The 72,089-nt window shown below is 41.7% G+C and overlaps 1 protein-coding gene across 1 annotated transcript; it reads right to left on the minus strand.

Annotated features, from left to right (window-relative positions):
• Positions 1–12,104: 12,104 nt before the first annotated feature.
• Positions 12,105–46,039, minus strand: P2RY8 (P2Y receptor family member 8). The gene is made up of 4 exons (XM_075094575.1): positions 45,966–46,039; positions 44,150–44,211; positions 42,366–42,452; positions 12,105–13,746 (listed from the first exon to the last, which is right to left on the minus strand). Exon 4 carries the CDS (start codon positions 13,676–13,678, stop codon positions 12,605–12,607), a length of 1,074 nt encoding a protein of 357 aa, XP_074950676.1. The 5' UTR covers positions 13,679–13,746; positions 42,366–42,452; positions 44,150–44,211; positions 45,966–46,039; the 3' UTR covers positions 12,105–12,604.
• Between the last annotated feature and the right edge of the window lie 26,050 nt (positions 46,040–72,089).

Below are 72,089 nucleotides of genomic sequence, written 5' to 3' on the forward strand. Positions count from 1 at the left end.
GGGAGCAATGCATTTCCACTGAGAAGAAGTTAGAGTATTCTAGGGACGTTGCAATGAAGGGAATGAATGTTTTGCCTTTCACAAGGCAGCTTGGCATTTCTAGGATAACCTCATTAATTCCAAGAGCTCAGAGTTAGGTTTTTCAAGGAGCCTCTTTCTGCCATTGAAATCCTTGCCATAGTCCAATGGGTCTCCACAGTTCATGAAGTAATTAACATCTCTTTTTTCTCTTACTATAGGGAAAAAAATTAGTGATTTAAAGATGGGTTCTATTTCATCAGATAATCATCAGGGACTCTGCTCTGTTTAAAAACATTGTTGTACCATTCAACATTACCTATATAAACATGCTATGTTTTATTTTTATATTTATATTATATTTATATAATATATATATTTATATATTTATATTTTTATTTTTATTTTTACAGCTAGCAGTCTTCTGAGCAAAGAGTTGCCCAGTTCGTAAGATAGAATGTTGTCTATCTCCTTGATCTGTTAAAATTGCTTTACCCGTTCAACAAGGTTTTTGGGTTTTTGGGTTTTGAAGGGGTATTCTAGATTTTTTTAATAAATTCAGATCCTTGTAAGTTGTATGAAACAGAAGTACATATTGGCTCTCAGATTATTTTGTCATTGTTTCTTAAAAACTAGTGCTGAAGTTTTACTGGAAATTTGTAAGACTTTCAAGTGCCATTTTTCCAGACTCAGGAAGTGCTTTCGGAATGGGTACCCTAGGTTTCTTTCACCAATCTTATTGTTTAGGTCTGTGTTCTCACCCTCCATTTTTAAGAATCCCTATCAATTCCATTTTCTTCAGCTCAGGTCTAAATGCTCTTTCCTCCTCTTCTATCCAGCTTGGAAGACCTGCAATAGCTCAGTGTGTCTACATGATCACTTCCCATAATTTCCTTTCTGTTGAAGTAGAGGGGTGTTACAAGCATATAGAGGTATTCTGGGGAAACCACAGGAAGTCAGATTAAATAAGATTTTAAGTTAAATGCGTGGGCTGTACAGTATGCAATGTCCCTGTAAATGTTTTTACATCTACTTCATTTGAAGATGCTTGTCCCACATAGCAATCAACTGACGTTATACTTTGCCTTGTGAGGAAACTCCATAACTGCTGAGGGAGTGTGGTATATCTAGTACCAGAGGAATACCAGCCTGTCTCTCAGGCAGCATCATGTCCATCTCATGGGACAAGGAGAAGTAGCTACATCAAACATGGGTGTAGCAATGGCCGGGGGAGAATGTAGCCATTCACAAAGCATCTTTTAGCCACACAGAAATCGTTATCCAAGCCCTGGTGAAGCATCCTTGGCCAGCATAATTAAATAGTGTAAAGAGTTTCCTTCCAAGAACCATTAAAGAAGGGATGTCAGGGAGTCAGACTAACTGCTTTGCTTTTGGCCTCTGCCACAGAGGAGGTATTGTGAGGTGGAGAAGCCTAGAACCTTGAAGAAAATCTCGCTGTGAACACAACTAAATCCCAGTCAGAGTAGCACAGCATGACAAGTTTTGTCCCTGTGTTATCCAGTAGGGCGAGCTGCCAGGTCCACAGCAGCAACACAGGGCAGAAGAAAGAAAAGAACACTTCCTTCCCACTAGTTTCTCTCTGATATCAAATGTGTGCTATAGCCCCTTCTGGGATGAAATGGTGTGCTGCAAGCACATCCCAGTTTATGTGATATAGAAGCAGCATCACAGTTACATATGCTTCCAGCGCTGTCTTTCTCAGCTGTTGCCACATAGCGCGTCTGCTGCTGAAAGCAGCTTCAGAGCTGCAGCTTGCTTTCCCTGTGCTGTTGCTTGAGGCCAACAATCAGCCTAGGAGGAGAAGATGGGACAGTGCCTAACAACCCTGTAGTCACTGGGGCAGGAAGGTAAGTGTTTGCTGACAGCATCCCTAGTTATCTGTGTGTTTGAGGGGTAGCGGATTATATCAAATCCCTAAGCCCCTCTCAAAGTCACATGGCTGGCATGTACTGCAGGGGTAGCTCCACCTCTACTCTCAGCATTGCCCCAGTCTCATGCCTGCAAACACTTACATTATATGTAGTGGAAAATAAATAGTACATCAGACTATAAAGACCACTGTTTCTGAATTGTTTAGATTTGAAAAACACATAAACAAGTTCATAAAATATTTTCAGAAAATGTGTGTGTGCATAATGGATATATTATATACACAACATGCAGATGCTATATATGTGTGTATTTATATAAAACAGATGTACACATATATAATGTAAGGTACAAATACCTATTTGCCTAAGTATGAAAAGTCTTCCTTCTACTTGTACGGTATAATGCTCACTGCAAAGGCAACGGTATAAAGTTAGGGAAAATGAAGATAAGATGCAAAGAAGAGAACGTTTATTGGCTCAGCTGGAACCCAGCTCTTCCAGAAAATTACTTCCGAGCCTCCAAGGTTAAGAACGTTTGTGGAGCTCTTAAGATTATGTTCGTTATTGTAATCTCCACAAGAGGGCAGTGCATCCCATAGTTTTTCTACGTATTTCCTCGCTTTAAGTTTCAAGTAGCTATAGAGAGCTGCAGCTTCTAAGAACCAAAGACCACGCACCACAAACACTCGCAGCCTTGGTTTTCAGGATAAGGATTGCTTTATATAACTGGGTATGCATGCATGTGTGTACACAGAGGGACAGTCAGAGCTAGTGTCAATAGGTCTAGCAGTATCTCGAAAGAGATGCATTGAGATTGGACATATAAAGGGACATCATAAACACATTAATGGGTACTAAGATATGTTTGTAACAGAGCTTAAGGCCCCTCTAGCAAATTTACTTGGTTGTAAGAACAGGAATAATTCCATGCTGTGAACCAAATAACTTTACTGAATATGAAACGAAAACATTGAAGTAAATATTGTCAAGATTAAAGGCTTTATTTTTGTCTTCTATCTCCTCAATCTGATCAGGTTTATCAATTGAAGAGAAGTTATTTGCTGTACTTTATCTTATTTTTGTACTCCTTTAAGGGTTTAGTCTTAGCAGCAATATGTGGAAACACTTGCCTTGTTAAAAAAGCTCAAATATATTGACATTTTAGGTAAAAGTGTACACAGTGGTTTGCATTATTCATCAGAATGGGGCAAGGTACTGATGTGTTCTGCATATACTATGGAAATCAAGGTGAAACAGGGAAAGGAAAAATGTCAGCCCGTGGACAATAATGAGGAACTGTAGAAACAGAACCATCAGTGTTGCAGTGCTGAAACTTTTTGAAGGAGAAAAAGTCATTGCACCTCCTTAGAGAGTTTCTAACTGAGAAGGTGGTACAGTCTCTTTGTAGAGGCAAATGATGGGAAGAGGCTTCCAGTCATTTAACTTACATATTTGCCCTTATTTTCTGAAGCCATGTGGGTTTGGGGAGGTGAGAAAGACCCACAGCTTATTTAAGTGTTTACTGAGGTCCCCAGGAATATTATTTCCCAGGTCGTGAGTTGACATGGCCTTCCATCAGATGAACAAGCTGCTGTTACAAGCATGAAGATGGCACAATCCAAAGACAGCTGTCAAGAAGAAGGTGGTAAGAGTCCTGGGATACCAACATTGCTTTTGTTTTGTGGGTCTGTGGTAACACAGAAGTCTACCAGTGCCTGGATGTCTGAATGCAACAACAGCCAACGCAGCTATCGTACGTTTTGGAAATGGAGGAGGCAGTCAACATGAATGAACAATAAGCAATAAGGTGTTTAGCACAACATTTAACATCTGCTTTTGATCAGATAAGTTGCACCTTTTGTGCCTGGAAAGCCCACATTTCCAGAGATCTGAGCCACTCTGAGATGTTTGCTCAGTATCTAGGTAGTGGTTTATTTGTCTGCTAATCACATTCCTTTCCTTACAGCAGAGATCTGGAGATTTTGCTGCTGCTTCCAGCTTTCACAATGAAAGGGCTCCATGTTTCTAAAACGAAACTGACTGTTTATAAAGAAAACTATTTACAGACATTCTCTAAATGAACTTGGCCTCTTGCAGAGACTAACTTTCTGGATCTTTTTCCAAACTCGCACTGACTGTATTTCTCCCCACTGCTGCCACAGAGATTACTTCTTCAGCCTCTCTCCCATCTCTGTTTTGAATCTGTTTCTACCTCCCTTAGTCTGTTGTCCTTTTGCCTTTGACAAGGCTGCTCATTTATACAGCAGAGGAGCCAAACCTTTGAGTTTCCTCAGATTTAAGGCACTCAACAAAACACTTCCCCATTTTCCTGGTACCTCACTGTATCCAACAACAGCAGTTAAGGGTGTGGAAGACATTGGGGAAAGCTTCAAAGAACAATTGGCATCTCCCAGCAGGACAACATGTGCACTTTACTTTCTGCATCTGACTAATACCAGTGTCGTTGTTTAGCCCCAGTTAGCAACTAAACACCACGCAGCTGCTCGCTCACTTCCCCCACCCCTGTGGGATGGGGGAGAGAATCGGAAGAGCAAAAGCAAAAAAAAACTTGTGGGTTGAGATAAGAACACTTTAATAATTAAAATAAAATAATAATTATAATAATGATTATTATTATAGTAATAACAATAATGATAATATAATAAAAAGGAAAAGGGAAAAAGGGTAAAAACCAGAAAACACAAACAATACAACCACTCACCACCCGCCGACCGACGCTGCTGGCCCCTGAGTCACGATTGCTGCCTTCCTCCCCTGGCCAGCTCGTCCCAGGTAACATACTGGGCATGACATTACATGATATGGAATATCCTTTTGGCCAGTTTGAATCCGCGCTCTTAGCTGTGCCCCCTCCCCTCCCGGCTTCTTGTGCACCCAGCAGAGCATGGGAAGCTGGAAAAGTCCTTGACTGGTACAAGCACTACTTAGCAACAACCAAAACATTGGTGTGATACCAACATTGTTTTCATACTAAGTCCAAAGCACAGCACTATGGCAGCTGCAGTGAAGAAAATTAACTCTATCCCAGCTAATACCATAACACCAGCAAGCCAGAGCCAGGTGATGTAGGCAGCGGTGCAGAAACTGGGGAAAGAGGACCATCAGTGTCCCTGTGCTAAAAATTTCTGCAGAAGGAAAAGACTGACTGCAGGCCATCATCATGAGCCAAGGTCAAGCAGTCAGCTGAGGTATTTATTTATGCTAAAAGCTAGAAATGTATTCTGTCTGTCAGCTCTGAACTTCTTATTTTATAATTAGAGAGGCATGAGAGTCTCCTCATTTGATAACATATGCCAGCTGTTTAGATTTTTAGGAAAAATACTAGAAGTCATTAGACTTGCAACCAAGTAATGAAAGACCAGGAGTTCAGTAGACCAGGAATTCAGTAGGAGTCCAGTCTTCAGACAGTCAGAGGCTTTTTTGTCAAATAAAAAAGCAAGCTTTACAAAAGATATTTCAAATAAATATTATGCTCTACTCTATTACACGATCCATAATTACACTTCATAGGTTTGACAAAAGAACACTCACTTGCAAAAAAAAAAATTCCAGAATTAATGTAATGCAAATATATCAAGATGAAAAGTATGATTGAAATTTTGCTCTCAGTAATTCCTTTTAAGACTATGAACTGCAGCATAAATAAGGAATGACAATATAAGATCTATTCCACTAAAGAGTTCCTCTTTTTTCAGGATGGAATTACTAAGTACAATAACCAAGGCTTATATCCTAATTATTCTTGTGAGAGTCATTTTATATTAGAATTTTCACTTTGAGCACTTAAAAGGACTGTGGTTTTAGCTAAATCTGAAAAAATTGCCAATAAAACTGATTCTCCTAATGGACTTTGCCAGGACAAGATACTGTCAGAATATCTTAAATCAGCTTCTCTGGAGGAACTTGTCAGGTCTTTGAAAGAGACTAGTGTTACATGCTTCTTCAGCAAAAGGACACTAGAGGTCTTGCATTGCCAGTGTATCTGTGACAGTTCACGCCAGGGAATCATACTCTCTGACTAATGCAGCTGTGACAGCTTTTAAGAGTAGACTAGGCTGCTACCTGAGAAGTTGAAAGAGAGCCAGCAACTGCAAATGGCCCTGTCCCAAGAAGACAATGAAGTCTGCTGCTAGTCAGCTCCAACAGCAGCAACCTTCAAGAGTCAGATGATGGAAAAATGAGAACGGAGGTGAGAAACGATGTTAGAAATGCAATTAATAATGAAATGCTTTGAAGAAAAAATGAGTTAATCATTACGAGCAGCCAGAGGGGTTTATTGAAGGATGATACATGAGTTTATCTTTACCTGAATGTGAGGGACTGCTTGATCAGAAAGGTTGGACAAAGTGACCTCCAGAGGTCTCTTCCAACCTCAACCATCCTGTGATTCTGTGACTTGTCAACAGGGCTAAGTTAAAGAGGGCCAAGCTTGTGCCCCAGGCTCCCCTGGAGCACTCTCTGCTCCCTTCCTGACTCTGGGATATCCTCTTCCAATACAGCAGGAGGCAAAGCTCCCTGCTGAATCCCCAGTAGGCAGGGTGGAAGAGGCCAGGCTCCAAGGCAGTTCTGGCAGGGCTTACATGGGACTATGAGACTGACTAGAGTGGGTCCAAAGGTCTGTCTAGCTTACAGTGTCATGCCTCAAGCACTGGCATTTCAAGAAAAGGAAGAACAGGGCAATCACATAATGTCACTTCCCCTTAATACTCCTCCAACCTCTGACCATTTTAACCTTAGGGGTTTTCCTGATTCTGTTGTTTGTCTGTTTAGTAATCTACAGTGGATTTCTTTTTCAGGTGCTTTTCCAGTCTGTCTGTGGACGCATGTACTATGCTCGTCCACAACATCCTTGGCAAGGTGTTCCCCAATTATACTATGTGTTTTCAGAAGTGATACTAACTTTTCCTGGTTTTGAGCCTAGATCTGATAAGTTTATGTATTGGGTTTGCATGGCAAAGATTTTGTAGTGGAGGGACTAGAGAGGTGGCTTCTGTGAGAATCTGCTAGAAGCTTCCCCCATGTCCAACAGAGCCCCCATGTCCAACAGAGCCGGCTCCAAGACAAACCTGCCACTGTCCAAGGCCGAGCCCATCAGCGATGGCGGTAGCGCCTCTCGGATAAGGTATTTAAGAAGGAGGAAAAAAAAAACCACAAAAAATTGTGCAATAGAAACTGCAGCCAGAGAGAGGAGTTAGAATATGTTAGAGAAACAACTCTGCAGACACCAAGATCAGTGAAGAAGGAGGGGCAGGAGGCACCAGAGCAGAGATTCCCCTGCAGCCTGTGGTGAAGACCATGGCGAGCCAGGCTGTTCCCCTGCAGCCCATGGAGGTTAGTGATGAAGCAGATATCCACCTGCAGCCCGTGGAGGTTAATGATGAAGCAGATATCCACCTGCAGCCCGTGGAGGACCCCACGCCAGAGCATGGGGTGTGAAGGAGAGGCTGTGACCCCCTGGGAAGCCCATGTTGGAGCAGGCTCTTGGCAGGACCTGTGGACCCATGGAGAGAGGAGCCCACGCTGGAGCAGGTTTGCTGGCAGGACCTGTGACCCCGTGGGGGATCCACGCTGGAGCAGTCTGTTCCTGAAGCGCTGCACCCTGGGGAAGGGATGAACACTGGAGCAGTTCGTGAAGAACTGCAGCCCATGGGAAGGACCCAAGTTGGAGGAGTTTGTGGAGGACTCTTTCCCATGGGAGGGACCCACATTGGAGCTGGAGAAGAGTATGAGGAGTCCTCCTGAGGAGCAAGGAGTGGCCAAGAGAACCTGTGATGAGCGGACAGCAACTCCCATTCCCCATCCCCCCTGCCACTGTGAGGGAGGAGGTAGAGTATTCAGGTAAGCCCAGGAAGAGGGGAGGGTTGGGGGGGAAGGTGTTTTAAGATTTAGTTTATATTTCTGATTATCCTACTCTGACTTGATTAGTAATAAATTAAACGGATTTTCCCCAAGTCGACTGTTTTGCCTGTGACAGTAACTGCTGAGTGATCTCTCCCTGTCCTTATCTCGACCCACAAGTCTTTCACTATGCTTTTTCTCTCCCCTGTCCAGCTGAGGAGGGGAGTGATAGAGCAGCTTTGGTGGGCACCTGGTGTCCAGCCAGCGTCAACCCACCACAGCTTAATATGTGATTCCCCAGTTCTTGCTTGGGCAAAGGCAGTGAAACTCATGACTATCAGCTTCTGCATTCCACTGAGGATTTTGTAGACTTCTTTCCTACCTACCTTACCTTGTCTCTTTTCTGAGCTGAAGAGTCCTAAGCTATTTAACTTACTGGGTTTTAAATTCATACCTTAGCTCATCTCACACGTCCTTCTCTTGACCTTTTCCAGTTCCTGTAGATCCTATCTGTGATGAAGAGACAAGAAATGCACGAAGTAAGCAAGGTCTGGATGAACCATGGATTTCTACAATGCTGAGTTGATGCAGGGAATTCTGTATTACGATGCGTAGTGGTCACTGCCAAGCAACATCATTTTGTACACAAAGCTATGACTGGATTTCCCCCATGTGTGTTCACACTTATCAACGCTGAATTTCACCCTCAAACATTCATGCTATCATGCACACCCTTGGGATGTAGCATATACCCTAAGCATCTCCTTAGAGAAACACCGCTCTGGTGGGTATCAGTGTAGATCTCATGTTATTTTAAACACTTTGAACTGGAAAAGATGACCAAAAAATTATGAGTGACTTTAGGATGATCTCTGGCCCTCTCAGGAATCAGCGTATATGTAGCCAAACAGACAATGAATCAAAAATGGAGCATACTCTGTCTAGGGCCCCCCCCAGGGCCACCAGCCCCTGCCTGCCCCAGCGACGCTGAGGCAGGGCCGGCCTCCAGCTCCCCACAGCCCCGCCGAGCCGGGCCCACCCGTGGGCCCGCAGCCTGGCCCGGCCCCGGCCCCAGGGAGGTGCCTGGTGGCGGGGCAAGGGCTGCCCCCGGTGCCCCCCGGCTGCCCCGCGCCTGGCTGGGCTGGGACAGGCCCAGGCTGCCAGTCCCCTTCAGAAATCCATTGAAATTTTAAAAAATATGCAATTGGTGCACCTGTTGGGCAAGAAGAAGTATTCCAAATTAGCCAACATCTCATTCAAATATTGCTGCTTTTAAAATTTGTGTGAAGGGGATATGCCAATGCGAGCTTCTAAGATACATACGAAAAAAGAGGAAAAGGAACAAGTATGCAAAGAAAAAAAGATCGATCTTCAAAACACTTGGGAAAAATAAGAGACAAAACAATACAGAAGTCTAAAAAAAGCACAATAGCAATGGGAAATGGATTAATTATATTTCATGACTTGGTTTCCCTACCCTCTTCTAAGCTTGCAAGTTTCTCACACATGGCAGGTGCAAACAAATGAAAGAATCTTAAATCATGTCATTTTTATGGGTTTTTTATTATTATTTATACAAAAAATATAAGCACATTCCTAGATTAAAATGCTAAACAATAATTAAAAAAATAAACCACAAAAAGCCAAAAGTCAAAACCAAACAGAAGCCTATACATTCCTGTCGTCTCAGTAAATTTACATTAACCACAGAGGCAATCAAGTAAGCATGTTGCCCAGGACCCGTATTCCCCAAAACAAAGGCAATATAGGCATGAACTTCTTAATAACCTCTCAAAATGCAATCTGTATTTATGTGTATATATTTATATATATATATATGTTTTTGCGCATCAACTCACGCCCACTGACGAAGGAGGGTAGAAGTCTCGCTGCTTGTCCTTCTGGGGCACCAGAAGAACATGTTTCCAGTGTCAAAGAACAGTATGTTGGTCCATTTCAATGATTTCTTCTCCACCTCTCTAAATGCCCTCCCCCTGTCAAAACTTCACAGTATACACTATCAAACTCAAAAGATTGCAGTTGTTGGGAACAATCCTGCTGATCCAAATAGGAATTTTGCCTAATCTGACCTAATTAGGGACTAGTTAGTAAAATGGCATGAAGAGCTATCTGAAGGAGGCATCCTTCTTGTTCCTTTTTAGACAATATTAGAAGAGGGATGAAAGGCTATAAAGAGCTGCATGAGGCTGGAGAGGAGAACATTTTCAGTCATTTGTGAGCACCTTTTCTCTCTTGCAAAAGGAGCAATTTGGTATTTCTGAAAATATAGAAGTTGATGTCCAAAGTGCAAAGTTTCTGCCCTTTGGGCTCTCTTTGGTGTCAGTCACAGTTCAGGCACATTGCAGCACATTTTAGCAGGCACCAAGATCTTGAGGATCAGGTTCAAGATAAAACAGAGTGAAAACCTGCATTAGAACTACGAAAAGTAATGGTTTTCATTGTAAAAATACTTGCAAGTTTAAAAAAAAAAGGAAAGAGCTTTCAGTATAACGTCCAAAAAAGTTTCTGCCACAGTAAAATGCTGAAAACAGTTTTGGTAGTGAGAAATCTGGAATTCTGTGAAGGTAGGTGGTGAAGGGACTTGAACTGCAAGGTGAAGCCATGTACTGCTAAATTAATATGCAGGTTTGCAAAACATAAGTAAACTAAATGAGTTTCTACCTGATGCACGTGGGACAGCTTAGGAAGAACCATCATTCTTTCTTTGGAGGTCCTGGCACAAACAGGTATTTTGAAGCATGTGCTAGAGCTGACACAGGAGCTCAGAGCCCCGGACTCACACAGGAAAATATTCAGTGGGCTCCTCTCTTTCGGCACACACAAGGTGATTTAAAGCAGCAAGCCCATCTCACAACACATATGCATGCAGCATGCAGGCTGGTAATACAGGGTAGCTTCCAGGCAAATTGATGGGGAGGCTTGGATGGGTTATGTATCACTAAGCTTGGCCTTGGGGGCAGAAAATGTGCAGATTAATGAAAACTAACACTGTGAAATGCCACAAAACACTTCAGATGGCTTTTGAAAAGTAGAACTAGGTCCACTCACATTTATCCTGCTCCAATAACTGACGATACTTCAGCAGAAGATAGGACATACAAATATCTCACAGCCAATTTCATGGTTATCCAGCCTCAATTGTGAAGAAATTTGTGGTGATTAGTGGTGGAAAATTGTGTTTTAATCATGTCATACACAAAGAAAAAAAGCACATTTTTAAGGGCCTTGGGTGTTGTCTTTTACTTAGGCTCAGGAGCTCAGAAATCAGTATAGCATGAGGTATCTGAACCAACCATCCATAATTTCAAAGAAAGCATCCTACTCTGTTTTGGATGGACTCGCACTGCAGCAAAAGGATACCATATAGCTTTGCTTGCTTGTAGAGGAAACTTGCCTGGCTCTGCCAGGTGGTTTTTGGCTCTTCATTGTCAATGAGGGTAAAAGGTAGGTAAAAAGCTGTAAATACTAACAGTAAAACCTTGCCTATGTCTGACCCCAGTACATATTCTGTAGCAGTTGTCTTTCCAAGCACAAAGGCAATTGTTGAGATGTGAGAATAATTAAAACATGACACAGTATATGCAAACAAGCTAGAGAAGGATATTTCAGAGAGGAGCCCCAAACATGGGACTTCACAATCAACTTGACATAACCTGTTTCCAGCTTATTTGGTACATCTCCCATTCTCAAGCCTTGCTTTTATTATTTTTGTTTTCTTTCTCTTTGCCTGCTTGAAAGAAGTACATTTCTGACATCTGGCCATAGGGACAGATTTTCAGCTGGTTTCTGCTGGCAAAGAATCACTCCAACCTGTGGTTGAATTCTCATATATCCAGCTGAAAATGTGGTAAATAATCCACACGATCACCACAAGGAAGATAAGATCACTGTCTGTGCACTGTATAAAGCTAAATTCTCTGCTGAGGGGGATGGTGCTTCAGCATATAGCCTACAGTGAATTGAAAAGGACTTGTTGATACCAATCACATATGAGCAGCAGCATTATTACTGTAGTAGGTCAATGTGAGAAAATCTGTTTTCTTAAATCATCTGCTCCCCACTGTCCTGAGACATTAATAACTTCAAGAAATGAAAATATGATCCACTCAGCAGCTGAAGTAGTCTCAAACATTGTTAGTTTCAGCTCTCCTTTCTTCGTATGAGATATTTTGCCATATAATATTGAAATAAATAATATAAGTCAACCTAACCTTTTCAAAGGTTAGTGTGGTTTGATTCTGATAAACAGTTGGATGAGTGTTATGGTGACTTCACAGTGGTTATGCATTATGTATTAATGGTAAAATGACAAGCTATTTTTACTCATTCTTTAATAGAAATACAACAAGAAAAAAAGCAATACATTCAAAACAAAACAAAACCAAACCAAAAACTTGGCACATTGCTTAGAGGAATAACTCCCCTACCTCAAATCTAACTTCAGTTTATGCTCTGATTGATATGCAATAATATTTCACATTCACTAAGAATCACAAGGGTTTGGTTAAACACTGAGTTCATAAAACCTGAAAGTAATTTTTGTTCTAAACTTATCCCTTAGTTTCATGCAGCAGGACTAGTTCCATTTCAACCCCTAATTATCAATATCGGGTTTGCTTCAGTGCCTTCTTGAATAAACTCAGTTCCTTTAATGCTTTCTTACCAGAAAACACTGAAGTAGGATGTGCAGTATAAGTATGGCCTGAGCTCTGTCACTGGAGCAAGGTATTTTGAGGGTAGCCATTCAAAAAGAAACGTCTTCTGTGTCTACTCAAGGATCTCACAGGCGCCTTTTTTTCTGGGGGTGTCTAAGGCTAAAAAACACTTTCCTGTCTTTGCAAAGAGACCTTTACTCCCTCTAACCCATCCATAGGTCCGCTTGACATCGACCTGGCTGACATGGTCCTGCCAGAGAATAAGCTTTCCCTTCTGTTTTCCAAACTATCGCTGATCGGTACCTTAAGGCGAAACACTTGCATGGATTTCTGGTAAAATTCTTTGCATGCAAAATAATAAATGAAGGGATCTATGCAGTTGTTGAGGCAACTGAGGCACAAGGTGAGCTTGTAGGCAGGGTACAAACTCCTGTCATAAAATAGGCGGATGATCACATGCACCAGTAGGATAAAGTTATTTGGGGCGAAGCAAGTGATGAATACCAAAAGGACTATTATCGCCAGGTATATGGATCTAGTCTTCTGCTTGTTACCGTATCTGTTCGACGTCTGAATAAGCTTCCGAATGATGCCAATATAGCATCCAACTGTTATAACAAAAGGGATCAGGAAGAGCACGACAAATAGTGTGAGGAGAAAGGCTACCCAGGCTGCGAAGCTGGGCAGCATATTCCATTTGAGGACGTCAAAACAGGTTATAATCCCCAATTCTTTCACTTCATAGGTCAGATCTGTGCTTTCAAGTGGGTATAAGGCTATTAATAAGAAAATCCACATACCTAGGCAGGCAGCCAGGGCATATCTTTTTCTTCTCCATTTGATCAACTTCATGGGATGTACCACACCCATGTACCGCTCGATGCTGATACAGGTCATTGTCAGTATGGAAGAATACATATTGGAGTAGAACATCACAGTCACGAGGCTGCAGAGAGTCTTGCTAAAATTCCAGTGATTGCTATGGACGTGATAATAAATCTGGAAGGGAAAGCAGCTGGCCAGCATGAGATCTGTGACGCTTAGGTTGATCATGAAGATAACAGAAGGTGTTTTGGGTTTGATGTGCCAGCAGAGCACCCAAAGGGAGAACAAGTTGCCAGGGATACTGATCATCGCCACCAATGAATACACAACTGGGAGGGTGATGGAGATAGCTTTATTCTGGAGCATTGCCAGCGTTTCAACATCCAGGTGGGATCTGTTTTCAATCATTATTCACAAGGGGGTTGTAGATCCCTATAAGCCAGCTGGATCATATCATGAACACTTGGTTTAAAAACCTAGAGAAGAAATGTCAAGAGAGAAAAGTGATATGTCAAAACAGAAATTAAGAACATACTTCTTCTATTAATCAAACTAAAAAAAAAGCCCTATACAGTTTGACAGATTATCTCTGAATGAACTGAATCCATTAAAATTATCTCCGGCAAATTCTCTCTGCCCTTAGAATCATGGTAATATTTTACCAGTCTCACTTTTTCCTAGGTTTGAGTAGCTACTTTTTCCCTTCTGAATGGCTTTCTGATACTTTTTGCAGTCTACATGTTATCACACCTCTTATGTTATTGTAACATAAAGAAAATCACATCACAAATTGAAATTAAATTGATGTCTGCTTGAGAACACGATGCCATAGGATGTCCATAAGCTAAATCCACCCTATCTACTCTGGATGTCATGACCTTGCTTCTTGTATTACACAGTATTTTCTGCCTTTTTTCGTCCAACTAAACAATGATCTGTTCCAAGTAAGTGCTGGATTTTTTGTTTGTTTATTTTTTGTTTTCATTTGAGGAAAGGAGAACATGCAATCAATTATTCTTGGTATATTCATGATATAAACAGAATATAAGGAAAACACCATGTAAAATCAAGAACCAGGGAGAGATTGCAGTTTTTTGGACTGGTATACAGGCTGAAAGGACTAGGCTAAAGAAATAAGGACTCCTCTTCTAACAAAAAAAAAAGCTATTGAGTTTCAATTTCTGCAAGATATCAGCTATTAAAAATGTTCTTGTTTGCAGCTGTCTTATTCGCATCACCTGTAATTCTGCAAAATTGGTTTCGGTTTTGCAGTCTGCAAAGCAAATCCATGCTTTCACTGTCTGGCATATATAGATCTGTCTTGGCAGACACAACAGTTTATAGTTTAGCTTATTTACTTTATCCAGCATAGCTGTATTGAGAAGCTGCAAACACGAATTCATGCCTCAATGTGCTACATGCATGCATGCTTACTTTCATTATGCTGCAAGTACAGGGACACAGTTTCACAAAAGTACAGGGTTGAAAAAGTGAAGAAATGGCAATGAATGACCAGAAAGGCAGAGGTTAGAGCAACAGTAAGTTCTGTGAAAAGTGGCAGTAGGGGCCAGAAAAGGATGCTAGCCCAAGCCAACCGATAACTCTGGGCCTATCTATGCTGCTTAATAAAAGAGGGTCAGAGAGTGGGTTCAGGCAGACGCACCTACTTGTGAACTCTGATCGCCTGCACTGTTTAATTGAAGCATCCCTTTGCAAGGCACACCTCCTGTAGGAGGTTAGATTTAAAAAAACCTCGGTGCCAGTCCGTTGGTGTCACTTAACCTCAGATCTAGTTAAATAAGACCTTTAATTTAACTGTGTGGCCATAGCCCCTGAGCACTGTAACAGGTCAGTCCCTCAGAGAGGTCAGCCCTCGGTGCTGGGTAGCTCTAGCTGGAAATAACTATTCTGACAAAAACTGTGATTTCTGACAGAGGCTCTTACTGAATAACTTTCTAGACTTTTCACAAAATAACTGTTGGTGGTTCCTGAGACCTGGCAAAAGTGAAGTCTCTACTGAAAGCTGTAGTGCAGTAGAGAGATACTCAACTCTAAAAATAAAATGAGTGTAGATCTAGAAAAAAGACAGCTACAGCAACAAGAAGCTCAGTGGGGCTTATTTCTGTTTTTCTGTTGTTTCTTGATTTGATCAATTTGACATAGTGCTTCAAATGTCAGCTAAAAGTATTCAGAAATAATGAGAATCAGTATCAAACAAGTGATGTTAACTCATGTTGCCAGTCATTCAGGAGCTTCTAGCTGAGCTGTTGGAAGCCCAGAAACAGGCACAAGAAACTAGGAATTGCAAAGAAGTCAGAGATGTGTTCCTAATATATCATGCACATGACACAGAGCAAACATGTTCCAAGTAACGACCACATCACATGATCACAACTGCAAAAAACCCTTTGAGCCAAATCCATTGCAGATGAAATTCTGTTCTTGTTGGTGAAGCTATATCAAGAATGAAACTACCTCTTCAGTTTTCAGGGGAACTTGAAAAAGTACTCACTGACACAAAGCTCTTGAAAAAAAAGCTTAATGCTATCTATTTCAGCTCTTCTATCTGTGCTGGCCACAGTAAATACCTATTCATGAACTGTATTGCCTCAAAAATCCTTCTCGAGTGGCACCCCTTTGTGCCTAACAACCCTAAACTTCCCAAAACAAACAGAAAATTTTTATCGATACCAATGTATCTACAGAGCTCTAATAATAAGCCTTTGCAAGTGAAAGATATTTGCTCTCACAGTCTAAGGGATCTCACCCTTAAATACGATTCCTATAGAAATTGTATGTACTTGGGAGGTAGGAGCATAGGTGAAAATTTCTGTTAAATCTGTCATACTGGTAATAAAGCTATTGAATACCTCTTACACTCGGTTTTGTGTTAGGGCTAATCACAAACGTATTTTCTTCTAAACTTGCTTTTTCTGACAGCACATGCTGATAAGAAGGATATAAAAAATGCATGCATAGATGCTGCGGTACGCAAAACAGTGTCAGGATTCGTGGCCTGGCTAACGGCAAATTTTATGCACTTGTGGAACACTACTGTCAGTAAAATATAAGTGCCTCCCAAATCTAGGCATCTCTTGAATAGGGGTTGAAAGGCACCAGACTTTGTGGTTAGGTGCCTACAAGAGCTCTCCAAAAATGGTAGGTCCCCTTGGCATGGTTTTTAGTAAGGAAGATGTCCATCACAACAAGCAAAAGAAGAACAACGCCATGGTTCCCTAGTGTATACTGCAGGGAAAGGGGGGGGATCCAAAGCACACAAGGCTGTTGTTGCAAGTCATTCTCGAGGGCAAATAGCCTCTTGGGGAAATGTGGAGTACATAAAATCCTCCTTCCAGCTTTGCCTTTCCTTTTGCCAAATTCTTCTGGGGTTCTAATCCTGACTTCCTTGTTCAGGAAAGCCTGGGCTAGCAGAAATTTCTGCTCTGAGTCACCCTTACATGTGATGCTTTGCTTTTTAAATGCCCAAGTTAAGTTGCTGGACCACAATGTAGCATTGCAATATACTTTACTTCTCAATTATTGCATCTATTTGGGTTTAGTTAACACTCTATTTGTATTTTCATCCTGTTCAGGTTAGGTTTATGTCCTTCCCCCACTGCAACCACAGTGTTTGTCTCTTGTGGTTTAACTTGAAAATGTCATATATCAATTGAGAAAGTTATCTTTATGAGGATTAGAATTAGATTCCCCTTACATTTTATGACTTGCTTCCTTTCAATTTCAGGTTCCCAACACAATTCAAATCAGCAGAGCTTGCATGGATTCTCTGCAAAAGAAATTTTGCTGCAGGGTAATTTTAAAGCATCAACCCTCAGCTAAGGTTTCATATGTATAATCTGTAAAAATACAGATCTGTTACATAAATATCCCCGTTAGAAAGAGATGGTTTTGCTTTTATTTTGGGGACAGCTATAGTTAAACTACGACAGACAAATGGACACACAGGTAGACTGAAACAAAAACTTGGTAAGGATTCTTCAAGTGAGAAGGTCCAGTCATTTCCATTTACATCAGTCTTCAAGCTTCTGACAAAGAAAGAGAAATGTTAGGCTTTTCTGCTTGCCTCATTTCTGAAACATTTAGTGGATGGATGTATTTCAGTTTTCTGTTAGGTACTAATTGCACCTACAGCCTTTGGAGTAACCCTCACTAAATCCAGGCAGGGTTGTTTTTTTTTTTTTGCTTCTTTTCATATTCACTGGCTTACGGCGCTCTGGACAGAAAGCTCACTTGGAAATTCAGTAAGACCAAGTTTTCATCTGAGCTGTAACCATAACCAAAGGTGACAGCTGCTTAGTGCCTTTTTGTCAGGAAGGGTGATTCTTTTCCCTTCAGTTGGCAACAGATAACAAATAAAACATTAAAGAGTATAATGAAAATCAAAGAGTAAACTGTGTTATTTCTTTGCCATGGAAGAGTAACGGTAGAGATGTGTCTCCTTTCTTTTTAGGGGGCTACTAAATAAAACGGATGTGTTCCCTCTCTTTCATTTATTCTCTTCCTGTTGTTGATGTCAAGTGCACCTGTGAAAAAGACTGAAAAGCCTGTGAACCAAAGAAAACCAGAATTGCAGTTTATAAAATGTTTTGTGATTTTTTTTGTGATTTGAAATGGAAAAATAAATCTCAGAACATATCATGCAGCAGAAAGCCTTCCAAAACCTATTCTGTTTCATAAGTTTTGGTTTAGTACCTGTCAAAGCACTATTGTGTAGAATAAAAACTTCTTCTTTCATAAATTCTTTGAGACTGATACACTTTTGGAAAGACACCCTTCCAGATGAAGAATGTAGGATGACATGTTTCAGAATACAGCAAAAACAAACTGAAATGCAATTTCAACTCAATTGCAAACATTCAGAATGAAGCAAAATGAAAGCACAGATTTTATTGTAAGCACTTAGAGAAATCAAATTAATAGTTTTTAATCAATGCAAATGTGGCTGAAGAATATATTTTGTTTTCTCTCAGAAGACTTCGTTTTTTGAAAAAGAAATTTTTTTCTTTTTTACTTGCTCATTTTAATACTATTACAAAGCCATTACAAGAGTTAAAGGTTTAGGATAGTTTATGTCTTCCTAAATGTAGCTAAAACTGGTGAAAACAGGGGTTCTCAGTGTGCAGTGTTCCTGCTGGACTGTCTGAATTGCTAGTGAGATGAAAGAATATTAGACAAGAAAACAGATACTTAATTTCTATTGTAGACTGAGTATGGGGAGAAGAAGGAGCCAGAAAGGCAAGGAGTCAGGAGCCAGTCATCTTGAATTGTGGGAAAAGTGACGGACACTTTGATATTTAGAGAGAGTAAGGGGTTTTAATATGAGGAACAAGAAAAAAAAAGTGCCCTTTTGTAACACATCTTAGTTATTGTTCCTAAAGCATCATTGATGGGATTCAGAGAAACACTTCTGCGAATGTTCGAGTTCACCAAACTGAGGAATGTAAATGAGTGCACCTCTGGTTGTGTGTTCCTTAAACTGAACACGGGCTTTACTGAAAGAGGCTGCAGGTTTTGTCTGGATGGTTCTTTCTCACCGTTGCAATGAACTTTCATGCAAATTTTAGCTTTTAGGATTACATTTCTACATCTCTAAAAGCCAGGCGTTCGGTTCACTCAGGCAAGATCTGAACCTAAGTCTTCTAAGAAAATTCTTTGTATTGGGCCTTCCCTGTTCTTTCTGCTGATTTTTTTCTTTGTTTCTGTTGTTTTGTTCTGAGTATCATTATTGCAAAGATCAGAACCTGTTGCTGAGCCTGTAGTTATGTTATCACAAAGGCATTTCACACTAGGCTTTAGCTTATCTCCTTTTAAGAATAAATACATTTGCAAAATGAGACTTCTAACCTCTGTGCACTTGTGTGACAAGTATTTCTGAGCAAATTAAACAAAACTGAAAACATCTAACTTGCTGCAATACACCTGACGTTCTAAGTCATTTAGCTTTAGAAAAATTGTTCATTTCTTATTTTTCACCAAAGATCATTCAGATAAAGGACACAAGAAAACTATATTTATGCCTTAATTGCAAAAGGTGGCATATTTTTTACAGTGAAAGCGTTACTTTATAATCACTATATTAATCAAAAACTCTTGCGGAGGCAAACTTCAGTCTTTATCTTAGCACAACTAGTCAAAGTAAACCCTATGGTGGTTATAGCTCTGACCTCAAGTAGTTAGGGCAAGGTAAAGCAAGAGTGTCTGCTCTCCACAAGGATTTCACATTGAGAAGTAAAAAATCCCTCTATTTTTTCAGTAAGAAAATGTAGAAGCATTACCAGCTTTAGTGTAGTGGAGGGGTACGTGTCTGTTGAACTTGTTAGCTATATCAATCTAGATGAAAGCAGCTTCATTCAAAAGTGAAGAAAAGTAATGCTGTCATTTCTGCCTCTTAGTGCTTCTCTTCTCCGGCCTGAGAGGGTGCAAGTGGGCAGTTTCCAATTCAGCCAAAGAAGTCTTACTAAGCATGAAATCTAAATATACAGGTAAGAGGCAAATAAACATCACAAGAAAATACTGTACTGATTCTGCAGACTTGCTAAGTAGTAAAATTAATGGTACATAGCTAGCTTTACGTTTCCTGTGTCTGTCCTGGACTAGGCAGTTTACTGTCAGTTGAATTTTAGTTCACTTGAACCTTCACCTTTGCTAACCATAAATTAGCAAAATGAGGATTCTGTGCTGGTGTTAGCAATGTTTGTTCTAATTTACATAAGGTTTGCATAAACCCAGCCACTATCATCTGTGTCAAGAAACCTGTTCAGAGTGAAACTAGTCAATGTGGTCTTTAAAAAGTTCATTTGCGCAGTAGTCAGGTTTATGGAAATAGAAAGGCTGTGGGCCAGTATTGACAAAAACCTCTCAGCATCTGAAGCATGATTCTATGACTCTAAGTGCTGGTTACACTACTAAATGAAACAGTTTGGACTTTTCTTTATTGGTGTGCAACATAGTCAGCTTTTAAAAACTCCATGAGCAAAACATCAGGTCAATTGAAGCCCAACTTGTGTAACTCCACTGATGGATTTTGTAGACTGGTTTAAATTTCAGCCAGAGTGAGCATCCTGAACTGGATTTAAAGAAGTCCCAGTTTATGGGCTAATAGCTACAATATTATATATTTGTTGGTCTTTCCTACACACACAGACTGTAAGCTCATTTTTTTCAAGCCTGATATTTTTAAAAGGATTAGCAAAGCTACGGCAACCCCTTCTAAGAATTCAACATAACAGCCCAGGAAATCATTCTGCAGGACTTGTACTCCTCTGTGGCTGAAGTGCGTGCTCTTATTTCCCAACAGCACAAGGTAACTTGCCTCTTGGTGAAATAATGCTGTGTTGCACTTACCATGGAGGAATAGTGTGCATGCAAGCAGTTACTGAAATATTGCTGATGCCTGGTGGGGAACCTTGACTTCATTTGACCACAGTTTTTGTCAGATGGTGCACGGCCATGGACAAACGGCTCACAAAGTTCCTTTTAAAAACTCTGATGGACATCCTGGGTAGTGTGAAGTTATCCTGTGCCAGAAGGCCCTCCTGCAGGTAGCTTGCCCCTAAACTATCATTACACAATATTGATTTATATGGCGTTGATGAAGATTTATATTTTTGTAGAACTTTGGCCACAGAAAGTGCCCGATCAAGTCTAAATTTAAATAACACATGAACTGATTTCCTTTATAGCTTTAAATCTTTCAAATATTGTCTATGCCCAGGATTGACAGACAACAGCCTCTGGTCTGCAATTACTTCCTACTACAAGTAACTACCTCACATAGCTGTTGTGAGAGTCAGAGGAAAAAAGTTGTTGATCATTTCCCTTCAAACCTCAAATGCCGGGAATTTTTTACTTCTTAGCAACAGTTTGTTGGCACAAGGTACTTGTGGTAGACAATGACAGATTCCAAACAGATAATCTCTCAATATTCAGAAAACTGTATGGTCTTACATTGAATCTGTATGGTCTGATTGTTATTTTACAGCAAACATATATATATGCGCACACACACATAAACATGTATATGTATATATCCTACTTGAAATCTGTACTTTCTATCTTTTCATCTCTATTTTCTGTGAAACTCTTTTTGAATGTTTCCTCTCCTGTTCAGTCCACAAAGGAATTGAGGTAGAGCTGCATGTGTGTTTTTGAAGATTATCTTTAGAGATAAAGCAAAAAAAAAGAAAAAGAAAAAAGCTCTCACATTGCTTTTTCGTGCACTAAGGATTTGACAGTCTGTAGCTGTTGATTGATTTAACATATGATGGAGTCCATAAACAGGACAGTCAACCAAGTTTTGCAGGTGTAGCTGAAAGGATAATTTGGCATGGTATTTGGGAAATGTTTTGAGAAAATAATGTAGGATAATTCTAACATTCATGTAACATACTGTGGTCAGAAATTGGAAAGAGTATTGTTAGGAGTGAATCAAAGAACTTGGCTGAGCATGTAGGCCGTCTTCAGATAGGCCTTCTTCCACTACTTCCAACAGTTGGTCTCAGTATGTACAAACCCCTTACTGCCTCCAAGATAAACAGTCATGTCCCAAAAAGTTCATGCTGGATCCATAACAACTGGTGTCTTGTGAATACCAGCTGAATTATTGTTCCTCCTGTTAAGTAAGATCTATATGAATATGATACTCTTTTTCCAGAGTGGTAGCATTAAGTAGCAGGATTTGGATATAGCCAGTACCTTTCTTGCCTCATCTTTGCTACAGCCATGGATTTAGCATCCATGGAAATCTAAGTGTCTGGTTAGGGTGAGTTGGAAAGTGTGGATGCGACTGACTGTACTGGGTGTATCTCCCCCAACTGTAACAGGCTTATATGTAGTCTCTTCCATTGTAAATGCAGGTGTCTGAAGCTGAATCCAGCCCACGTTAAACATCCCGTTGATACAGATCCTCGTTTCCTGGAGGCCCGTAATTGCCTGGATTCTGTCAAAATCTGAACTAGTCCACTAAAACATAATTGTCCCATTTCATACTTGTACTGTTCAGCTGCCACTTTAAAATGACCAGGCCATCTTCCATGTGAAAATGAACCGGCATGGAATAGGGCCAAATGCATGATTTTACCTGTACCTGTCTTCTTCCACCTGTGTGTCAAAACCTACAGTCAGTCTTACGTGGTAGCAACTGTTTGTGTAGTAAAGATACCCCAGTTGCGGCTCAGAATAAAAATTATTTTGTCTTCTGTTTGTTCTGTGCTGCACTTGCTCAGCACATCTCATTTAGCCTTTATTGACAGCCCACCTACAGAACCAACTGCTCTGCTCTCTCCCCAGATACCTTCTGCAACGTGCTGGCAGAGAACTCCTGGCAGACTGGGTGTTGTCCTGGCTCACACATCAGTTAGAAGTGATTCTCACATCAGCACTAGTGAAGACCAACATTTTTCCTGGCTGAAAAATGCATGAGACTAGGGGCTCCATAAGAGATAAACTGACACACACTTGGCAGCTTTGTCACATACCTGATTCTCTGCTCTGAAAAAGCAAGAAGAGCTAGATGTACAGGAAGAATACTTTTTGCTTCCTGTCAAACTGTGCCTCTTACTGGAAGGCTTTGTTACAAAAAATGGGCTGCTGGAAGATTTTTTGTATGGCTGGAACTGATATTGTGTCCACTCATTCCCCTGGACCCCCTGTCAATACCCACTGAAAACAGGGGACCACAGGTATTTCAGCAAGAGGTGTGCCTGGGCTGACGAAGGGCCAGTAGGCAGCAATGTATGCAGTCCAACACAGTGGGAAAAGTGTGAGCTCTGTTGTTGTCTCCTCATTTTCTAGCACTTTGGACAATGCTTCTCAGACTTGCCTGAAGGCAGTGGTGGTTGGGGCTCAGCTTGGGTGATCTCCATGAGAAACCTCGCACTGCCACAAAACTTTCCTTTGCACGGTTTCTCTTACTGCCTCTTGTCACAGCTCAGAATGCAAACCCTGAATTATATCTGTACTACTGAGCTATATATCACTGCATTTTTCCAGAGTGACGTTCAGTTGCCCATGTATATGGCCTTACAATTGGTTGTGATCCTCTGCTAGAGAAAGTTTCTTCATTTTTTTCAATGTTACCCTCAGCAGTCAATAGTATTCAAGCTACAACCATGTGGTACCCTGCCTGATTCCGCCTTTTAATTATGATTATGCCATGATCAGGGCATGTGTCACTAGGACAGCCATGTATTGCTTGCATCTACCTTCAGAGGAGAAATTTAGAGCCCATGCAGTACCTCTATGGAGCCCTGATGGCATGACCAGGATTCATTTTTCTTGGGACCTGTCCTGCATGTCTGGTATTCATGTAACTCCCAGTGAAGTCTGAGGCAGCTCTGTGTGCTGTGTGCAACAGCACCTCAGAGCTCCTTGCTCAGTAGGTAGAAGCCAGCTCACCCTAGCCAAGCTTGCGCAACCTCATGTCGTTCACACGCTGAAAGAACTGAAAGTTGGCTTCTCTGCAAAAGCTCACCACTTAAGTTGAGCATCGATAACTGCAGCTGTGCTGCTTGTGGCTGACACAGGGCACAGTAAAAATTCACACGTTGGATGGTTGGACTTGATGATCCTAGAGGTCTTTTCCAACCTTAATGATTCTATGATTTTATGATTCTATGTGCCTGAACAGTGCTGAGCAGGTGTACCCAAAGGCACAGTACACAGGTAACAGGAATCTCAGAAAGAGCTAACTACAGGAGCAGAAATACTGTATGACCTAGTTTTAAAAGCAGTGTTACGTATGCACACAAAGGAAAAAGAGCCAACTTTATTATTATTTTTCCCCTGACTTATGATTTAACACTTTTTTCCTGACTTCTCTTCAGTTTGGCAACCTAATACCAGTTAGAGGTATGACAGGTAACATATAAGAAGTGGAGATTATAAAACGGGAAAAAAAGAAAAAGATTTCTAACAAAAGCTTCACCTCTTGTTCAGTTTCTTTGTGACTGCTTGAGCTATCACAGTAATACAAAGAGATACAACAGGAATAGCACCCTGAAACCACATCTTCTATTGTTTCATTCTTCTGAAAGTCCTCGAGTGCAGGTTAGACAGCAGGTCAATGTTCAGCTCTTCACCTGAACTGAACTGCAGGTGCCCTTGTATTCAGGCTTTGGTCTCCATCTCAAGTCCTCATGGCACTTCGGTAACTTAAATGCATAAATAAGACAAAAATTGGATTCTTTCCTTAACATATTCCTTCTGCATTGAGAAGTATATAAGTGCCCTAATTATAGTCAAGATATATGCTGATATATTATTACATGAATGTTACCTATGAAATAATCACAGGCAGAAGTCAAAGGTGTTCTGGAGCTGGTTTTGTTGGGGGAGCTAGTCTCTGCTCTTATCAACAGACAATACATTGGAACAGCTTGTTATTGGCTTTACTTGAGTTCCTCTTTATCACTGGCCAAATGCCCTGAGATATCTGTGCTTTGAAGGGTGTTATTTATTGACCTGTGCACTAAAAATTAGTGTCTTAACTATAATTTTTATGACCTTGGCATTTAGCTCCGATTTAATAGAGCTAATTCTGGGTGTTGCATTTGTGAACAGTCTATATCTCAATATCTACTCTACTATATATATATCTGTGGTCTGTTATTTTTAAGCGTATGGGAAGGCAAACACATTCTTCTTGCAATGTTAGTAAAGGTGTGCATCCATATCTTATCAGCCACTCCATGTATTTGACCTCACTCATACAGACACAGGAGGTTGCTTATCCCTCTGGGATAAATTTTTTAAAACAGATCCTGGTTACCGTGTGAGAAAGTGTATTCATTACTATACAATAGGATATATTACACTACAGCCTATATACTGTCACCTTATGTCCTACTTTGTCTCTGCCATGAGTTGTCTGCTTGCTCACATGCTTAAGGTAAATAAACACAGCTGAGATATTTTAAATGGTGACCACATGCAAGCAGCACAGGCTGGTATGGGGTGACAGCAACCTAAGTGTGATTCTGATGCAGGCAGCACCTCAGGACAGGGTATACCAGCAAAGTAAAGGAGGGCTGGGAAGCCGTCATGAGGACAGGTAAGCGTTCTTATTTATTCATCTGATAAAATGAACATTATGTATGAAAAACTAGTATGATAATACAGTGATATTATATATTAAATATTATATATTAAAATAATATATATTATATATGTGTATATATATACATATATATATATTTCACTGGTACTATGAACTAAAATACCTATAATCCCCATGATCAACACCCCAAGTGCTAGAATTTCTCTCTTTTTTATCAGATGATGTTTTAGCCTGTGTTACTGATTCATCATATATATGTGTGTGTACATATATATGTGCATGATATTATATATCTTATGATATTATATTGTATGATCATATATAATAATATATGATGTTATTTTCTTGTTTCATAGTATAACTACAGTCGATAACTCTTCTGGTTTTAAACTTTTTTTTGTGACTACAAGAGAAATTTCATCTCTTTGGATATTAAGGGTTAAAAGAAAAGCAATCCTACAGTAGAGGAGCTCCAAGTCTTAACGTAAAAAGCACTCAGACTAAATCTAAAGTTTGAATTTCACTAGGTCCAAAACACTAGAGAGAAAAATGTGGGCTCCAGAGGTCATCCAGTCTTAAAAAGAATTTCTTTCTAAGGTGACACCTAAAATACAACCACCTGGAAAAGTATACTAAGTCTGTGAAATGCAGTGACAAGGACAAATACACAAAACTGCATTAGTTTTTTTTTTTTTTAGTTTTCTTAGCTTAACCCCTAGACTGGAGAACTTAGAAGTTTTAAAGTTTTACCATAAAACAAATCCATGTATTCTAAATGCAAGCTTTAGGTGATTCCAAATGTAGCTATATACATAAGGTCTGGTGTGACTCAGTCTTCAGTGAGGTGACACACACTGTGGCAGCTAATTGCCCTTAATTAATCATCTCCTGGCTGTGGATCCAACTACTGAGGTTTCGATGAGGTCTAGCTGAGGCTGGGGTCTAACCTCAGGTGAAATATATGGCTTTGTCAGAGCATGAAGGGGGACCCTGGGCAGCATGAGCTCTCCAAATGAGTCTCCAGGACAGAGGGGAACTTGACTGTGGTGGGAATTCAGGTGTGGGGAAAGAAAACACAATATTTCTACCCCCTGGCACTTGAAAATGACAAAACAAACATCCTTCCCTTCACTCAAATAGTTTAAAAGGAAAATGAAATTAAACTCCTCATGTTCTGCTAAAAACTGCTATCACAATAAAACAAATGCAGTAATCTGGCAGGAAAGAAATACGCTGAAGAAACTTGCAAGCACACCATAAAGGAACATGCCCACCACAGAGAAGGGGTCCCTGCCTTTCTGAGGAGAACGGACATTTCCCAACAGCGGAACAGCAAACTGGAGAAAAAGCTCCTACAGATGGGAGGTCCTTCAGTGGCACAGATTTAAATATCACCTGATCAAAAAGAGAGAAATTCTAGCCCCTGGGGAGCTGATTATGGGCTTTATAGATACTTCAGTTTGTGTGGAAACTGCCTGCTGTGGGAGAAGACTGTGAAACTCATGGGATATGTAAAGACAAACTCTAAGGTAGTTTTGAAGACTGGTACAGTTATGCTCCCATAAGATACTAATAACAATAGAGCAGTAGGAGACAGTTCTTTAGAGGCAAAATTTGGGTTGTTAGGAGCCCATGAGACCTCTAAGTGACGCGCTCTGAAATATTACTGCATTCCTGCAGCTTCAGTGTGTGACTTGAAAATAGATACGTAGGAAAATGATATAAATGTACTAAGAATAAAGGAAATGTTTGGTGCAGATGGTGCCTATTCAGGAAAATATGGTTTAACCTAAACCAAGACAGGGCAAGGCTTCTGTTACTAAAAGTCAGGGTTATAGTTTTTAAACTAAAGACTAGAGAAAGCCAACTAGCACAGAAAAGCATAATGTTCAGGATGACACATGCTTAGGGGTGGAATGTTATTAAATCCTCTGTATTCTTAGAAGAAAGGGCAGGAAAAGGAATTAATAAAGTCCAGGAAGGAACCAGACAAACAGTTTTTACGTGAAAAGTGTATGAAGCAGATCACGTAAAAGGGTCAGCCAGAAAAAACAGAACCAGGTATTTGTGTCTCTACAGCTATGTAAAAAGTGGTAAAATGCTGAGGCTGATTGCCCTGGTTGTCAGCTAGGAATCTGACCTAATTTAGGTATCTAAGAAATCTGATGAAAGAAAGTGACTGTTAAAAATGGTATGACCAGGGCACACACTGATACAGCCCTGCTAAAATAGGCCATGTCACTGAAGGATTGGTACTATTGTATTACAGGAAACTTTGTGTCACATCCAGTAAACAGTTCAGCTGCATCAACAAATGAGACAGAATTTCCATGGGCTGAAGGCTGTAACTGCAGGACTGTATCATCAATCACATAACGGGGATGGTAAATGTGGCAGCGATGTGCTGGGATAGAAGAATGGTTGTGAGAGCAAACAATATGGAAATAACAAAACACTTCAAGTACCCTTAAGCGAAGTGGGCAAATGTACCGAGGCGCGATGTGTGTATTCAGGCACCACCAGCGTGACTCCTCGTGGAAACCACCTGTTCAAGATTCAGAGGGGAGTTCCTCACAAAACAAGGAGAAGCAGCTCTTGACTCAGGCCTCTGTCATCCTGAGCCTTCTTAGTGGCAGGAGCACTGACCTGGGGTCTCCTGCTCACCCATCAGGACACCCAAGAGATTTGGCCTGTAGCCTATTGAAAATAGATTTTTACAACTTCAGCTGCTTAATTTAAGAATTAATATTCTATATCTGTGTGTGAGGTTTTGACCCTACCTGTGTTTAGTGGTTATGTCTAAGGAGACAGACCTTCTCCTTTTTTTTTTTTTTCCTTTTTCCTTTTTTCTTTGCTCCTTTTTTTGGACCCTTAAAGTGCTCGGCTGGAAGATACACACCAGGTTGTCCCTGCTGTCGATTTGGGATGTTGAAAGAAGCAGCGCTGGGTAATGGCAAAGTCTAGCACAGAGGGGAGCCTACGGGTGAGCCTGGCCCTTTGCTACACAGGGACAGAATTAGGTCTTGGAGACATACCAAAGGAAATTCTAATATCACTGAAAAATCCCTTTTCTTCTTAAAAATACCTTCTCTTGTCCCCAGAAGAGCAGCTGCTCTGACTGAAGGTAAAGAGAACCCTTAGTTGGTACTTTGAGTGTTGCTTGGTACTAATAAACCACATGCACTTGGTGCTGTTCTCTGCTGTGGAGGTCAGCTGGCCGGGGACAGTTTCTGCCCATGCTATGAGGCTTCTTCAGCAGGGAAATGGCATGCAGCCTGTGTACTTGCAATGGTCCTGGCTGCTGAACCATGTTTGGGAGCCAGTGGGGAGAAATCAGCTAGCACAAACCAAATCTGTACCAGGGAGCCTTCTTGTGAGCTAACAGTGCAGAGAAGCATGTTCCGGTAACCAAAAACTTTCCCTGGAGGTGATTAATCTATTAGCATTGATATAACATAAAAATACAACTTGTTGGCCCCAAAGAAATGCGTAATACATGGAAATATCTGGTGAGAAATGAGACTTGGTAGAAAATAGCAAGCTTGAAACCTGGGCTCTCGTGAGGGCTTCCCTATTGAAAGGTTTTGGTTCCCTTTTTCACTCTCTTGCAGTGCCATAGATCTCAAAGGAGAATTGCTGCTGGGAGCTCCTTCACTGGCAGGCACCTGATGATTTGGCAATGGCTGAAATGCAATCGCAGCCCCCACAGCAGTCACCTTCTCTTCTGAAACCCCAAGGATGCCCTCAGCTTTCTGGGAGTAGAGATGGGACAGTGCTTTTGAAGACACATCCTGCACCCCTGTCTGCTTTGAAGGAAGATCAGCACCAACTACTTTCTCGCTTCTCTTTCTGAGAATAGTGGAGGTCATTTAAATTTTGCTGCTACTTAGTTCCCAGCTCTGTTTTGGGACCCATGGCTTGTGCTTGCTCACGGGAAGTTCAGGGGCTTGGGGCCATCTCAGGGTTTCCCCACAAACCTGCCAAGCCTATTAGTTCCCCAGCCCTGCTGAAATCACTTGGGGCCAGGGCACGGTTTCTGCATGTGTGCGTGCCTGCCAGCCTGCCTCTGCGTGCGGCATCAGCCAGGCAGTGGAGAGGTCCGGTGGGGCGTGCGAGATGGAGTCACCGATGCCTGTGACGGTCGCTTAGCATTATAGCCTGCGGAGGGTTTAATGTGGTTTGGCAAGCAAGCAATGGAAAAAGCCAGAGTTTTGGAACTCAGTCAGGGAACTGAAGGAAACAGCTTCAAGCCCTTCTTATTTTAATATCTCAGCAAGTCTTTTATAAAAACATGAAGGCAATGTAAATTCCAGGAGAGCAGCTTTAGTACCCTTTCTTTTTCTGTTTCTCTTGCTCTGCTGCATTGTCATACACTTATACAGAGAGGGAGAGAGGAAGAAAAGGAAAGCAGAGTTTTAAGCTTTAAAATAAATAATTTTTCTTGAGGATTGGGATTTAGTATCGTTGTGCATTACATTTTCATAAAAGAGCCAGGAAAGGCAAAATAAACTCTCACAACCCCTTCTAGCACCATCCATCCAGCCATGCAGGTGAACAAAGCCATAGTGCTCTACCATGTCAGATACCAAAGATAAGAGTGCAGTGATAAAAGATGTTTCATCACATAGTGTGGGGAAAGTTTTGTACAAGTTAGGACTAGCTGCTCAGCGCAGGTTCCTCTTTCAATTCTCTGAAACTCTTAAAAAAAAAAATTACACACAGAAAAAAACAAATTTCAAAAGCGGTTTCCTCAGTTCAAACTTCCCACCACTCCCACACGATCTCGATAGATGTTACCTCTAAGACATACTATAAATTACATTTAAAACTTACTGTGTTTGCACTGCATAGACTTACAATTTTTAGAGCATTCTGTTACATCACATTATAAACTACCCTACACAAAAAAAATGAGGCTTGTTATTTAGTTTTGTTTACCTGTTTCTTTAAGGTAAAAGAGATCTACCCTTTTTCTACCAAGACTAGTAGAAAGAGAAGACACCTAGAAATTCATCAGCTAAAACCTATCATCCTTTCTTTTCAAAGGTTATACAATCACAACAGGAAATATTTTGAAATGGTCACACTAATCACAAGACAGACTACTTTTTAGGCTGAACATGTGTTTATACTAGTCTGCTATTTTTAGGTCACATCACATGCTGACTCCTTGCTACTTCCATTTGTATTTTAATTACAGATGAAATAATAACTTTTGCGGTCTTCAAGGATAATAGGATCATACTTCATTCTTGCTTTGTTCATACTTGCTATACTCAATAATCTGACAGAAGCAAAGGGTGACAACTAGCTAGTTTACATTTAATTAAATGTCTAGCTTTAGTTTGCCTCTTAGTTATCACACTTTTTTTCTTCTTTCTTTAAGCACCTGCTGCAACACAGTATTTGGGAAAGATGCTAATTTCGGCCTAAGTCTTCAAGAAGAATTAGGCGTCCAAATATTATTGAGGAATCAGTCCTTAGCAGGAGCATTCCTAACTGGTTTCCATGCACCTTTCTGCAGAAACAAAAGCAAATGCAAGCTTGTCTCTTGATGCCAAAACTGTCAATGGAAAAGTAGCATCAATACTTTGACCAGGAGATCAGTAGGTTGGTGATATCTCTGCAATGCCATGATAACCAAAACACTATGACTTCCTAGATTACAGTAAGAATCCACCTTACTGAACAAGCCTGTGTAAAAGGATGACTCTGGCACTCCAAGAGCACTTCCAAAGTGGGCTGAGGACAACACCCACAACGAGCTTCCTCATTATCACTCCCGCAGAAAGCTGTGTCAATAAGGAGGTGAAAATGTTATCGACTTCTCTATACCTTTTTGTGAAAAGCCTCCTTGCAATAACAAGAGATGTTTAAGAAGGAGGACTCTTCTGAGAGTTGGCAAGACTGGAAGTGTCTGATTATCTGAGGATAATCAGATCGTCCCCAGTTGCAGTGCTCTCTCTTTCACTTGCTCGATGCCTTTTAAAAAGTCACTTTCCTACTCTGATTTAGTTTTCTTTTTTTTTATAATGCTACTATTTTTTTATAATACTAATATATTTGCACTCCTCATTTACCTTGCTGATGAAGGTTTGCAAATGCTCCAAGTATTGTAAGGAGAACAAGTAGCTTTTGAAATTGCTGTCGCAGCACCTGCTTTTATTTAACTGAGAAGCAATCTGTAAAAGCCATACTTGCATGCTTACTCTAAGATGAAAACTGTTGCTGTAATACACTACCCATTTACTTAGAAGATTTTCCGTTCTTTTCTAGAATGTCCTGAAGAACATAGATATGTTCTGTATCCAGTTTTACAGTATCCATCCAATTATTTAACATTATTTTACTGGAATCCTTGGACTTGTTCTCATGATTTATAACTACATTTTTTCCAGACAAGGCATCAAGATCTCTTATGCTATAATCTCTGCAAACCTTTCAGTGACTTCTTAAAACAATGCAGAAAGCTTGATGAAATAATTCAAAAGTTATGACAGAAAGCTCTTGAATGAGTGAAGTTTTGTGGCATCTTTTTCAATGTCCAGTTCAAGCCATATTCAAGGGACTGCATTTGTCAAAACTGTGTTCAGATGCTTTTGTTTTTAAATCGAGCACTTCTTATATCTTAAGCTATGATACACAAATAATGAAACTTCCCGAATCAACCAGCAAAATAGAAAGTTCTTTCTTTACAGGTATTTTTTTTCTGCCCAAATTATAACAATGAAATAATATCCTAAGGGGAAAAATCTCCACACCCTGCAAGGTACAATAGGATTTTCTTGTTCTCATATGTCTGAATACCTCATAATACAAAAGACAGGGTATGCGTTTGTACTGGATTACTGATGCCTTGTTCTTGTCACTAGTCAAGCTCAAGATAGCCACAGTTCAGCTGAAAACCAGTTAAAAGAGTTTCTTTAGAAACTGTGTATAAAAAGACATTGTGGTTAGTTTTGCTCAATCACACACAAAAAAAAGAGAGAGACACAGGAAAGCAGCAAGTACCTAGAGGGAGTTAATACAGAATGCACATCCACAGGGAGAGCCTAGAGCACCCACCATGCACATATCCTCTACCCTGGGTTGTAGAGTCATGAGTAGACAGAGGCACCTGCCATGGCCCAGCTGAGAGGCCCCATATGTTGTCAGTGCACAATTAGTGTTTTTCGAATGAGTTCCAGAAAACCAGGACACTGAGCAGCAAGCAAGCTAAACAACAGGAAACATCTTGGTCCCTGAAAAACCTGCACCTTTTGACATTTTGCTGAGGGTCTCAAGGAGACCTCTAGCTACAACCATGTATTAAAACTGAAATTTCTCCTGGAGTGAGATGCTTGCATCGGTCTTATCTCACAAAAAATGGAAGGATCCAAACCAGCAACAACAGTACTGTTCACATTTTTGAAATATCACTCAATGGGGATGTGGAAGATACGAATTAATGTCTCTCTTCAGAGTGATGAGATTTGAATCTACACCTCCCACCAAGCATTATTTTTTTGTATTATTCACTTAATGTAAAACATGTAAATTACATTGAAATAGGAACTGCAGTTTGGAAATTTTCTCCTTCAGGTACTGAACAAAACACTACAGACTTTTCTTCTCACCCATGGACTTATATCCCAGTTGCACTATGCAAACTGGAACGAATTCAAGTGCAGAGTAAAGATAAATTATAGATAAATAACTTTAACATGGTGGTTAATGCATTTCTGCAAGAAAGGTTGGTTCCAATCAGATTAGGTAAACATCCCTAGTATGTAGAGAGTGCTCTAAGCATCCACAAAATTAAAAGGTACATGGCATTGCCACCTTTATTCTGGCTGTATTCCATGCAGGATCTACTCCAGTAAGTCTCCAGCAAGTGCTTTGACTATTTATGGTATACTGGGTCCTCAAAATGATGCCGTCCAAGGAACAGTGTTTCCTCACACCACAACTGTGGATCATTTCAGGCCTTCAGTCTGAGTTGGGTATTAGGATACACATGCTTCTGAGCACTTAGTGACTGGGCTTCATAGTTTTGATATTGGGCACCCTTAGCAAAAGCTGAGCAGCTGGAGACCTTGGTCTTGAGTTTTAGCACTTACAGTGATGCCAAGAGATTATTTAGGCTCCTAAAGCCTTTTTCAATGCTAGCATTAAGGTTGGATATTGGAAATTGCACCTGTGAAGAAATATTTTCTTCTTTATTGTGGGGTTGGGGTGAATGCCAGCAGGGAGGTCAAGCATATGAACAGGCAGCGGCCTGGTGTTGGGCATATAATGTGAGCCACAAATGCACATTTGCCTTGCTCTGCCTTCTGGGACTGTGCCCCTTTTGCAGAAGAATCTCCTTGGCTTGTACAGCTAAATCATGCGTTGGTGAGCATAGTCCCACCCTGGATGGATTGCACTGTCTGATGTAAGCCTCAGTGGCAGTCAAGTAAAAGTACATGCCTTTCCTGCTTTTGTGGCAGTCCCAATGGCTTTTCTCTAGGTGAGAAATCCTGGCAGGAATTCCATACCATACTGCCACTCAGTCAGCTAACCAGTCCTCCCAGTTCATGGTATGGCCCCAGACATTTTAACTTTCCCCTTGCCAAACTCCTTGAGAACAGATAACCTGTCCGTGTATTCTGTCCCAGCAGACTAGGAAAGGCATTCAGCAGAGAAAATGTACCTGGCTCAACTATGCATTTTTATAGCATTCTCCCAGACAGAGTAGTCTGGATATAAGGGACTTGTGGGGGTTGGATGAGGGTGGGTCTGACACATGGGTATGGTACTTTCACTGCAAATCGCCAGGCCGACTGGTTGTATTTCTTTCTCTCCTGACAGGCAGGAGTAAAGTAGGGCTGTTCATTGTTGCATGAACAACCTGATTTCCTGGGTTGTTTAGAGAAGGATGATGAGCCTCAGTTCACAGGGGTATAGGCATCTACTTGCTCTACCTCTTACTGAGGTCCTTTACATATCAAGCCCCCAACCCCCCAGGCTGGGATGGGAGAAGAGCAATATAAGATCCTATACTTACACTGACTACGTTTACCTACTAAGAGGGGCAATTACACAGGGAGATACCGAGGAAGCTGTTTTCCCCACTTTAAGGACAAAGAAAAGGACTTGAGTAAAAATGAAAGGTGGGCACAGAGTTACAATGTGGGGGAGGTTGGTCTCAGAGTGGACACTAACCTAATGCTTTTTTAACAGAACTAGGCTCACAGGGCATACATGGAGTAGTTTACATGCACCTCCTCACCCCAGCACAAGACCTCAGCTATCTCTTGCGACATCCTGTCATTGCTGGTATGACTAACTCGTATTAGTGGGTATGTGGATGCATCACTGTGAAGGGCAGGGTTTGAGAAAAGTAGCAAATGATCAAGTCATTTTTAGCGTTGTGTGGTGGCAGATCACAAGCAATCCTGATAGTTCTGGTGCAATGTGTGATGTAGGCTTGGCAAAATAAAACACTATTAGAAGGATGAATGAGAAGACCATAAGATTCTTGGTGGTAAAAGTCTCACAAAACCCCACTCCTACCAAACTGTAGTCACCTTTTCAACCCTGTCTTTTTTTTTTTTCTGTTGAGAAGCTACCTGAAAATTTGCTTGGCTTTCATACTCCCAGTTGGTTGGGAAGATCAAGTTATTCACAGACTGTAAATGAAGAAGAAAAGCATGAGTATCTAAGAGATTGTATATTAAAGAGTTAAGAGGAAGGGAGGAGAAATAAGGAAGTAGTGGTTGAAACAATCTGCTTTTAAGCATACAAAAAGTTAAAAGACTTGATAACATTTTAAACAGAGTATATAAACAACACAGAAGAGCCCCAAACTAGGTGTTTTGCTAGGGGGTGGGGGCATTCAGAACTAGTGGAAACTATAATGGGGGCATTCAGAACTAGTGGAAACTATAATGAGAACTTCAGAAATGGAAGCTCTGCACTTTCAGCCAAAGAACAAGCACAGGTTTCTCACCAACCCGGACTGAAGCATGAAGTGAAGGGACTATTTCTAATAATGAGAAAAGAGGTTGTTTTCCAAACCCTTCCAGTGTATGGTAGCACCCTTTTTTTCTACCCAGTTATTTAATTTGAGATGTATTAGATCAAAAGTATATAAAACAGAGCAAGTGCAGTAAAATACTTTACCTTGGGGTTTGCCACTAAGAACAGCTGGACTGTCAGTGTCAAAAAGACAAATACAAACCAATTTGCAAAGAACATTTACATGATCTGTAATTCTGATCTAAGAATGCTATGCTGGCATATTGAACATTATATTATATTTGGCTCTCTCTCCCCTGGGGAAATACTCTTGTCATTTGTCATCATTGACAGTAGTGATTCAGCAGCAGTACAATCTTTGTAGCCCTAACACAGAAAAAAAGTTCTACCACTAAAGTCACTGTGTCTTGCAGATGTGTGTTCAAAAAAGTGCTGTCATTTGCAACTGTCTGTATGTAGGGCATTGTCAAAATCCATGGCACCATATTTCACCAGTGTGAGTGGTCATGGAAAAGGACTTAGATTAGGGTTGGTTTAAGATTAATTTATTTCATAAGTGAAATAAATGTGAATAAAATTGAAAATATTTAATCTTGATCTTCAGAGATATTTAGTAGTTTAATTGCTGCAAACTTAACTTTCTACTTCTATATAACCCCATCTTACACTTGTGCATGAAGGAATAAGACAGCACATAACAGACTGTAAGATTTTTATTTACCAGCATCACTGTGAGTTGTCTATCTTCACTGCCTTTGATGGCTACACATCAAGGGAATCAAGCTTCTGCTCAGATCTTGAAAAAGGAAATATGCACCCACAAGACAGTCTCTACAGCACATTTCTCCTCCTCCGGAGGAGAGCATTGAGGCATTAATGTTGACACAGAAAGCACAGACAAATCTGTTTCAGGAGAAGCTTGGATGTTTGTCTTCTTCCCAGAAGAAAGTGAAAGGGCACAACAGCACTGAGCTGCAGAAATGGAAGGCGAGGGCCAAGAGTCTGTGGGCCACCATGGGGAAACTGTGCGCCAAGATGTTGGGCCAGGCAATGATTTCTATGAGCCAGTCAATAAACACTGTTCATGGAAACAGTGTAGGCTGCTTGGACTTGAAAGTGAAAGACTTTTTTCAGCACACCTTCTTACCTGACAATTGAGGTTTGTGGGTGGGCATGCGGCCTCATCTGCAGGGGAAGGATGTGATGTGGGAGAATCCTGAAGGGGATGTGGGAGTCCTGGGTTACTGTCAGCCAAAGCAGGCATCAAACACTTCCACTTGTTCACTTTATCATTAATTTAGAAGCAAAAATGTAAACAAATCCCAAACAACTTCTGAGCCCAGCTGCTGTTCAGCTTTGTTTGAAAAAGATCTTTGGTCTATATTTACAAGTCTGTATTTCCCCCCTCTCCCTCAAAAAATGTTAATTCTAGCCAAATTTGATAAAGGGTATAGGTCCCAAGATTAACTAAGCTTCTGTGCATCGCATAAATATATTTGGCCAATTGGATGAAAGCCTGGGATTCAGACATTTATAATTCCACCTAATGTTTTTTTGTTCGTTTCCCTGATTTCTGCAGCTGCATATGGTTTCCTGTGTGTCATGGCTGTAATAATGCAGAAGGTTGTAGACGTGTGCAATGACAATAATGACAGTCTTCACTATATAGTAATCCACTGTAAGGCACAGAACTGTAGGAAGAAAATAGGCTAGCATTTTCTACTGCCCACAGAGCCACTGGAAACCTTGTTGGTGTTATCTCCACTTTTGGGAGAGTGTCACTGTGAGTCTCATGCTAACGGCTCAGAATGCCTTTTGTCCATCCCTTTTTCAGCCTGGGATCAATGCAATAGAATTATAGCTCGGAATAAATGTCAGAGTATTTCATCTGGTTACAAAAACCAGCCTGCAAATCCTACCCCAAATCCTGCTTGACTTAACACATGACAGACCCAATTCATGAATGGGCTGGGCCAAGACCCAGTGAATACATTTACTTTCCACTGAAGGCAACAAGAAATGACAGCATTTGGTTCTCTTGGGCCCACAACTGGACACAAAAATATCTTTGATATAGAAGCATGACTTGAATTCTAACTTTAAACTTCTAGCCAGTCCTCTGTGAACAAACCCCTACTTGAACTGTTTTTTTCAGATTTACTAGAAAAGTTTAAGCTGATAATATATGGAAGGTGAGAACTTTTTTCTTTGCTGGGACAGGAGGGGGTAAAGGAGCATTTATAGCTCCTGTAGCATGTTAGTCTGAACCATGAAATTGTTGGCAATGGCAAGCTGCAACATGACATTTTTTATTTCAAACATGAGGAAGTCAAATCCCCAGGTGCCCCCATGCTCTTTAGAAGTAGGCAAAGGTATTTCTGACCACCTATTTTTCCTTCTACACTCATGACTACATTACTCCCTGAGGCAATTAGAGCAGCCAGAGTAGCAACCAAAGGAGACAATATTTCTGCAGTACAATTTGTCTCTCTCTGCTCTCCTACTTCTAGATGGCATAGAAATAATCTTTCTACATGCTGGTGTTCCCTGTATAACAAAGTGATCCCCAGGCACTGCTGTGAGAGACTTCAAAGATCGCTTTGTAGCACTGCAGCAGCAAAAACTGTGAGGTGCTGAGAATCCACCCAATTCAGTGAAAACATTTTCAAGCAAAGGGTAGACCGACCATCTGTGTTATTGATATCCAGATCAGTTATTATCTCTGCCTCTCTCATGTGGGGGTAATCATGTACTCATGTAAGACAGCCCACAAACATTAGCAGGAATAGACACGTAAGTCGAGCAAACCTATCAGCCTGCTGTAACATGTAAAACCGCACCATGTCCTGTTAGTTTCTCTGAGAAGTGTTGTTGGAAAACTTTTTATTAAAAAAGCTAAAAAAAAAAGGTTTCACAAGTATATGCAATTTAAACATTTAACAAATGCTGAACCTGAAACATACCAGTGGTGAGTTTGTGAGGCTATTTTATTCACCAAGACCAGATTTTAAGGTTGTGTATCTACACTGCAGATAATTGCTGAGATCACAAAAACCAGACACCTATCAGGAAACTTAATTTTTCATCCTTTTAGAGGCGCTAACGATATCGTTATGACCCACAGGAGAAATGTGTGACTGAGAAGTCACGTCTTCATGTGAAAGAGTGGGTTCCAGATATTTTCTTTGCAAGCATGTACAGATTTAGGTCACAAATTGGGCTGATAAAGAGATGTTGTATGCTATGTGCAAAACAGTGTTTAGTTCAGCTTAAGGGTTTGATCTTGTTCCTGCTTAACTCAGTTCCACATTCTTGTACTAGCAGTCAACTTCTGTTAGCTGCAATCATGGATAAGCTACAGACTTTTGGACTATGTATTTCTAATGTCCACAACAGCTCTGATTACTGCATTGATTATTTAAGCGCTGTGTAACTGCGATCATCAGCTTTGCAGAGTCCTGGGATTGAGGGGAGGGAAAGGTGTCCCTTATGAAAATGTCTTGTCTTTTCCTCCTTTGTCAAAATACAATGCTCATATACCTCAGGAAGGTTACTGCTCTATCAGCCTGGACAAATAAACAGCTGAAGAGCCTGGGAGCCAGAATTTCATCAGCAGGTTCACCTGGTTGCTTTGCAGTTTAATGATCCTACTAGCGAAAAGCTGGAAGTCACGGAGATGAAGCGAGGCAGTCAGCCCAGCTGCCAAGAAACTTTACAAGTCAGCTGGCTGGAAAATGGACAAGTTTAAGCCTGCCCATTTCCATTTGATCTTTGTTGGAACCAATGCCCTCCCAGCAATTTTCCAAGGGCAAAATACCCCATCAGACAGACTTAGGCTTTCCTCTTCTCGTTGTTCAATGTGTGTCACTATGCCCTATGTACAGTGCACTGTTCAAACTTTCATCCTCAATACCAAATAAATAATTTACTTATGGGCATTTCTGTGGCATCCGGTTTTGTAGCATCAAAGTGCTTCAAAAAGGCCCGCAAATTTCTTCTTTGCAGCCTTCCACTAATATGAAGATTATTTACCTCTGTATTACAAAGTGAGGAATGGAGGCCCTGAGTTGGCTAGGACCTGATTTCTAAGAGCATTTGGCATTACATAAAATGTTACTGTTTCAAAACCACATTTTTATTTACTATATCTGGATCTGTGAGTACTCAATACTTCTGCAAGTCAGACCCAGGTGTCTTTTAATAAGCATTTGAAAATGAGGAACTCAGAGTTGGTGCCTGTTTCTGAGAGCTTAACCCCTTGAAGCCAGATCTGAAATGGGATTTCAGGCTAAGATGAGCATCACATGGGTGGAAAGTTTAAGGCACCAATGAAGACTTAGGCGCCTCAGAATGGGATCTGAAATAGTCTGCAAAATTATGAGGAAAAGCATGAAGTCAGCACTCTTCGCATGCCACACATAAGTCATCTGGAGGAACGTATGGGTGAGCCTTGGTGAGTCTCACCACATGCTTTCTCTCACAGGAAAACTACTGGGAGACCTGAACCTTCAACCTTTTTATGAAGGTTCCTTTTATGAAAATTCCCTGTTGCCTTTTCTTTCTGGGGACTGAATAAGATTTGCTACAATCTTTTAAGATGGTTGATAGAAGAGAAACACTTCCCTTCCCTGTCTAAATGATAGAGTAGTGGTTAAGGTCAGGAAATAGATGCCTCAAGTTGCCTCCCAAGTCTGACCATGGGACTTATTATGTGAGCAGGAGGTTGTTTTAACCACAAAGCTGCTGGGTACTGACCATATTTCATATCAAAGATGCGCAATAAAAAAATTATTGATATGACAACTCAGGGAAGGTGAAAATGCCGTGCAGAAGGGCAAGAGATTCTCTAGCCTAGTGACAGGGGCAGTCATATGTAAGGTAGTGGACATGGCCTGGTACCTACTCTTTAGATTGGCCTTTGGGGTTATCCAGTGACTGCTTAATATGAAACAGTGTCTTTGAAGACGAGAGTAAAGATGAAGTCTTTTGCCTTCTAGCTGCATCTGTTCCTCTTTTGTCCAATGACCACTGCTTGCTTTTCCAGCTTCAACTGGCCAGGTCCAAATCAGCCCAGATTTGTAGCTAGCATACTATCTAGTTAGGAAGGAAGGAGGCAGGTAAGGCTTTAAATACTTTCCAAAGAGAGTGTTGAACCTGCATGCTCTTTTTCCTAAAAGAGTGCTCATGGGGAGGAGTTACTCTATTTCCTACTCCTTGACTGTGTTTGAAAAGTAAGCACTTGTATTTCTAAAGAAGAAACATAGTCTTACTGATGTGCTTTAAGCATGCTCCTTAATGGCACTATGCTAGCTCTCTCAGTCCTGTCAAAATCCAATTGCTCTATAATTGCAAAGGGACATCTGCTCTATATTTGTCCTTAAGTACTGCTATCTTATGTTAGAAGCAACTACTAGGGTATAATTCCACAATCAGAGGCTGTTTGACAATTGTCCTCACTTGGAGATGAAGCTCTGAAGTTCTACCCCAGCTCCGTTTCAGGCATTTCTCATGTATCCTTTTCTTATGGAGGTGCCCTTGTCTCAGCATCACACAAGACTTTCAGGCAGAATCAGTGGCTGAATCTTGTTTCCCAGGACATCAGCCAGTCACTAAAATCACAAGGCTACTTTGCCTTTTCCCATAGTCCTGCCTCTCAGTCAGCATGGATCCTCCAGCAGCAAGTAGATGAGCGCTTATCAAGGAGACAGGCAACGGTCTCCTTCTGAATGGGCTCTCGATAGATTTTTTTTGTGCTGAAGTATTCTTTTGTAATATTTACACTTAGGAGACTGAGGACTATACCACATGCACAAGGGAGACATTACTACATGAAGGGTATGTCAATATTAGTAAACTAAACACTGTCAGAACCTGGGCGCAGGCCATGAAATTCAATTGCTTGGGCTGTTACAGTTCTGTCACAGTTTTGTTTCACACCAACTAATGCTCCCTCAAACAACTCTGGGCCCCACACAACCGTCTTGTGTAGTTTAGGAATTATCATAGACCATATCATAGACCATATCATAGACCAAAGACCATTCCCAAAAAGGTGTTTGGATGTAGCCATCATGTTTCATAGGGTAAGAACAGTTATTACAGACATGTCAAATAAGCTAAAGACCAGGGTATGACTGGTCAATAAATAACCTCATCTAGGCCCCCTTTCCCACAATGATCTTTTGAGGTCCCTTCCAACCTGGGCTGTTTTATGATTCTACGGTCCCAGCAAATGGATGTAGTGCAAAATTACTATTGGGTAAAAGCATATTTTCAGTCTAGACCACTAGAGGGTGCAGACAAACCTGCTTTGCCTTGAAGATTTATTTTTAGGTTACTGAGACCCGGATATTTCAGGTTTTCCTCCAGAGTATTTCAGGAAAAAAGCTGAAAGGATCATGCCTTGCTGTTCTCTACAAACCCACTTACATCAACTGTAGCATGTATCCCAAAGTCTGTCTTTCTCCTGTTAACTTTGTCCAGACACCACCCTTTGCCCTCATTGACCTTGATTTCATACTATGAGATTTCCTCTTCTCTTTTTTCGTCTGTTTCCCTCATCATTTCTGTTCCTGCTTATCCACAGTTTCCTATCCTACCTCTCACCATCCCCTGTGCTCCAGGAGGATTTCCCTTTGGTCCCTACACTGCTTGACTGTTACAAGGTGAAATAACAAAAGTATGAAAGTCTCATTCTCCCAGCCTTCAGCCTCTGAACCATTGTAGCCCAGAAGTGGGGTCTACTCAGTATACCCAGAATCCTGGGAGAACAGGATTTTGATCTGGCTTGATTTAGAGAGTCTCAAAGACTAATTATACATTTGAGAAGTTGTGGAGGAAAAAAAAAAGGTCTTTACAAGATGATTCCTTTCTTTGTGCTTACTCACCTACTCAAAGAGGTTTGTGTTCCTGAATATTCCCTTATTGCCTCAGCAATTGCCTCATACAGCTAAACTCTGCGTGCAACATCCTGCCAAAGAAAATGCAGAACTTTTCATCTTAAATGTTGATCAGACTTACAGGCAGCTCCCTAAGGAATTTGTCTCGCCGTGGTCACCGCTGATGTTTCCGTGCTGTAGCAGATCAGATTTCCTCTATGAGTAAGAGCTGCAGAAAGGACCAAAGAAAAAATCTTTTAAGAATCAGTTGTTATCAAAAACTTTTTTATAAAAAGAGCACACTTAAAGATGTGACAACAAAGAGACAAGCGCTGATAACACAGCCTTTCATAGCTTTAAAACATAGCTCACTTGCTGTAAAATGTGCCTGTGCATGATTAGTAAAGATGCGTAATATCCACGTCTGAAGATGAAAAGCACATACTTTGGGGTGACTTGATATTTCCCCTTATATTTGCAGATCTGAATCAGCTGCAGTGTATCTGGTAGTAGGTAACCCTAGCTGCTCCACCACGACTGTACCGGTTCATAATTTCTGTTATTTCAAGACTTAATCAGAAGTTGGGAGAGTAAGGATGTGAGGGTAAAATTATTTTCAATTCGCCAGCTGCTGAGCCTGATTTCCTCATGCAGTAATGTGAAAATGTGACAAAAATAAGCAGTGTCTTGATGAACAAGTTTATAGATGCCTTGCTCCAGCTTGAACAACTCTTGGGCCCTTATCGGTTTGTGCAGAAGAAGGCGAAATCTCTCCGTTACAATACTAATGACAGCTAAAATCCAGCGTTAAAAAAAATTTGAGCGGTTGCATGAAGCATGTAATGATATAACTGTCTGTTTCTCTGTATGAGTATTTAGCTTTAGTTAAATACTCAATGACACTGAAAAGTAAGACTACAAATTAAAAATTTCAGTAAGAATGGAAGGCTTCCAATCAAAAATACATTAAAAGAGACAAGATCAAACTGACACTACCAGATTCAAATTATGTAGGCAATGAACCCTGTGGGATACTTGTCATTGATTATCACCTGAATTTAGACAAAAATTGGATTATACTACCCATTTTAAACTTATATTAAAATAACAACCTTAACTCTGAGGCTAACAGTTGCTCTCAGGTTTCCTGCGTATAAATAGTAAGCCCAGGAGGAACACCAACTTGACCTTCCCATTTGAGAGCTGGCAGCAAGAGTAAACAAGCACGAACAACAATCCCAAAGACATTTACTTATTAAATGAGCTAATTTCATTCCGGAATTTTTGAGGCAGTAGTCAAGGGCCAAATGCTCCTATTTCTATAACGTAATTTTTCAGAGAAGAGCTCCATTTTCAAGCTCATTTTGCATGCTGTGAAAAACATGAGAACAGTGTCAAGATATATGCCTGATATGAAAAACAACCCTCTGTCTAGTTGGAGACGTTGCAAACGTTAGTTGTCAGCAACGAAGCTCCCTGGACTTCTGCTTCAAAACCACTTTTTATCTGGAAACTATGTGAATATGAAGTAAAGTTGTTAGGTGGCAATACAAGTGCAAAACACCATCACGTCTTTTAAATACGTCAAGAAATAGTATTGGTGACTCTTCATTTTTGAGGAGGACAGAGGGAGTCCACCACAGGATAACGTCTTGAGGCTGAGTTGTGGGATGCTGGGTTTCTCCCCTCTAGCCACTCAACCAGAACACAGCAATTTCAGGGGAAGACCACATTTACCATGTAAGGAATGACTTTTCTAGGGTTTGTTTCTTTTCCATCCTATTATGCCACTACATATAACATACGCCTCCCTCCGACAGAGACCTGAGGAGTATACCCTTTCCCCATGCCAAAGATACTAATGCTGAATGAAAGCACTGAGACTAAATATTTTAAATCATCTAAGCTGGCCTTTTCTGCACTTACAGTCATCAGAGAGAGCAAAACTGTCTTCAGGCAGATGCATCTGAGTTGAACCAATACCCACCCTGAAAGACAGAAGGTGAATACATATGTTCAATAAATATACCTGAAGGGATGTTAAAAACTGAAGGCAGAAGCAGTGGGTAAGATGCTGGTTGGCGACAGGGGAAGCCTGCGTTCAGTTGCTCTTCCCACACAAAGCTGCTGAGTACTTTCCCTTGAGCTGTTCCTATGCAGTAACTGGGAAATGTGACTGCAGGATGTGTACGTACATCTCAGACAGCTTTCATTTAGCAAGCTGTAGCACAGGCTGCAAATATTTAGCAGCTAATGCCATACAGAGCTGTAAGGAACAGCAAATCGTTTAGCATCAATACTCAAACCGAGAAGACTAAGCTGATGCAAATGCTTCTACCCATGTCATAGCCTTTTCCCTAGCAGAATGGTGACATGCTCTCTGGTTGTGTCTAAACTGACGTACAGCTGTCTGCAAGGGAAGACCTGGGATTCTTGATCAGACCACCTGCACTGGGGACCTGCGAAAACCAAGGCACAAGTCTGGCATGAACTGGGATTCATCCAAGTTCCCCATTTGTAGATGACAGTGACAGAACTTTGGTGGCTCATAGAGTCTGTTAAGGGTGAAATTCATTACAGAGATCCAAGTGCTATCGTAGTAGCGATCTCACAAGTACCATGGAGGTGATTTAGGAATGCAGTCCAAACATTGATGGGACTTGCGTGTCTGATCAAATGAATAATTTTGAAAACCCTAGCTAGATTCTCCTGACCGCTATGTATAAAATTCAGAAAGTGTTTATACTAAACACTGTGCAGAGTCATGGAGCCAATGTCCAAACATTGAAACTGATTACAAGCAAAGACTTTAAAAAAAGCAAATGCCAAAAACCTGAATCCCCAGTGTATGACTTCACCCAGGGATCCTCACGACATGTACAATTTCACTTTCTGTAGGGTGACCTGGTGACAGCACGTTATTACAATAACTGCCCTACAGATGGCTATTTTATGCTTGTTTCTGAACTATTAAAAAAACCTTCACGCAAATAGTCTCTCTCCCTGTCTATTAAGAGACAACAAATGCAGTATGCAAGAGTGCACTGTGTTACGAGACTTCCTTCTGGTGCCTGCCTGTCTGAGTTCAGTTTTTATGCATCAAAAGACCCCGATGAAATTATATCATTTAATGATATGGTTCCAGTCACTTCTGTGTGTATGTTTGGTTGCTGCAAACCTCAGGAACAGTCTCAGGATGACTACAATATGTGACTCTGCAATAGCTAAAGATAGATATCAGGTCCAGATTTACAAATAAAACTGGTCCAAAATTATCTGATTTTGTTTTTCTCCCCCAGTACGTAGAAGCTCATTCTTCCTCCTTTTAAAAATACCGTTGAAGACACAGTGTGATTTTTACTACTCTCCTTACTAAAGCAAACCATACACCTGAGTACCCCTTACTTTGACAGTGATTTGTGCAGAGTGAACTCCTTAAAACTGGCGGTAAGTTTTCTTTCTCTTTTACTGCAGTATTTGCTGTAATAATTCTGACTTCTGACTATGTGTAACATAACTTCTTCATTATCATTGCTCTATTATTAACCCATACAGTTCTTTATTTCTCCAGCTCAGTCATCTGGCACAAAGACACACGTGTACTTCTTGGATTGCAATGAACTTTGTTCTCCCTTCGGATGTAAATAATAGGAGGGAGAACAGACCAGTCCTGACTGAGTCCGACTCCACTGAAACGCAATTCTGAATAAACAATTAAGAAGTGAAAAGCTGTACTCCTTACCTGGTCTGGGGTGTACAGTGCACCTTGAAAGCCTCTTAAATGGCAGAGGAGAATTAGAAATAGTTGAAAGTTTGTACTCATCCAACCACAGGGCTCAGGAAATGACCGTGTATTTTGCAACGATTAACTCCTTCCTCACTTCTAATGTCTTCTCTTTTTCAAGTACTGTAAAAAGATCCATCTTACACTTCCACTCCAGTTTGGTAACTAATGCCATGCCCTACACCTGATTTCCATTTCACACTGAGAATGTGCAGGTGGCCAGAGGGGATGACTCTGATCACCTCCATGGAAGACAGAATTTGCAGTGTCTTCTGCATAACTGTGACGAAGTACATTTTACTGTCGAGTGAAGCTTATGTGATGAAGTGTAGAAATGACTAAGTAATAGCTTGAGCACCTAGCTCTCATCTCTCATTTTCAGAAGAGGCTTAGAGCAACATTTTCAATGTGACTTCAGTGTTGTGGTGCCCAACAGAGAAAAAAAAAAAAAAAAAAAAGTTATTTAAAGGAACATCATCCATTGCAGTCCGGGCAGGCATTTGAGGTACTTACGGTGTATGATTACTTTTATGGACAGGGGTTCTCTAGGTGAAAGTCAGATATGCTGGAACATCAGGAGTCAAGTCCTCGGCACATAAAGACTCTTTTGCCCCTAAAAGCCTGTTTCCCTTGGCTGAACATACCTGTTAAACTGAAAGGCGTTACTGAGCCTGAGCACTATATAAAACCATTATCCTGAAAGCTAGTAAAGGTCAGTTCCACACAAGAGCACAGGTAGCAGCACAGGCTGCCTTTGGAGAGTAAGCACCTCCATGCTGAACCCCAGGTGTCACCTGCGTGCAGGTGCAGTGGGGATCGGCACCCCAAAGTGGATTCCCCCTTCCAAAACAGCAGGCTGAGAAAGAAAACACTTCCAACAATGCAGACTGTAACACTGAAAACAGATCTGTGTTTTGCACCCTTCTTTTTTTATGATTTAGAAAACAAGCCCTGGACATATGTGCATACATGTTCTTTGCACAGCCTTGACGTCTCTTCGCCTAGGCATGTGTGTGCTTTATTTTAGAAACTGTATGGGGGAGGGAAGTGTCACTCCCTGCATTTGGGATGTTGGTAGAGGAAGAGAGAAATGTCACCAACATGCACTTTCATACAACAGTTTCATAGCTCAAGCACCCAGCTATGATGGCTTGGATTTAGTCTCCTCTTTGAGAAGGGCTAAATCTGTGTTTTGGGCATAATGCATGCCAAAGGTCCAGAGAAGTTAGAAGAGGTAGGGATCTAGTCCACTCTTATCAGCAAAGCAGAACCTGCGAAGCAGGACTTGATGAGTAAGCAGGCCTGTGCTCCACAGACTTTTCCATGGGAGAGGCTTTGTATGACCTACATAAACAATTTTAGTAACGAGGACCAGGGCTCAGCATTGTCCAGCTCTCAGTGGATGGTGGGTTTCAGGAGGTCTCTTCTTCGATTATTACTACTTACAAGATGTCGTCACTCAGATCTTGGATTCATCTCAGCAGAGTGGTCCAGCTTCACCAAAAGGACTGGGAAGGGTACACATCTGAGCCATGTGCTCAGGCAATTATCCCAGAAAGTGGGAATAGGGAGCCTGAACCTGCCCAGATGGAAGGGTCTTCCACTGTCTGCGCTAGTATTCTGGATAACTGCCCTGAGGGTGGCTAGGACTGTCCTTCCCAGCACTGCTCACAGCCACCCTGCCTAGTGCAGAGAGCACTGCTGCACCTGTGCTGGGCAGGGTTCAGGTTCCTCCAGGCAGGAACCTGACACCACGGGGTGCTTCGTACCTCCCTGGGATGACAGCAGATCTGGCACCTCAGCCTGCAGCCTGCAGAACTTCTGAGCCTGTGGAAAGACCTCGTGCTTGGGTTATCTGAGCCAAGGGTGGGGTTGTGTCACCTAGCTCTGGGTGTCTGCACTACAGACATCTACAAGAGAGCTAGTCATTCAAGGCATTCTTGAATACAGGCAAGGGAGGGAAATATACCTTTGCAAGGTTCTTTTTCTGGGAGTTTTAACAGCCAAGTAAGGGTTCTTTTATATATATAATAGATATGTATATATTATATATGTATATATAAACATATTATATACATTGTATATGTATAATTTTTTATGCAATCAAGATTTTATAAAAACAACAAATAAAATCCTTATTCTCTTGAACTGAAGTCCTTCCATCTACTTCCTAGGGATTATTTCCAGTAATAATGACTCCTGAGGCATGCTCCTGTAAGACACTGAGGAGTATGATCTGCACTTGATGTTCATCCTTTCACAGTCTACCACAAAAATAACAGAGATACTCAGGATCCTCAGTGTGAGTGGTTTGTTGCTTTTTTTTGAATAGAGATCAAAACATTTGGGAGATTCCTCAAGCTCGGGCTATTTATCATATAGCTTCATATGCAGAAGCATCAGGGACTTTTACATTAAATGTGGTTGCAGGACAGAGGCTCAAGTTCTTGCCTTGACTCGTCTCACTTTCATATACAAAAACCGAATCAACTGTCAGTCCTTGTCAGCTGCCAGACTTGCTTCTCACCATGAGCCTCCAGGTAAACAGGAAGAAGTTTCAGTCTCACAACCTCAAAGCATGCAAAAAACATTGAATCAGACCTCCTAAAAACTCATGAGATTTGGTTTGCTTCCTAGGTTGTTATTTTTTTAACAACAGTCTTTCAGTTCAAATATAGCAGGTTAGAAATTGAGCTTTTTCCACTTTTTGATCCTTAAGGCTACAAAGATTTAAAATATTACAACTTTTATTCACTGCCATTTTTAAAGAACCTTTTCCCTCTATAACTGGGGAAAGGAACTTTCAGAACAAAAAAATCAGCATCTACTTTTGGTAAAAAAACCATGAAATTTGATATAATGAGTGTAAGCAGCAATTAATGCTGCTGTACAATATACTATGGTATATTGTAACATAACATAATGAAAAGAAAGATATTTAATAATTAAATTACTACTACTCCTACTCCTACTACTATTACTACAAGGTAATCAATTCGATGGGACTCATTTGGCTATACTAAAATTTCCTCAGGAATTTATTAGGTGCTGAGAAAGCATTACTCTGAAGACTAATCATGTTTTTCAGAATGATTATGAGCAATGCTGTGAATTTTTATAGATCGGTTTCCTTTGGGTGAAGTTCTAGCCCTCTGGAAGTCCATAGTCAGCTGCTTACCGAGCACAGAAGGGTCAGGAGTTCATCTTGCAAGTCCTCCCTGGAGCCATCTCAAGCAGTCTATGAGTATTTGGGTTCCTGCTTTTGCTGGTAAGAATCTGCACTTTATGTTTTCCTGGGAGCCAGAGACATGACTTTTGTGTCATTTTAGACTACTCTGGTAATATTTTAGACCTTTTTTTTTTTTTTTTAAAGTGGTGTGAGAAAGCTGCTCAATATATCTCCAGTGCAGAGATCTTCCTCTAGGGTGAATCTGCACCAGCCTTGAGGGCAACCTGAATGCGGCTCTGGCTCCTGGTGCCCAGAGGAAGCAGATGCAGACAGGGATCTGATTTGCACAAGGCCCTGAGGGCTTCCTAGACTCAGGTTATACCAACCCCTTGCATAAAAATAGAGGAAAAATAAATGGTCTTCAGGAGCTGTACTAAAGCTAAATGTTCTTATTTATTAACAGCAATGTTAATCCCACAGAAGCAAACACTAGCTTCTCTTCTGCAGCTGAGGAGGGTCTGGGGTACTGCACAATTGCAGGCTAAATACAGGACCTGCTTTGGGTCTCTCTGATAGACCCAGCCTGGCGGTCAATGAACAGAGGAAGGTCTAACCACTGGAGAGCATGGCATGATGTTGGCTGTGACACGAAAACAAGTAAGAGAGGCAAGCTGTCACTGCACCCTTCCTAAAGGGTTCTTCGTCTTGGCTTGACGTGCATTGGGAGGCAAAGAGAGCTTGCACAGGTGGTGGTGTGTGCGGGGTGTGTCTGTAAGCACAGCGATATGGGAGCGTGAACTGGGTGCTGGAGGGTGGGCAACCTCAAAAATGCAGTCCTGTGCTTTGGGAGTGAGAAGATGGAAGGGTAACTCTGTACAGAAAGGAGGAGCTGGGAGGGTTGGAGAAGTGAGGGAAGGTGGTAGAAGTGAGGGAGTCTGAGAGAACAAGTCCCAGGACTGTGTTAGAAGGGCAAGAGGAATGGAGGGGAGGAAAGAGGGGCTGGTGATGTCCATCCTGTAGCATAGCAGAAGGGGAGGAAAGGAGAATAGTATTCTGGGAGAATTCTGCTTCTCTCTCATCCAGCACCAGGAGGTCTTCGGCAAGTCTCCAGGTCTCAGGCACTTCGTCCATTCTAGGCAGGCAAGATCACCATGGCATGAAGTGTCCCACCGCTTTGCACCCAAAGGTGAGCTTTGCAGAGGGATGGAGGGAAGGCAGACAACCAGTGAAAAGAAAGAGGAGATCCCTGTGTCACAGTCAACTCGATATCTCCCAGCTCCCTAACACCCACCCACCTCCAGAGCTCAGAACTGAGTTGTGATGCCAACAGTGACAAGGACAGACAGAATACATTACTTCAGCGCTCATTGTCCAGGTGGCAAAACTCATTTTTGTCCATGTTGTTGATCTGGCTGTGCTATGATGCCATTACACATCTGATGAAACTTCAGACCTCAGGTATGACTGATTGGCCTTTTCAGTGCTAACATGCAACCACCTGTGGAGCTCTCCAGAAAGAAGACATTCCTCTTAACTCTCCAGGGAATAAGTGGACAATCTTGGCTGATTACTTCTAAAGTTAGATTCAGTATCCAGATGTCCTAGGCCCATGAATGGGTGGTATGGTGAGAAATAAAACCTACCTAACAGTTTTTTCTTGCACAAGTAGGTGTGACCTGTTTTTGCCTATGACAAAATGAAGGGGAAATCCTCAAAGCCAAAAAGATTCATTTCAATGTTCTCAAACTGTTATATTTTCATTTCAGCATAGTGAATGAGTGCTGCCTAATTTGGTGGCAATGGTAGTAGTACATGATATGGGTGTTTGCTTTGCTTGAGATAGGCCTTCATTTCCTTGGGGACCATTTCAGTCACTGGACTGCAGCACAGTTTGGGGTCAGGATCTCTCCAAATAGATCTGTTCCATCACATACAGGGAAACTTCCTACTTTTTACATTGAGGTGAGTGTCCTGGTAACACCCCAGAACCGAACTGCCTCAGGACTTTAAGACTCTCAACATCCCCTCCCCCTCCAAACACTCTCACACATGCACCTTAGTTTCTATGCAAAACTGGAGACATTCTCCAAACAAGACTCCTGGCATGTGTTTTTCTTGCAGTCTGAGCACGGGTTCTTGTGCTGTGTGGATGCAAAGTAGGAACAGGTGAGTGAGAACTTGTTGCAAGCAAGGGTTGCAGAAAAATCTGGGAAGAGAGAGGGAGAGTGATGACAGGTGGCAGAGGGGAGTGAATACACCATGATGTGCAAGGGGGAGGGAGAAGCAGAGGAGCAGGGAAAGGGGAAAAGAACCCTTAGGTAGGAGTAGGTGGCGGGCACGGCCTGCAAATCAGGAATAACCAGGCTCATCAGATGCACTGTGACGTGCATCAAAGTGCAAGTCCAGATGCAGAATTTTCTTTCCTGTTCTATGTTTTATAATAATTGAACTCCCCTCTATGCAGAATGAATCTGCAGACTGGTGACTGTTCCTGGGCGGGAGGTGATGCTTGGGTTGAAAACCAAGAGATGCCTCAGTTTCCTGCAACTGAAACTAAAGCCCACTTTGTGAAGCACCAGATCTCTGTTTCCAGGTCTGTAGCTGCTTCCTCGCAGAACCCCTGTGAAACTAGCACTGACATTTTTAGCAAAAAAAAATCCCAAATGAAAAGACGTATTCGGGCTGTAAATAAAATTTTCATCAGCTCAAAATAAAACACACATTTCTTGATTCATTGAAAATTCTTGAAATTTTTATCCCCGATCCTCAGTATGAAAGGTTTTTAAGGTTTTGACCACCCTGTCATTGGAGTTTTAATCACTGCCTCCATTGCAGACTGCAGTGAGGTGCAGCAGTACACAAGCTCACTCTGAATAAAACCACCTGCACAGCACAATGTGGCTAGAGCCTTAGCTTGAATTGACTCATCTTTGAGAAAACTATTAACTGCTTTTGAAACCATTTAGAAAACCGTGTGTTTGCTGACTAATCGCTGGTCTGACAAACCCCTAGTAGACAGATTTCAGTTTGATAATCCCGCTACTCAGTTAGACTTTAAAAGTGACTTCCCCTTGGTATTATTTCGATTTCATAATGTGATCCCCACATAAGTAGGTCTCCCTTAATTTTCCCAGGCAGTATAAAGGGTCCATTAAATAGAAAAAAAAAAGAGAAAAGAAATAAAGCAGGGATCACAATTTCTTCCTTTGTATCTAATTATTGGAGGTATTTTTCCACCAGTCATATAAAGCCCAGTTCTGTTTGTGATTTGTCTCTGTTAAAGATATATTTTGGCCTAAGGGCTAGACTCAGGACTGAGCACCTCGAGTGTATTTCTGTGGGAGAAGGGTTGGGAGGAGGCAGGATCCAGTCCTCAGTCCATCAGGTTACTGCATTTTGCAGAGGGAACTTCCTTTCAGACAGAGACAAGCAGAATGATCAGAAGCTCAGGTAACTTGGGCTGGAGGAAAATGCACTCACTTGTTGCCATTTTCAGGCACCTGCTTGAGCTGGGCCCACACACGATTAGGCAGACACAATGGTCTCTGCTGACATGGCCACACACCTGTTTCTCTGAAGGCCTCCAAAGGCGTGGGTCTGCTCAAAAGACAAGTATCTATGGTTCTGCAGAAGGCAGTGGTCTGGTGATCCCTTTGCACTCTCATGGTTGAAGCAACTGAGTGTTGCCCTGGAACAGTACTCTATCTTGGTCCTCTGCCCCATAGTTCCTAGGAGATGCTAGTAAGATCACTTCAACCAAAGTTTTCACAAAGTGGACATATTCTTGGGTCTCAATTTCTGGGAGCATGCTTTGAAACACCTGGGGACTGACCAACTGAAGTCAGTAGGGGCAAGGCTTTGGTCAAAAACTGTGTTACTATTGTCATATTGATTTCAGCAAAATTTCTGCTGGTGGTCATCAAGGTTGTTTGGTTACCTTAGCCACAAGCAAGGCTTGTTTTCTGCCAGACCTCAGCCAACCCAGACACTTGAGTGACTGGTGGGCAGACTGTCAGGAAACCAATGCTTCCTGTCTGCCTGTTCCCTGATTCACCAAGCTCATGGATATATCACAGAATGGTTTGGGTTGGAAGGGACCTTTAAAGATCATCTAGTCCAACATCAAATGAAGGATGCATGAGTGGAAAAGCCTTTCTTCAGGCTGCCCAGCTTCCTTGCTCCTTGTAACCATGCTCTCTAACTCTTGGACAAAACAGGCAGGAAAATTGCCAGATCCTGCAAGAGTCAATACACTCATCTTACATAAGCAAAGCATTTTTCTGTGGTTAAAAATAATATTCTTTAAATGCTTTTGGTTTGTTTTTGCTTTTTGTTTTTAACAACTAAAGTGTTTCAGTTTTGTTTTGCACCTATTTGGAAAGTGGTTTGGTTTTTTTTGTTTTGTATTCCAGGTATAGGATGTGACAAATTGGAATATGCTGAGTAGAAGTTTTGGAGCAGCCATCAGCTCTAGAGCAGCAGGTGCTGAAAAATGAGGCTGTGGCTGTTTCATACAGGAGGGTGGGTTCCCTGCAGGCTTTTTTTCCTCTGTCCCCTTCTTGCATCACACAGCTGCTGGGAAAATATGTTCACCCATGTTTGGGTAAGCAGGTGCTGTCAAGTCTTTACTGCCAGCAAAAATCCTTTGAAGACACCTTTACTTCTACCCCCAACCCTAGGTGTGCAAGAAACAAGCCTGCCTACTGAACAAGAAGGGAAAACAAAAGGTGATAAAGTTATCAGCTGGCCAGTACCAGCGGTTCCACCTGCAGAGGGAGGGGGACCATCATCCAGGCCTTTAAGAGGACTCAGGATTAGGCCCATCTGGGAGATGGGAGAGCATCTTTCTTTCTTGTTTTCTTTTTTTTTTTTTGTTACTGTAAAAAGGTTGTTTTTCAGACATTATGTAAGATGTCCTATTTATTTCTAACTTCTCACTGATTACAAACGGATTACAGGAAGGAAGCACTCCACCCAGTTTCTTAATTTATCATGCACCGTTGCTTAAAGGTGTCATCCGTGTCTCAACAGAAATCTGCTTTTTCCCCTACTTTTTAAGAAAAAAGGGGGGAAAAAAGGCAGATTATCTAAGTGCTCATTAATTATTAATTGTACGGCAGTTACACCCAGAAAAGCTTTTGATTTTTCTAGCCACACATTTGCTAAGAAAGCCTTTTAGCAAAATAATAATTAAAAAAATTTACTGTTATTTCTTGCAGAAAGGAAATGGCATAAGAGATAAGTTAGGTGGTACATATTTCCAAAGGGTTCCATATTGCAGCTCAGATCAGAAATGTGGATCCTACTCCTATGATACAAGCATCAGCGAGTACTTTCAATCCTGTAATCATTCCTGCTGACCATCAGAGTGAGGGTCAAATTGTGTTCCCAGTTCTGCCAAGGTGTGAGTAAAATCAATGCAGCTCCTGGAATGATTTCACACTGACTGCCATCCTCATGGGGTAAGGATGAGCTTTGCTCCTTAGATCCCCATTGCTTTTGCTTGCAAAGCTGTGCATGCAAAACACCCCCACTCAGGGCATTGTAGGTACATCAGGGTGACTCAGGGAAGAACCCAGTCCATGCATGGCTCTTGGGATGCTCAGGGGGTGCAGGGAGCCAGCTAAGAAGGAGTGCAAGGGGTGCAGCACCTCTGGATGTGCAGTGAGTACCAAGGGCAGTGGGGAGGTGAAAGAAGCAAAGAAGGAAGCAAGATGGCTCAGGAAGCCTTTATAGGAGTGCCCGGGCAGCCGGGGAGAAAAGCCACCCAGAGCACTTGCTGCAGCAGGTGTCCTCTCAGCTGCAGCCTTCCAGAAGAGCAGCGGCCTCACATGCAAACCTGCTGGCTTGGATGCCTGCACCACTCCATCAGCGGCACGGCTCAGGCTCCCACGGGGTGCAGCTGAGTGGACACAGACCTAGGGCCAAACTTTGGGCAGCAGGTGAGGCTGTAAGGCCAGTGCCTGGAAGGAGGAGAGATGCAAAGCACCAGGTTGATTTTCTGCTATGTTATGCTTTGCCATATACTTCAGATACTAGGGGCTATGTAACATGATGGGCCATGCCCATAAACAGCTAATAAAAGCACTGACACCATTAGAAAATGTACATACAATGTGTTAACACTGAATGTATCAACAATGCAAATACTGATTGCAAAGAGGAAGCAAAATTTACGTAGGCAGATTAAAGATAATCTGTTGGTCTTTTTGCCATTCAGTTTTTAACTGAAGGCTCTGTCAACTCATCTGTACTTACCCTTGACCCAGGCAACAATGAGTTTGCTCTCAGTCCAGATATTTCTTTGCTGCATGACTGAATGTTTATTGTATTGTCTTCAGTCATTTCCTTTAACGAACGGGAAAGAAGCTTTAGAAGAATTTTTTTAAGCCCAAGAAACGTAGTCCAGTCCCTGCATTAATGTATACCTTGGATTACTAATTCAGAGGCATTCGTATACTGGAGTATTCTGATGCCAAGGAAGATCAGTTCCTTTCTTGCTATTCACACTGAGCTGTATTTAGTGCCAATAATTGTCTCCCAAAGAAGTTGCAATCATGTTCTCGCAGAGAACAGCATGCACTCCTCTGTGGTTTTTGCAATCTGCGTTCTAAAATAGCAGTCTTTTCAGGTCCCAAATAAAACTGTAATGTGTATCTATTCCAGATTAAATATATTTTCAGTTCTGCAATTCTTCTCTCAGGAAGTTCTTAGCGTATCTTCATTTCCATTGCATGTCCCAGGAATGCATCTGCAGATCTTCATTTGTGCCTTTGTGGAAACTCTTTGCAGCGCAATAATAAGCAACGGGATCAAAGCGGAGACTGTTTAATGCCAGCAAAAGCTTATATAACCCCAAACAAACTCTTCAGTTTGGCAATACAGGCTAACTGGATTACAGTTATCACTGTATCAAGCACATAGCACATCATAAAAATCTTAAACAAAACAAACTTGAAAGTACTAGTGTGCTTTTTGGTTTCCCCAAAGTGTATATGAGGGGAAGTAAGAAGTTTTCAGTAAAAAGTTTTTGATTAATTGTGATACCATTGCTACTGAGGGTGGAAAAAGCACAAAAAGACCTGGAGCCAAAGCAGCGTCTCTAAGGTAAGCAGCGCTTTTTAAGGAAAACATAGTTCTGGGCAACAAACACATCAAAGTGAGCTGCTGTCTGCCATTCCTGCGCTGACAAGCATGGTGAATCTTCCTGAGTGGAAATAAGGAGTTGAAGAAGACGCGCGCCAGAGGAGCAGCCTTGAACATCTCAGATGTTTGCTGCGTTAAGTGACCAGTTCCTGGGCAGCGCCTCAGGCTGCCGCATGTGGCCCGAACTGGAGCGTCGCCTCTTCCTGCAGGAGGCAACAGCCGCAGGGTGACCGACAGCAGGGCCAAGGAGCCGGCTGTTTCCTGGAGACAGCAGGCAACGTCAGCTCTCGTGCTATACATCGAAGCGCTGCTGCTCAGGTGAAGGGGGAATTCCACAGAGGGAGCCCAAGGCATCCAGCAGCTACCGGAGACCTGCTAGGGGCCTGGGCTGACAGGGAAGCAGAGGGCTGGCAGGGCAGCGTGCAGCGTTCGCTCTTGGGCATCTCCCCTGTTCTGTTAGCTAGTGCTGCCACAGCGGTAGGATGGATTTGGTGCTCTCTTCTGAAATTACTCTTCTAGATAAGAATAGAAGACCTTTGTTATGGAAGAAGGCCAATGGGCAAAGAATAAACCCATTTGATTTCTTTTTATATTTATATATTATATATATTTAAGCAGCAAGTTCCCTTACATGTTAGAAACCTTTTAAGGTCTTTATTTTCTTCTCAGTAAATACTATGCATTTTCATCTCTAAATACATTTTTTTAAAAGTTATTTTCTGCAGTGTTTACCATGTTTCCCAGCTGCAATAACAATTTAGGCATTCGTACATAATGCATCAGGAAAGAATGTTCTCTTAGGTACTCTGAATAGCTGTTCCACCAAATAAATATTTCCATTAGTGTACATTTTTATCCCCACCCAACTACTATTCCTCTCTATTCTCCCAGTCCCATCTTCTCTTGTCACCCCAGATTTAATCCAGTTCTTGCCAACAGGATTCTGGTTAGAAGGTGTGCTACATGTTTAGATTTCTTAAATTTAGTGGGATTTAAACCTATGCTTTTTTTTTTTGGGGGGGGTTAGACATATTGCCCAAAATGGGGGTAAAAACCTGGTGGTTTATACAGGAAGGGATGCACTTCATGGGTCCTGGTTTACATCACCAGGCACCAGTGATGCAGGCAGTACTGCAAGGCACCTTTTCTCCCTCTCTCCTACCTGTGATCAGAGCATTTGCAGCTTGCAAAATGTGTGGTGGCGGGGGGAAACATGCAGCCCCAGCACCAGCCTGTTCTGGGGTCTTCCAGTTAATGTGCTGGTGGGGAAGCACTTGGTAACACAGCTGCTAGGAATACCTTTGCAGCATCTACCTTGCTTTATGCTAGAGGTGAGCAATCAGCATAAAGACAACATCTGCTTTTATCCCACCCAGCTGCTCATTTTCAGCCTCATTGATTCCTGTCACCCCCAGGAAGGTGGGGGCATCACTGCTTGCTGCTCCCCACCCCACAGCCTGCCACGACAACAGCTAGAGGAGAGGGGTCGGAGGAATTTGGAGGCTGAAACACACCTTTCTTTCATGAATTCAGTGAAAGTTCCACCCTCCCTCCATGGGTTTCCTCCCTATGCATTATATGGGATTTCAAATTTTTTTCCCTCCTCCCAAAAGGACCCACTCACCACCTCAGAAAATCTAATTTTGCACCTGCCATGGCTCCTGCTGCTGGAAAGTTAATGAGGTGTGAAGTGAGTCTCAGGCCAGCATGAAAGCAGACAGGTGCCTCCTGGGGACTTCTGCCATGATGCCAAGCTCTTGAAGCAAGGAACACAGGTGTCCTCACTTACTTGATGGGCACAGAAATCCTCCTGCAGTCTGTAGGCTGTCACACACAAGTATTGTAGGCATGATGGCAGCAGCCAAATGCCAGCTTAAACTCCCTTCCCCCTTCACTGAAGGCAAGGGACCCGGTCGGTGAGTGGGGCTTGCAGCTCCTTGACTGGTGGCAAGTGTGGGAGCATTTACTATAGCTGCAGTAAAATACATCCATGAGTAAGCAAATGAATCTGAAGACTTTTGGAGGAAGGCTCCAGCATATTTTTGTAGCTCTAATGGAGACGCTGAAAGCAGCAATAACTATCCCAGTTGAGGCGGCCAACTTCTGGACAGCTATGGGCTGCTGCTGCTCCTATATGACCTAGACTACTTTGGGGAAGCTGGTTCCAGTGGCAAACAAGCCCATTTGGCTGACTGAAAGTGACAATTCAGTCCAAAAGCATCTGTAGCAGCATTTTCCTTGGTCCTCACTAACAAATTCAGCACAGAACAAACTTGTAAGAAGCAGTTAGGAGCCAAATGAGAAAAGAGAAAATTAAAAAAAAAAAATTCTAGGAATTTTTTGTTTCCTATGTATCCGGCACTATGGCTTCATGAAAAGGAAAGGCCCCTGCTAGGACCTGAAGCAAATGTTTCCCTGGGTTTGATTTCTTTTCCCCATCTAATGTTGAAGTATCTCTAACTTCAGATTTAAGGCCTTGGTGGGAAATTCAAGGATTTTGATTTTGAACTTAAAACCGACAGCTAGATGGCAGGTATATTTTCAAGTCTCTGAGCACATGTAAGCCTCCAGAAGACCAAAATATTTTGTGTTTCCCCAGTTCCCACAGCATGAACTAATTTGTACTGGATTTCCTATCCTGCAGGTTCCTCCTGCTCCACATCAGCTCTAGGGGATATTATTCACCTTCCTTGTCAACTCCACACACACACATGAGGTGCAGCCTCAGCTTTTATTAATATGCGGTGACCTGTTTGTAATTTCTGATTCTCGAAACATAGCTGCAAATGTGAGAGGCTGAGTCTTTAATGAGCCTGTGGCTGGGAATGATAAGGGATACTTCCTGTAGGTTTCAGCTCCATCTATTGTTTTTGGTAACAATGGGGAAAAATGAAATGTGTTTTCTAAATTAGCAATTTAATGACACAGTTAGTTTGCATTCCCTAATGAGGAAGCATTACGGAGTACCAAAACTTATAAAGGAGAAAGGATTTGAGCAAACAGGATAAAAATTAAGGCTAGCACATCAGTAATTGCAGCTCATGGAGCTACACTGAATGCATTTCTATTTAATTGTTTGTTTGGTAGGCCTAGTTTCTTCATCACACATGAAGAAGCCTTGACTGATACCACCTTCCTCCCCCACACGAAGGCATGTACCTTCGTAAGCATGAAACCCTTACTCCCACATGCAGCAAGATCCTCCTTCACTGCAGCAGCTCCCCTCTTTCGAGGTGAGCTATGCTGTCCCTTCCCTAACAGCAACAGTTGGCACCACAAACATCCTCCTGCTCCTGCCAGGACAAGGCAGGAGAAAACAACAGCTGTCCCAGGGAAGGGAAGAGAAGCAGCAGGAGGGATGGCCAACCCGACCCCTGTTCCAAGCACCTGCAGTGCTCCTCTGTTGTTGTAAATATGCCAGGTCAGCTTCAGGAAAATCAGATTTTCTGATTTCGAAGTCTTTGCTCGTCATCTCCCCCTCCCCAGCTTCTTTCTCTTCAGCAGGCTCTGGCTGGATGCAATGCAGGGCTCTGTCCCAGGAAATATATTTTCAAACTGCTGCAGGGCACGCACTGTCCCACTGACCCAACGCAAAACTGAAGCCTGTTGCTCCCAGGGCAGCTGAGACTGTGACTCGGGGGGCCTGAGGGGTCTTCAAGGACCCGTCCGGCCTCTGCTTTGACTGTCAGATGCAGCAGAACCTGGGGAGCTTTGACCACCAGCAGGGACCTGCCACCTCTTGGCCAAATCCCAGACACAGGCTTGCACTGAACTGCAGATGTGCAGGAATAAGTGCAACGTAAGCACTTCTCTCGGCCTCCTCTTCACTGCCACCATTACTTTACTTGACTCAGACCTGGCCAGTTGTACAAAATGGTCAGATTAGCAAAGAATTATTAGGCTCAGCTATAGCTTGTAGCTACTTTCACCCTCGTCTTGTTAGATAAAGTACCATTTCCTTTTCATCTTCCTTTACCCTGTCAGGCCAGATAAGTGTGAGTTTAAAGCACAAGTGCTAATCAACTGACACTGCAACAGTTTTGTGGATAAGAATCACATTAGCTGTGTAAAAGCTGCTGATCCTCGTTGGCTAGATTTCTGTCCTTGAAGAGAGAGGCATGGCCTGGAGGGCAGTCTGTTCCATTTCTCTGAAGTAGCTGTCTTGGAATAAAATGAAATTTCTTTCTAGAAGTGCCTGTCTTTCCTCATTTGACAAGATTAACCCAGAGACCCACATTTTAGACTGTTCAATTTACATGAGCTGTATCCCATCCTTTCTGACTTACTCCAGAAAGGCAAGTCTTAACTCATGGGTATTTTAATGAGTTAAACTCATTACTGCCATTGCTGAGCATATCTTGTAGCTTCCCAAAACTGGCCTTGGCATACTCAGTGTATGAAACTAAATTAGAGTGAAGCTTAGATGAAACCTGAAAACGGATGAGTACAAAAGTGATTTTCTCCACCCCCCACCCCATTTCTCATAAACAGATATAACTATTTCGTTTCTGTGGGTGTACAAGTTAAAACAATTGAAAACATGAGTCTGAGGTAGTGCCAGTTGGTGCCACTGATGCTTTAGCAGATTAAGTCTAGGGTATTGCTAGCTATGCATACCGATCTTTCAAATTAATTTCAAATTAAATGTGGCAGAATTAGAGCATGGGGCGAGAAAGTAACACTGTTTTTTAACTCCTTAACACTCTTACCTAGAGGTCCTACTGCCAGTCTCATGCATCTAGAAATCCTAAATGTGAGGAATACTAAGAGATTGCTTTAAAAATCAGATTATTTCTTAAATACTTGCTTTATGGGTTGTCATTCACTGAGATTCATAGCTTCTAACCTGTTTCTGCAGCTTTGGGGATGAAAAACTTTCTCTTAAGAGAAAAAAAAAAGGGAAGAAGAAAGTTTAAATTATAATTAAAAGGAACCAATTAATGCAATTAAAAAAGGATCTGAAGTGATCTGGATTTGGAGATTTAGACTGCTAGCTAAATGTTTCCAGATCAACAGGAAAAGCCAGAAGGAAGGTGAGCATTTATTAAACGTAAAATGACATTTTAAAAAGTAGTTTGGAATGTCAAACTTGTGGAAACTAGGAGATAGTAGCATGAAAATCACTCTCCCTCTGCACAAACTTTCTGAGAAAATTTGCTCTTTAACTACATAACCATATTCCCTTTTTTCCTTTGCCTCAGTCGGAGGGTGGCTATTGCTAGGCTACCTCGGCTTTATGTGCCTGTATGGATATAAAGGACTGCTGATGCCAATTATGCGTGTGGTAAAACCAGGTTTTGTTGATACTGCTCATCAAAGCAGGAGCTGTGTTTATGCACTCCCAACCCCACAACCCCATTTCTTTTTGTATCTGCACGTTAGCCTAACCACAGTTCTGGCTCAGTATTTACGGATAACCAGACTCAAATATTTGCAGGTGGATGAACCTGGAGTATACTTGACCCCACCTGTGCCCCATCCTCCTGAAACCCAGACAAGGGAAGGGCACTGGGATAAAGGCTTGGGGACTCAGCTAGGCCTGTGCCTGACATTGGGCTGCGGTGTGGGTGCATCTGGGCTCAAGCGCAAGCCCAACTGTAGACAAAATGCAGAAAAGTTGTCCAGCAGTTGCCATCACACATGTAGGGTTTGGAAGCTGTAGTGATGTGGAGCTACCCACCAGGTGGTGCCAAGCAAGCGCAAGAGTTACCATCACTAGCTTACAGTGGCAAATCCAGCAGGGACCTTGTGCTCCTCTAAACCCTGTAGAAATCTGAGTTATTTCACATATAAACGTTTTTTTGCTGTTGTTGTTGTAGTAGATATCAACCCTACGAGATAATTCTTGCAACTGTGTTTCTACCCTGGTCTTTGGAGCTGTATTGTATTTTTCAAGAAACACCATAAAATAAACACAAAGGAAAAAAACAAGACAGACATTATTGATGTAATTCCTATGTTTTTGACACTATCTCCCTTGACTTTTCTTTCCCTTAGTGTTGAAGAGCATGCATTCAGTCCTGAGATAAAAGTTTCAGCTGATGTTTCAGTGTTGAAAAGATTGTGCTTATCAGCAACGAGCAGGAAAACTGGTGTTATAATAATGAAAACGTTTTGGGGTTTAGTCAGCAGATATCAAGACTGAAAGCACACAGCTTGAGGTACAAACATGTATATCTGCTGTCCTAGAGTGGGAGGTGGGCTCTGACATCCAGTAGTATTCTCTCTTTCTTCCAGTTGTCCTCACAATTACTTTTACTAGCATGTCCTTTCCCCGACACATATCTCAACAATCTTTTTTAGACAGTAAAAAGTGGAAAAGAAGGTTATATTCATCCCTTGGCCTTCCATCTCCTTCCTGAACTCCCTAAGAAGGACAGTTTACTCATCCATACCGAGTGTTTGACTTCCTTTTGTCCCTTTTCCATTTGACTCATTCCTGCCAAGGTATCTACTGTGTCTGACTTCCCCTTGTAGATAATGCTCATCTGCAGGGCTGAGGAGCTGCAAGCAGCAGAAAAATCTGGCACTTTTGGAGGCAGGAGACAAATAATGCAGTATAGTCAGAAGGTGAGAAGGGATTCTCCATACAACCCACTTCTGGGGAGCTCTTTGGGCTATTTTGCGCTTTGATGCAAGTAAGAGGAAGAGAGTTGGGAAAAAATTGTGGAGACTTGATAGCTCCAGCCAGATAGCCCTGAAGTATAATTCAAAAAGCCTTAAAAAATTATATGAAAAATCTTAAAGCCCAAGAAGCAACAGCCCACAATAAGGTTATCAAAGCTCAGTACTGCCCAATGAACAACTTCAAAGACGGCCAGTCCTGTTCGCAAATGCCTCAAGGAGTCCGCCCTCATGCAAGGCGTTGGGATAACATAAATATAGCCATTTCAAAGTATGATCCTCCAGTGCCCGGCTGATGGGTGACAGAGTTTCCAGCTGTTAGAAACAAACCACCTGCACTTGCCTTAGAGCTCCTGGGACACACTCCAAGGCCTGGGGCTCAGCACAGATGGCTTGCCTTCACATCAGAGGAGATCCTTGGATGAAGTTGCCTGAGACTTGAGGACAGAGGGGCAAGACCCCTCATCTCAGCTAGATGAAGAGCTGCCTTGGGTTGAGTGGGGTCATAGCAAAAGAGATAGTGCTGAGTCAGTTTTGGATTCCCGAGGGTGAGGCAGTGGCACCTGCTGAAAACCCCCATTGTTCATTTCCAGGGAATTGCGGCCGAGACAGGGCAGGAAGAACGTGTTTAATGCCATGGCTTTGATGTGTGACTGAAATGGCAAGTTTCTGACCCCCAGAAGGAGGGTTGTAACTGAAAGCTCATTCCCATATTACTGTTCTTACAACAGTAATACAGCACCTGAAACATCTCTCAAGAAAGGGACTTTTTTTCTCTGACTCAGACCAGATGTCTTTTTGTCCTAATGTCATGGCTTCATACTTACTTTATGCTGAACTTCAACGTCATAAACACAATACGAGGCAAAAAATAGTGTTTGTGTTTCCTTTTGCTAGGTGTTCCACACTGGTAAGGACCATGAGCGGGTTTTCAGCTGTTTCACAAACGGATTTTGATAAATGGACTTTGCATCATTTGCACGAGGATGCAGAAAAAAAAAAAGGAAGCACTTGAGTTGCAAATTATTCATCGCTTTCCTTTTCCTTTCCTTGTGTTTTGGCAATTGGGTTCTTGAGCTCTACAGCTAGCTCATGACTTGGCTATAAATTACAGCCAGGACCTTGATTTACTACCAAGTCTGTTCAATGCCCAACAGTTAAAAACTTCAGGCCATCCTTAATTCTGAGCAGCTTCACTGGCACAGAACCAGTTTCAAGCTGTTTCAAGCAAGGGCACACAATCTGACAAGCTCAATGTTCAATCAATTTACTTAAGGCAGGACTTATTTCCTACCACATACATAGAAAAGGTAGTTTCTGCTGCACATTCGTACATGAGACAATAGAAAGCCAAGCCTATTGGCTTTCATTTTATGTCATGGCTGGGTCACATTCTCAATCCATAAACGAAACTGCACTTATACTGTCAACAGAGCTTTTTTTCTCCACCTAGGATCTCACCAGAAACCAGACATTTTTAATTTTTACTTTGTTATGCCCAGCTGAATCTAAACCCACCTCCCTGTGAGGAACCGCCAAAAGCAGAAACCATTTAAAGGGAGTCAGCCAGGCCCTACAGACCTGTTCCTCGACTCCCTTTTTTGTCAAGGCAGCTGTTATTGCATAGAAGATGTAGTCCAAATCACAACCCTACACTTGCCTGTGAATGGTGAAGTAGTGATAAATAAATAAAAAAGAAAAAAGTTCCTCTGATGAGAAGTGGAAAAGCTCTACATTACCTATGTGTAATTTGAGCTATATCACAGCCTGGAAAGACACTTTAATATCTAAAATAAGTGATATGAAGCTCATTTGCGTGCTCATGCCAGTAATAATCTTAGCAATATTTTTAGTGCACTGAAGTATCAAGTAGCACATTGAAACTTCATACTGAAATACAAATAAGCCCCATTGTTATCAACTAACATTTCTGTTATGGTGTAACCACTGCCTGTAGATAGAGATATTTCAAAATTACCTGCCTTTATCCCTTCCTGAGAGCAGTAAGTCCATACCATACTACAAAAAGTCATTATCTTTGTGGCTGTATGAAGTAAATGCAAATAAGGGTGATGTTCTCAACATTCAAGGCTTTTACCTGCTCCAATCTATCCTACCTCATTACAGCTGTAGACTCCTCTCTCTGCTCTACTGTGAAAGTCTTTTTTTTTTACATACTGTTCTGAAAAGTTCAGCCATAGCCACAAGAGAACAATGTGCTTCCTGAAAGAGACTTGCACAGAAATCAACTTTTATTGTTCTAAGGAACAATATGGTGAGTGGCAGAGTGAGCCTCCTTCCAGATATGATCAGAAAGAGTTCTGAGATTTCTGGGAAGTTTGGGCATGTTCTGGATTTGGGTTTGATCTGAGTCAGAACAAAACTACACACACAGAGACCTTTTTTTTTTTCTTTAATTTCTCACAAACCAAAAATTCTAAGAAATTATGATATTTCCTCAGATGAAACACACCTTGGGTGCTGCCCCTGTTCCAGGAGCTTGATGTTTCTGAGTTTCATGTTTGGTGCAGCAAACCCTCAAGGATTTTACTGAGTTACTCAGTATGTCTATTACCTGCTGCACAGACAAATACCCTGAAGCCTCTGTTCCCAGCATGGGCTCGTCAGACCATGGCCACACTGGCCTCTAAAGCTTTTTCACTTTGCTGGCCTCACGTTCCAGGACCCTGAGAGCCCTGGTTGGGACCCAGTGACCTTGTTGATAATACAATATATTTCCAAGAAAACAATTTAGGTAAACCAACAGCATTTCTCAGTGATATTTGCAGGAAAAATTCAGACCAGCTCTGCTTCTGAGCCCCCATTCTCCAAGGCCCCGGAGTGCAGCCCCCAGCTCTGCCACCATGTCCCACTCCTCAGGGCCAGGCTGCCCCTGCTCAGGCCAGCCCTGCTGCAGCTCAGCTGGGTAACCTGGGATCACACTGCTGGGAAAGAGCTGGGGCAGAAAGAGCTGGGAGTAAACCAGGGCAGCTTTATGTCTCCCATTTTCTTGGGAACTGCATTTGTGACCAGATTCTCCGCCTTGGTCCTTGCCTGAGTTGCACTGCAGTCTATTTGTCCCCACCCTCGTACCTGCTGACCACCACCTACTGCTCCCCGCTGGACTTTGCACCACCTCCATCGCTGTGGCCTTGCCGAGCGGTTGCAGGGGTCTGGGCTGGCCCTGGTCACCATCCCTGCCCTGTCCCTGCTCCCTCACTGGGTGTTGCTGGGTGGACCTGGTTGGGGAGGACATGGCCCTGCTGACCCACGGCCACCCTTGGCTCCTTGCTTGTGCCTGTGGGGCAGCCTGCCCTCACAGCCCTTGTGACATCTTTATGGGACAGTGACAGCAAAAAGGGCACTCTTCTGCGCACTTCTCAGCTACTCTAATTTGTCTACATACTTGGTTTTACAGGCTCCGGTAATTTCCTAAATAAAAGTCAGGGCACAAAACAGAAAATAAAACAGAATATAGCTACCGTGTGCGTGTGTGTCAAGATGCAAGCACTTGATCAAAAGAGCACAACTGAACAGAAAAGCAAGTACTTCGGAGATTTCCCATTAGGAGTTATCCTTTCAGTAGAGAGGTACAGGTATCAGGCTATGATGTTGAACTCCCTGGCTATGGAGTCATAACAAACAGAAGTGGAGAGGAAAAGCTATAAGACTTCAGGCTCTGCTTTAATCCTTTAATGGGACTTTCTACAGAAGATATCAATTCCCTTAGACAATATGTCATCCTTCTCAAAAAAGTCATACAGAAACTGGTGAAAACCACTGTACTTTTCCAGTGGCTCCCTGGGGTTTATCCTAAGCAGTCAAGTATGAGGAAAACAGTGGAGGGCAGACAGAAACCAGACTTTTGCACACTAACTGTTCCACAGGGTGAAAAAAAAAAAGCAAGAAAACCACTTCTGTAATGGCCTTTCTCTATGGAAAGAACCTTTTGCCTCATTATAATTGACGGGCAATATGTATGTATGTATGAAATACTTGAAAAGCTCTATATATTGCCAACCTGAGTATTCATAAACTCTGAACGTTGTAACTGAGTATTAATGCGATGACATCTGCACCAGCCTTGCACAAATGTGCAGACGCTTCTTCACAGTGTCTAAAGTCACGCATGTCTGTCCAGGACAGTAAAAGCTTTCTGCCGAAAAGTCCATTTTCTCCCCATGTTTACCAGGTGGCCACGGTGTGTTGACAACAGTCCGGGTCACCTTCCTCCACTCCACTGTCCCTCCAGCATCCACATCTCACCTACCTTCCCTCACTCTCATGACACCAGTTTCACTTCCCCTCTCAGCAGCTCATTGAATGCACGTACATGCAGATGGACAAGAACAGTCCCTCTCCCTGCAGCAAACCCATGAAGCACAAGTAAAATAAACCGAGCAATTATCTGACTTTTGGTTTTCATTGTTACGCAGTCCCTATTCTTCTCAATCCTGCTGCGGCAGGCACCTTTCCTATGTTTCACACTAGCAGGTCTTTGGAAATGGATGCTGAATAAAATGTTTCTTTATGAAGCCTAAGTAACTTCAGAAGGCAAAATCTGACTTGGGTTCTTAAACCACTTAAGCATTCTGAAAACTTCAGCCTTTTCCTGAGATGGATATATGAATGTAAAGTACTTGGCTTCATAAAGAACGTGTGGAAATACACAACTGAGCGAGAGCTAAATACATAGTTGGCTAAATGAATTAACTAGACAGTAGTTACAACACTGAAGCCCTGTTCTCAGAAAAGCACCATTGCCTTAAACAGGGAAGATTTTCACACCTTTATTTAACCATGGTCAGGCCTGAATTCCATACAGATGTTTTCAATAAAATGTGGCTTGTTATAGTACTCAGTTCAACACAGTTTTATGTAATTATACAACTAATTTGGCAAAATAAAAGCACATCACTTATGATCCATAGGACTTTGGGGAATTTATACATCAAATATTAATCTGGGGGGTTTTATCCTTCTGGAATTTGTCTCACTGACAGACAAAGTAAAGGTAGACCAAAACCTGGATTTAGCCTTGTATAACTCAAAATACAATACAAGAAATAGCAATCACAGTTTCATAAAACAAATAGGGCTGGATGGGGCCGTCTTTGTTCATATCCTTTCCCTATGGCAGAATCAGTTCAATTTCTGACATAAAATGTCTATCTAACATCTTTTTAGAAAGAACGATGGGGAGTATAATTTCCTCAGGCAATTTGTTCAAGTGCCACCTTTAAATTAGAAAAAAGAAAAAATCTAGACATCACTCTTCTTTACCTAGGCTGGAGCCTGGGACTCCTGTCTTACCTACCCTGAACACAGAGTATGAGCTCCTTCCTATATAAGCCCTGCGAACACTCTTCTTCTCCAGGCTAGACGAGTTCAATCTCTTAAAACTACAAAGACTGAATGAATACTACCATGAACCTAACACTCGTGTCAGTCAAACAAACTGTGGAAAGAGTTACTTCTGCTCCTAATAAATTTATAAATTATTAATAAATTATTCTCTTACCTGACTTTTTAACACACATTGAATTTCTTCAGTCTTTTCTCACTGAATGCATTTCTGCTGTAGAATGCAATAAGAACACGTTATACTGTAACACCTACTTCCTCTTTTTGTTTCTTTTAATCACTGGCAAAGCTATTTTAGAATATTTGCTAAAAGGATACATATTTTTTCCTCAATTCAAAAATCTATTTTTGGAATAGCCACCCATTACTCATGAGCACTGTATGGCTGTTTCACTCACCTTGCATCACAAATGCTGAAGTCACAGCCAGAGGTATTTTTCCAGAATGGACATATGGTTTTGCAATGCTGACATTCCATGTATGTCCACCTTCTCTTTAAAGCAAGGAAAACTGCAAAGAATTTCTTAAAATATTAAGTGCGATCCAAGTAGAAGATGAATACAAGTATGAGGAAAGCAATATGTTTGTCTCCATATTACCAGCCTGATCTGCCTCTGTCATCCACCCATAAGTTAATTTTTCATGGTTGAAAAAAAAAGGTAACCCATTTCAATACTTATTTGAGATTAGGCACATGAGGATGTCCTAAACTGAACCAAGACTCATGGTTTGCAGCTGGTCAGACAGATGTCCAGCTCAAGGTGTCTCCAATATGACACAGTGCAGTGGTCTCCGAACTTCATGCACCCCAACAGTAAAAAATTTTTGAGCCCACCCCCTCAACAGATGTATGTTTATTTGTAAATAAGTTACATACATGTACTACTGTATTAATATATTATGTACATTATAAAACCTACAAAAAGTAGAAATTAAAAAAGATGAGATAAAGATGACATAAACACTATTTTAAAAACTTATATTTTTATTTTATTACTTCATGGTACAAAAATATTTTCTTCCTGCACTCCAGTGGATTGTCTTGCACACTCCTTGGGGTGTGTGCACCCTGCTTTGGAGACAATTGACATAGATATCATGTTAGGTTACGCCAACAGTGGCTACAGAATCCTTAGCAGACCTCTATGGTCCCTGTAAAATCCATTCCTATGCTAAGCCTTCTTCCTAAAAAATAGCTTTTGCATTTGTTTTCGTGTCTCATTAAACCAGAGAACTTGTCTGAATTAGCAGTAGTGCCCCATGCTAATCACATTAGCTAAGAATCACTCGTGACTGGTGCAAACGTCTGAGATTGGGAACAGGATGTCCTCTTCAAGATCTAGTTGGGATGCTGAAAGAAATTATTTACCTCAGCTATTCATATGCTCCTTCGCAGATTGATCATTTAACGTGAGCTCCTCTAAAAGAGCTTAATACGTTCAGCAGTAGAAGATAGCAGCAAAATAGACTGGGGTAGTAATAGACATAGAAGCTTTCACAGTAAAAATGGAAAAAAAAAATTATATACATCCATCTTGGCTTTGTTCATGTTAATAGGAAATACAACAACTTGAAAGAATCAGAGGTGAGAAGATCCAGAAGTGAGAAGTAAGCTGGGGCTTTCCAGGAAGTCAGAAAGTGTGATGACTAAAATCAGTAGATATTCAGAGTTCTTTATATAGAATAGAAAACTTCATGTTAGTTTTAGGTATATTACACCTGATAACAATTAGGAATACGTGATAAAAATAGTGGTAAAAATAATAATTTGCCCTAATTAATACAATTCTGATTTAGTAAAAGAGGTGCTTTGCTTGGAGATATATCCCTCTCTCTTTCATCGGGCTAGTGTCTGTGTTACAGTTACGTAACTCCTCAAGACCCTCTTTGAAGTTGAGTCTCTCGATTTAAGTTACAGTTGATTTTTCCTCTGTTAGACTGTTCTCCTGTTAGTGATCTTCAAGGTGAAACTTCAGTTTTGAATATTAATTTTTTTTTTCTTGCTTGGACATCACCTATATAAGCTAAATTTTATACTCGTTATCTATGAATTCTTGGTGTATCGCCTGTATTTCGTTACTCTTCACTTTCTTGTTATTGTACTTGTATCGTCAGTCAGACACAGTTCTTTTCACCTGTTGCTGTGAGAGCCTAGTTACTCTGTGTCACACTGCTTGAACTCTTATAGTTTTTAGATTATAAATGGAGGTCAACAAAGAGAGCAACACACTCTATGTACAGAAGCCTTCCTAAAAGACACTGCTCTATACAAGCAATCTTCTTTGCTTTTGTGCAACATCAAAATTTGCAGCCAGTTTCCTGCACAGAGAAGTACTGAGAAGGAGATGGAGAAAGAACCATATAAGTTTTGTCTTTGTGCTGTTTCTCAGATCTACTTTAAACTAGTGCACAATTACATTAATTAAATTAAATTAATTAAATTAAATCAAAGTGATTCTGAATCTGGCAGCAGTGCAGATCCCAAAGTCACACACAGAAGCATTGACCTCAATTGCTCCATATATATTTCAGTGAACTTTTTGTGTCAAGAGATCCAAATGATCTCTTGCAGTGCTGACTGCAGCAGACTAAAATGTGGCATTTGCCCCCAGCTCCTGCATAGTTAAGTAAGTTGGGCTGTGCATGAGGGCAGCAGAGGTGTAAACACAGACTTTTCCTGCTTCTGCTTGCGACATTTTATCTCGAGGAGAGCAGAAAAACAGATAGGTGCAGAAAATAATATCTTAAGCTGAGGTAGCAACTTCTGCCCGACTCTGGCTGGGGCATTAGTTACCACCTGCCCGCTGCCAGCCGGCAGCTGGGCGAAGGAGAAGGCATGGGACAAGGCTCTCCATTACCACAGATAAAATCAATTGGGTCAGCTATGCTAGAGCTGGCTGACTGGCGTTTGCCTTCTGCATGAGAGAGCACTCATAGGAACTGGTTCACTGACAGATCAGCAGACACGGTTGTCTTTGACCAGCATCACTGAATTCAGCAGAGGGTGCCTGGACCTGGTCTAAAAGAAATACCTGAAAAAGAGATGAAGCCGATGTGAAAATAATTGAAAAACACTGTGTATGCAAATGAAAATTTCTCCAAGTACTTCTTACAAGTAGCACCACACAGACTTGGACCTCAGCATCACACAGGCTGTAGAATATCACCCACTGATTCATGCCTTGCGGTCAGTAACTGCTGGCTGAGCAACAGACCTTTGACAAAGTCCTTCACAACAAATTTTGTGTACTAGGTGCTAAAAACAATTTCCTTTACCTTTTAAACTCATCAGTTTGACAGCAGTAAACACTATCACATTTCTGGTTCTAGAGCCTGTACTGAAACGTAGAGCTTGCTAGAAACCAAACACCTCAGGTCCATAACAGTGAACAGTTGCTTCTGTGTTAAGAATATTCTGGTTTAACTACGTTGTAAAATGTACCCTGATAATTTTGGTTATGGGCTTGTTTCCCTTTGGGCTGAGATGGTGTCATGGTTTTAGCTGGGATAGAGTTAATTTTCTTCACCCTAGCTGGCATAGTGCTGTGCTTTGGGCTTAGTATGAAAATAATGTTGATAACACACTGGTGTTTTAGTTGCTGCTGGGCAGTGCTTGTACTAGTCAAGGACTTTTACAGCTTCCCATGCTCTGCCGGGTGCACAAGAAGCTGGGAGGGGAGGGGGCACAGCTAAGAGAGCAAATCCAAACTGGCCAAAGGGATATTCCATATCATATGATGTCAAGCCCAGTGTGTTACCTGGGAGGAGCTGGCCGGGGG

Source organism: Phalacrocorax aristotelis, chromosome 1 (genome assembly GCF_949628215.1).
Source record: "Phalacrocorax aristotelis chromosome 1, bGulAri2.1, whole genome shotgun sequence".
In the NCBI taxonomy this organism is placed as follows: Eukaryota; Metazoa; Chordata; class Aves; order Suliformes; family Phalacrocoracidae; genus Phalacrocorax; species Phalacrocorax aristotelis.

Bases quoted from the DNA above. Each gene is read 5' to 3' on its own strand.
- P2RY8 (XM_075094575.1), bottom strand. From the start codon at position 13,678: ATGATTGAAAACAGATCCCACCTGGATGTTGAAACGCTGGCAATGCTC.